The sequence below is a fragment of the Pinus tabuliformis genome, chromosome 8, assembly GCF_031772625.1.
Source record: "Pinus tabuliformis cultivar Carrire ecotype Pingquan chromosome 8, CPIR1, whole genome shotgun sequence".
NCBI classification, from domain to species: domain Eukaryota; kingdom Viridiplantae; phylum Streptophyta; class Pinopsida; order Pinales; family Pinaceae; genus Pinus; species Pinus tabuliformis.
The window spans coordinates 1,906,793,920-1,906,866,008 of record NC_142294.1 but is presented as its reverse complement, the minus strand read 5'-3'; positions in this window follow the sequence as shown (position 1 = coordinate 1,906,866,008).

Sequence of the window (72,089 nt, the reverse complement as noted above, 5' to 3'; positions counted from 1 at the left end):
AGCGTGTACACGCAACTGTGAATAAAGAAAACAACGTATAACTAGAGATCTTATAATTCAGTCAGTTTATCTTCAGTTAAGTGCATGAGGACATTATTCACCATATTAAGAGTAAGCAGATGCAGTAGAACAGATCACACAGAAACCATACACATGAACACCAAGATATAAGGTGGAAACCCAATGTGGGTGAAAACCACCTGCTGCAAGTCGTCTCTATCTTTCTTTAATATGAAACTTCAGTTTACAATCTTTTTGTACTAGTGCAGCCTTATACCAGTACGCAGGCTACAACCTGCAGAAGGCTACAACCTTCTCTAGTTCTCCAAACTTCCTTGGAAGGGAGCTCCAACCCCCCTTTGCTCTTGTACTAGCTAAGATACTAGTACGTAGGTGCTGACCTACAATCTTCTTTCTTTCAGGTACCACCTTTCATACATTTTCAGACTGGATATTCCTGAAGCACAACATTACAATCTGTAGACCACAATTCATTCAACTTTCACAACAGATCATTGAAGCATAAAACAACCAATACTAGCATCAGCAAACTTTGAATCACTGAACCACTAAACCCTGTCAATCACCAGATACCAGAACACAGAGCAGTCTACATAACTCTGCAATAACAGTCAGATCCAACTGCAAACCCAAAAATCAAGCTTCAAGAGATATACGCTACTTCAATGAGCGAAACCCGCGTATACACGCGCTTTTACCTAAGCCAACCTGCGTACAGATCTAAAAATAAATTCTCTCAACTTGCAGCTGTACCAGACATCAGTTAGACCCAGAACATAATATTGCGACAGTATGCAGATCTAGAAATACGCATAATCAACCATATCATAATAGTGTATTTCAAACCATTAGATCCCGATTTATCCTTAGATCTAGTCTTCCATCAACCGATGTGATTTCTCCTTAGCTCAGATCAAGCAACCCAGAACCTGCATATCAGATCTCTTTCTCTTTCAGATATTCAAGCCTTGTCAAAAGATGATTTTGCCTAATGATCTTCTTCTCCTTATATAGCCTTAGGCATTGCTCAATACCAAGAGCCAAAACCATAGCAACACAATACCATCAACTTCAAAACTAGGGATCGACACGCCCGTCGAGACACAATGGTCCGAAACCATAGGCACAACTTCCAAGGACTAACCGCCATGGACCAAAGGTACTTTTCCACATACACGCGCTTTTGCTGAAGCCAACCTGCGTGTACACGCGACTTGGGCTTAACGAACCTGCGTGTATGAACTTCCTTGGCATGCTGTACTAGGATCTGTCTTCTGATTAAGTTGCCATCACCTGTACCAACCTCTGAGCACCTGTACCAACCTCTGAGAGAGTTTCCATCAAGGACAACACTTGAATCATAATGCCAACAATCTCCCCCTTTGGACTTGATGGCAACCACCACACCAAGTCACTCTCCCCCTTTGACATCAAGGGCAAAGGGCTGTGCTCCCCCTGAGGACATGCTGATACCTCTTCTTGGCTGTGCTGACTCATGCTCCCCCTGACAGTAGGCCAGATCTGCAAAAGATGTTCTTCAACAAGAACCAAGACTTATACACCATAAGGGACCTTCCTATCACCAAAAGACGCAATACATACATCCATACTCCCTACCAAGAGGGGACATATCAGAAACAACCAATTATATTACATCATTCATCCCAGGCATAGTGGGGAAACCAACATAGGCCGTTACATGACCTTGACACCATAAAAGAAATATCACAAAAGAGAGACATGACATAGAGACAACAGATCTAGACCAAGACTTATGAAAGTCACCAGCAGCATCTGATAAACATCTTTTAGATCAGCAACCAGGATTTCTTTCTGAGAAACCAATAACCAAAACATCGAAATGCCAACAATGCTTTATGAGACTTTTAAGCTGCTCCCCCTGAACCTGTGCCTGCTGCACCCCTTGAAACTGTGTCTGAAGAATTCTGACATACCCATCTCAGACCTTTTAAACCAGAGTTTTCCCTTGCTGTTCAGAACTCCATATACGCGATTTCTCCTGCATAGACCAGCGTATGTACGCGGATATACTCTCTGCAACATGCGTACAACATACACGCGACTTACCCCACATAAATCAGCGTATATACGCGGATATCCCTTACGTAACTTGCGTATACCAACTTTTCTGTAGAACAGACAAGCTTTAACAGCAGGATGAAGCATCAACTACTCCCAGCTTTTGTCTGAGATATTCAAAAGTTTCCCTGGGTAGTGGTTTTGTGAGAATATCAGCAACTTGTTCCTTAGAAGGAACATACTCCAACTTGACCTTCTGCTCAAGCACTTGCTCCCGAAGAAAATGGTACTTGATTGGTATGTGCTTGGTCTTTGAGTGCATGACTGGATTCTTTGAAATGCTGATTGCACTTGTATTATCACATAAGATAGAGACTGGTGGAGTGCAAGTGATTTGAAAGTCCTGCAAGGTTTGCATCATCCAAAGAAGTTGTGTACAACAAGATGCCGCAGCCACATATTCTGCTTCAGCTGTAGATAAGGCAATCGAACTCTGTTTCTTGCTGAACCAAGATACTAGTCTGGAACCCATGAAGAAAGCACCACCACTTGTGCTTTTCCTATCATCCACACTTCCAGCCCAATCTGCATCTGTGTAAGCATGAAGAGTGAGATCTGTATTTCTAGGATACCATAAGCCATAGTTTTGTGTCCCTTGAAGATACTTGAAGATTCTTTTGACTACCTGAAGATGAGTTTCCTTTGGGTTGGCTTGAAATCTTCCAACAATTCCTACTGCATGTGTAATATCTGGTCGGGTACCTGTCAAATAAAGCAAGCTCCCAATCATGGATCTATAAGTGGGTTGATGAACTGCTGCTGATCCATCATTTGCACTGAGGCTGCATCCTGTAACCATGGGTGTACATACAGGCTTTGACTCTTCCATGCCATACTTCTTCAAGATCTGCTTGAGGTATTTGGTTTGAGACAAGAAGATACCTCCTTCATTTTGTTGGATTTGCAATCCAAGAAAGTATGTCAATTCTCCAAGTAGTGACATTTCGAATTCTTTCTGCATAACCAAGGCAAAGTTTTGACTCATAGTCTCTTCATTGCTGCCAAAGATAATATCATCTACATAAACAACAAGAATTAGTAATTTGTTATTTTCAACTTTTATATAGAGATTGCTATCTGTTGATCCTTTTGAAAAACCTTGTTGGTGAAGATATTTGTCCAACCGATAGTACCAAGCCCTTGGAGCTTGTTTGAGTCCATAGAGAGCCTTTTTCAATCTGCATACAAGGTTTGGATCATTCCCAAGAATGAAACCATCTGGCTGTTCAATATATACTTCTTCTTCTAAGTCCCCATTCAGAAAGGCTGATTTCACGTCCATTTGAAATACCTTGAAGTTTTGAAAGCTTGAGAGAGCAAGGAACATTCGGATGGCCTCAAGTCTTGCCACAGGAGCAAAGGTCTCTTCAAAATCTATTCCTTCTTGCTGCGCATACCCTTTACAAACAAGTCTGGCCTTGTTTCTAATTACTTCTCCATTTTCATTTAATTTGTTCTTGAAGACCCATTTTGTTCCTATTACATTCTTATCTTTTGGTCTAGGAACTAATTCCCAAGTGTTGTTCTTTTCGATCTGCTCAAGTTCTTCATCCATTGCTTTGACCCAACATTCATCTTTGCAAGCCTCTTTAACATTTTGTGGTTCAGTGGAGGAGAGTAATGCCAAATAGCTTGAAGCTTCTGCAAGTGTCCTTCTTGTTTGTACTCCTGCTTCTTTCTGCCCCACAATCTGAGATTCTGGATGATTCTTCTGAACATATCTGGATGGAGTCTTCTCTTCTATTCTTGTCTGCTCTGGTTCTCTGAGGTTCTTCTTGAGGTTCTTCTTCTTCATCATTCCGCCTTTGGGGGTAACCTTCATCTTCTTCAATGTCTTCATGATGAACTTGCCTAGGAATATATCCCTTCTCGTCAACCACTACATCAATGCTGTCAACAATTCTGCCAAGTCTTTTATTGTAGCACTTGTATGCTTTGCTATGTGGAGAATAACCAAGAAGAATGCCCTCATCTGCTCTTGGTTCAAGTTTGCCAAGTTGCTCATCAGTATTCTTAATATAACATTTGCTTCCAAAGATTTTGAAGTGCTTCACTGAAGGAGTCTTACCACTCCAGAGCTCATGAGGTGTTTGAGTGCTGTTTACTCGGACATTTGTTTTGTTAAGAATAATAACAGCAGCATGTGCAGCTTCACCCCAGAAGGTTGCGGGAGTACCTGATTCATCGAGCATAGCACGAGCCATTTGTTGGATAGTTCTGTTCATTCTTTCCACAACCCCATTTTGCTGAGGAGTTCTAGCTGTAGAGAATTCTCTTCTTATCCCATGATCGTCACAGAAATCGAAAAATTCATTTGAGGTGAACTCCCCACCTCTGTCAGATCTGAGGCACTTAATTTTGTGTCCTGATTCATTTTCAACCAAGGCTTTGAAGGATTTGAATTTTTCGAATGCTTCATCTTTGTGCTTCATGAGCCCTAACCAAACAAATCTAGAGAAATCATCAATGAATAATATCAGATATTCTTCTCCTCGAGGTGTCCTCTTCCTAAATGGACCACATACATCTGTATGGACTAGCTCGAGAGGCATGCTAGCTGATCCTTCCTTCTCTGGAAAGTTAGTTCTGGTTTTCTTTCCAAACTGACAAGATTTGCATATGGTATTGTCTGGAATTTTGATATCTGGAAGACCACGAACTGCCTGATATTTGCATGCTTTCCTTATTTGTGAAAAGCTTAGATGCCCCAACCTCCGATGCCATAGCCAATGTTCATCATCCTTGCTTAAGTAGCATTGTTGTCCTTCCTCAAAGATATATAGATTATTTGGAGTCCTTCTTCCTTTGATCATTGTTTTACCTGTATCAAGATCGCGAACACAACATCCATTCGATCTAAATATTACCTCGGTTCCTTGATCGCACATCTGACTGACACTTAGAAGATTATGCTTCAATCCATCAACATATAACACATTTCCTGCTTTGACCTTCTCTTTCAATGGAGCAACACCCTTTCCTTTTATGGCTGCAGAGATATCGTTCCCAAAAGAAACTTTCTTCCCTTTTTCTAATGCGGTATATGACTCAAGCTTTTCTTTGTCCCCTGTCATATGCTTCGAACATCCGCTGTCAATGTACCATAGACTTTCTTGACCTTCTGCATAAAAGGCTATCCCACATCTTTCTGGTTGTGATTCTTTTATTCTCCATGTTCTAACATTTGAGGTTTGTTCCTTCTGAGTTGTCTTCCGGAATCTGCTCCTGCATTCAGAGTCTTCATGACCAAAGTTATTACAAATAGAGCATTCAACTTCATTTTCAAGAACCGAAAAATTGTTATAAGTCCTTTTTATGGTTTCAGTCATTCTCCCTTGCTTTTGAGCTTCTCTAGTCATGATTGTTTTGTAGGCAACACATTGAGCTGCTTTGTGACCGAAGTTATGGCAAGAAAAGCATTGGCCATTAAAGAAACTTCTGCGATAATCAGATCTATCATCCAACCGATTGTAGCTTCTATTCATTCTTGGAGAAAATTGGGAAGATTTTACCTGCGGATGATTGTAGCTTCTGTTTGTCCTTAAGGCTGTTTGTCCCTGAATTTCTTGATGGTCTTTATTTGTTCTTGAGATAAACTGTCCCTGATTCACCTGATGACTTTTATTTGGCCTTTGCTCGCTTCTCCTTGCTGCATCAAGATAACTTTTAGAGGTAGAGGCTTGAGATGTTTCTCCATTATATCCAAGACCTGTCTTGATCAGAGGAGATCACTGCACATTGATAATCTTATCCAAGGTTTCAGATCCTTTAACAAATTTAAGATTAATTGCTTTGGTTTTCTCAATCTCCTTTCTAAGACAAACAATCTCACATTCCAATTTTTCAAGATGTTTTTCCTTTTCAGCTAGTTGACATTGTAGAGAATCAATAATAGCACTCTTCTCTTCTAAACAAACTTTGAGATCTTTCATTTCTTCATAAAAGCCTTCTACATCTATAGCATCCATGTAGTCATCATCTTCAAAAGCCATTAAAAGTTTATATCTATTACCTTGTTCATCTTCATCACTATTTGAAAGACCATCACTATCCTCATGAGTGTAATAGCTTTTCTTCTTTTCATTTTGTTTCTTGTTCCATCTAACAGGTTCCTTTCCCTTGTCATTCTTATCCTTGTGAGGACATTTGGCAGCATAATGACCTACTCTTCCACAAGCAAAACATTTAAAAGGTAACTTACCTCTGAACCTTCCAGAACCCCTTTGAAGATTTCTGACAAAATTTGATTCTTCTTCTTCATCTTCTGGCACATGACTTGCTTCATAATAATCTTCTTTGCCTGAAGCTTTGAAGGCAGCTTCTCTTCTGTCTGATGGACCTCCCTTTCTCATTTCATAAGCGGTTAGAATTCCATGAAGCTGAGACATAGTGAGAATTTGGAGATTTTCCTTTTCTTCTATTGCAGATACTTTAGATTCAAACTTGGGAGACAATGATCTTAGAACCTTTTCAACAACTATAGCCTCTTTTATTTCTTCACCCAAATTTTTCATACAATTAACAATCTCATCTACCCGAAGAAAATAATTAGCCACACTTTCATCATTATACATCTTGAGAGTCTCATACTGAATCCTGAGAGTTTGAAGTTTAGCACGCTTTACCTGTTCATCTCCTTCATAGCTTGTGACCATTTTGTCCCATATCTCTTTTGCGGATTTAAATTGCATTACCTTCATCAATTCCGTTTGGGATATACTTCCTAATAGAGTACTGACTGCTTTTGCATTTATTTCATACTTCTTTTTCTTAGCTGGATCTGTAGGAGTAGCTGAAGGAAAAGCATAGCCTGTTTCGACAATGTCCCAAACTTCTGTACCAAGAGATTGAAGATATGCAGTAACTCTTACCTTCCAATAATTGAAGTTTGTCCCATCGAAAACGGGTGGCCTGATTGATGCTTCTCTCTCGTAGTTGCTCATGATGAACGATCTACCTTCAAGCGATCAAGCTTCTCTGAAGGACCTGCTTTGATACCAATTGTTGGAAATAATACTGAGAGGGGGGGTGAATCAGTATTATCAGAACTATAAAACTTTTTCAATGCTCAGAAACATATACGCTACTTTCATTAAGAGAACCAGCGTGTACACGCAGCTGTGAATAAAGAAAACAACGTATAACTAGAGATCTTATAATTCAGTCAGTTTATCTTCAGTTAAGTGCATGAGGACATTATTCACCATATTAAGAGTAAGCAGATGCAGTAGAACAGATCACACAGAAACCATACACATGAACACCAAGATATAAGGTGGAAACCCAATGTGGGTGAAAACCACCTGCTGCAAGTCGTCTCTATCTTTCTTTAATATGAAACTTCAGTTTACAATCTTTTTGTACTGGTGCGGCCTTATACCAGTACGCAGGCTACAACCTGCAGAAGGCTACAACCTTCTCTCGTTCTCCAAACTTCCTTGGAAGGGAGCTCCAACCCCCCTTTGCTCTTGTACTAGCTAAGATACTAGTACGTAGGTGCTGACCTACAATCTTCTTTCTTTCAGGTACCACCTTTCATACATTTTCAGACTGGATATTCCTGAAGCACAACATTACAATATGTAGACCACAATTCATTCAACTTTCACAACAGATCATTGAAGCATAAAACAACCAATACTAGCATCAGCAAACTTTGAATCACTGAACCCTGTCAATCACCAGATACCAGAACACAGAGCAGTCTACATAACTCTGCAATAACAGTCAGATCCAACTGCAAACCCAAAAATCAAGCTTCAAGAGATATACGCTACTTCAATGAGCGAAACCCGCGTATACACACGCTTTTACCTAAGCCAACCTGCGTACAGATCTAAAAATAAATTCTCTCAACTTGCAGCTGTACCAGACATCAGTTAGACCCAGAACATAATATTGCGACAGTATGCAGATCTAGAAATACGCATAATCAACCATATCATATTAGTGTATTTCAAACCATTAGATCCCGATTTATCCTTAGATCTAGTCTTCCATCAACCGATGTGATTTCTCCTTAGCTCAGATCAAGCAACCCAGAACCTGCATATCAGATCTCTTTCTCTTTCAGATATTCAAGCCTTGTCAAAAGATGATTTTGCCTAATGATCTTCTTCTCCTTATATAGCCTTAGGCATTGCTCAATACCAAGAGCCAAAACCATAGCAACACAATACCATCAACTTCAAAACTAGGGATCGACACGCCCGTCGAGACACAATGGTCCGAAACCATAGGCACAACTTCCAAGGACCAACCGCCATGGACCAAAGGTACTTTTCCACATACACGCGCTTTTGCTGAAGCCAACCTGCGTGTACACGCGACTTGGGCTTAACGAACCTGCGTGTATGAACTTCCTTGGCATGCTGTACTAGGATCTGTCTTCTGATTAAGTTGCCATCACCTGTACCAACCTCTGAGCACCTGTACCAACCTCTGAGAGAGTTGCCATCAAGGACAACACTTGAATCATAATGCCAACAAATACCAAAATACCATGGTCCAAATACCACGGACCAAAACTTAGTTTCCAACATGTATGCGCCTTTCCTTCTGTGAAAGTGTGTGTGTATGTTATACGCGCCTTTGTATAAAGTGAACCTACATGTATACGCAACTTGCTATATAGTGAACCTACGTATACCTTTATTTCTTCATTCATGTTGTTTACCTGCTATACTGTGATCTTTCATCTGAGAGAGTTGCCTTTTGAACTGATTCCTTGAAGCTGCCCTGCATTTCATCACATCTATAAATACTACTATCATGCATTCTGTCACATCTGATATCTCTTCTGTAGATTCATATAGTTACCATGTACAAGTGAGTTGCTCTGCTACAAGTGGGTTTCCATCAAGTACAACACATTTATCATAATGCCAACACATTCGATAGGAGTTAATATCACCCCATAACCCACAGAAATATTTGGTGGCTAAGAGGAAGAATAGAAGTATTGTGGGAGTTTCATGGGCGATGTTGCATGATCAGAGCCTACCATTGCACTTGCGGGATGAATCATACAACACTGTTGTATACGTGTGGAACCAGAATCCTCATCAGATTCTTGGGATGAGTACACCAGAAGAATCCTTTTTAGGGAAGAAACTAGATGTGTCACACTTCAGGATCTTTCATTCATCAGTTTACTGTCATGTTTCCAAGGATGCAAGAAAAAAACTAGAGCCTACAGCTAAGTTAAGCATATTTATGGGGTACATTGATACACCTCACAACTATTGTGTGTAACTTCCATCTCACAGGATGACAATTGTTTGTAGAGATGTGAAGTTCGATGAATAGAAGAACATGAGATGTTCCCTTGAGAGGAAGCTTCAATTGCATGCATATGAGGAGATTTTGGCTCCAAAGGAAGAACCTCAGGATGTTGTGGAGCATCCACAAGAAAAGGAGCAAAGAGTTGAATAACCCACTCATGCAGAGACATCCAAAGATGGAAGGAAGCACGCCAGGGAAACGGATAGATTATTGCATGATGCTAGAGAGAATGTGGGAGCACCCACATCATAACACACATAGAGGAGGTCTCTAGATCGGTACAATGGATACATGGATCTAAAGAGTGATCTCGTCGATACAGAACCATCCTCATTCAAGGAAGCAATGTAGAATCCAATATGGGTTGATGCCATGGTAGAGGAATATGATTCCATAGTCAGAAACAGTGTTTGGGAAGTTTTCCCAAGACCATATAACAATTCAATGGTAGGTTCGAGGTGGATCTACAAGGTGAAGCAAGCAGGAGACGGAAGCATTGAGAACCACAAGGCCAGATTTGTTGCCAAGGGTTTCTCTCAGGTGGAGGGAATTGATTACATAGACACCTTTGCTCTAGTAGCAAGGTACTCTTCTATCAAATCAATTCTAGCACTTGTAAAGCAAATGGGATGAAAGATCCATCAGATGGATGTGTGTACATCATTCCTTAATGGAGTGATTTAGGAGGAGGCGTATATTGAACAACCTGAATGATTTTTCACCTTCGACAGAGAATCGCATGTGTGTAAACTCAAGCAAGCATTGTATGGATTGAAACTAGCACCCCCTGCTTGGTACACCAATATTGACAATTATTTCACCAGGTTGGGCTTCACCAAAATTGAATCAGATGAAAACCTTTACCATATTGTTGTTAAAGATAAATTTTTTATTATAGTATTATATGTCAATGATTTTATTTTAACTGGTGATGAGAATTTGATAAAATCTTGAGAATCTTACAAGAGAATTCTAGATGAAGGACATGGGACTCATGCATTATTTCCTTGGTTTAGAAGTATGGAACGGAAATGTGGAACTGTTTGTCTCTCAGGGCAAGTATGCCAACAAGATACTAAAGAAGTTATGCATGGAGAGTAGAAAACCCATGGACACTCCCCTAGCATGCAGTTGGAGGAAAGAGGATGCCACTTCAGGTGAGGAGGTGGAGACCACTATTTGCAGGCATCTTGCGGGTTCACTTATGTATTTGGTGAACACACGACCAGACATGTGTTATGCAGTTAACAACCTTAGTGAAGCAATGGTTAAGCTAGCCAAAATTTATTGGAAGGCATCCAAACATGTGTTGAGATACCTTAGAGACACTACTCGATATGGTCTTTGGTACAGACAGACAGAGGGATTGAAGCTTCAAGGCTTTATAGATGCAGATTTGGCAAGTAGTCCATCAAATCATAAAATCACTTCAGGAGGAGTCTTCATTATTGGGTCAACAATAGTTTCTTTGTACAACAGGAAGCAGAGATCAATTTCACTCAGTTCAATAGAAGTAGAGTACATGGTTGCTAGTCAAGCAGCTTGTGAAGCCATATGGATGAGGAAGATTCGTGTTGGGTTATTTGGTCATATGATGGATCCCTGATCCGGATTTAAGCAGGAACGCAATAGATTACAGAGATAACCATAAATACAGAGATGCGATAACCATAAAAACAGAGATGCAACAGAAATAATAATATGCGATAACCATAAAAACGGAGATGCCGCGGAAATAATACTTCATTTCATTAATGGAGAATACTAAAATATGCTTACAAATAGAAAAAACCCAGCTAGGGCGATGGTAGCTTATCTCTGAGAAGAGATGTGTCGGCTACATGCCTCTGAACTGTTTTGAACTGTGTTACAATGAGGCTCGAGGGCCTATTTATTGTTGAGAAACAATGGAAAACCCTTCACATTCCAAAACCTAACCCTAGAAGATGAAATGCCAAATTGTGGGCCCCGTTTTTGGGTAAGTCGGTACATCAACTTCCCGGGGTCGCGAATTGGTCATACTATCTCCGTTTGACGTGCATGATAGCCCGTTGGAAAGATCTCTCCGAGGACTACGACGGAAAAGACGATTTTTATCAAAAAAATCGCTAGCAGTGGATTTCCCAAAAAACGTCGTTTAGGGCCTCAAAACAGCTCCGGAAGTTTAGGACCCGAAAAACTGCTAAAAATAGTAAATTGTGCTATAATTAAGGAAACTGATAAAAACTGTAAGAAGCACTAGAGGGGATCCAAGTGGAATTAGCGGGTGGCCACCAATATCCACCTGGATCATTCCTCCCCCCTTACGAAGCAATGGTCCCCATTGCGTTGAGTTCCTCCATGAGATGAGGGAACTTCTGCTGCACTTGGTCCCTGGTGAGCCACTTGCCCTGGTGAAGGAGTTGTCCTGCTTTGACAACTTGATATAGTTGGATATTCTGCTGGCGGGTGTGCTTGATCTGTGTGTCCATGATCCGATCAGTTGCAACTTGTTCCATGCAAGTTGGATTTAACTCTGTGGGTGTGAGTTGTTCTGCAATGTCGGACGTGTCTAGTAATGGTGGAAAGTATGGCCGAAGGCGGTCGACATTGAACATCGGGTGCAGGCCAAGGAATGGGGGAATGCTGAGCTCAAATGCATTGTCTCCCATAGCTTTGGTAATGGTGTAAGGACCATGTCGAAGTGGTCTGAGTTTCTGATGGGTTCTGGTAAGACGCTCCCTCTGCAGATGTAACCAAACTTTGTCGCCCACCTGAAACTTGTGTGGTACCCCTCCAAGTAACGAGAAGTTGTTCCTGTGTTCTGTCATGACTGTATCCTTTTGTTGTTGCTGCTGTGTGGAGGAACCCTTCGCGGGGGTCATGGATGTAGCAACGATCTTCCCCTTACTTTGGGAACGAACCAGACAGAAAATAAATTTCCTAGTCTGTGAGATGAGCTTGCTGCCTTTCTTAGCAGTGATCAAAGAGGTGGCGGTAGGTGGGGCTACCTCCGGTATCCTGTATAATGAATTATCCAAAGAAATGATGACAGCGCGAGGCCTTGACTCATACACAGCATGTCGCCTCCACAAGTATGGCTGGCCTAATAGTACATCACAAACATCCAGAGGTGTAACATCACACAATACCTCGTCTGTGAAGGGCTTGATGCTGTAGGGAAGGCGGCACTGCTGGCGAACTTTGAGATCTCGTCCTTCGTGAAGCCAACCGATACTGTACGGCTGTGGGTGTGGTGTAGTTGGTAGGCCCAACCGCTTCACGACCTCTGCTGAAATGAGGTTCTTTTGGCTGCCACTGTCGACAATGAATTGCAGCGACGAACCCTTCACCCACATCTGTGAGTGGAAAAGACGTTCCCCCTCCTCTGGATCTTCGGGCTCATTTTTCTGGATCTTGGCAGTAGCAACAGTGGCGCTGGGATCTGCATCAATAATCTGCTTCCCTTTTTCATTCCCCTTGTCGGGTTCTGACTTAGAGTCGGAACATGCATCTGATTCGGAAGCCTTCAACTCGACCACCAGCGACTGCTTGGTCCGACACTCACTTGTGTTATGAGTGGGACTCTTGTGGAACGCACACCACTTTCCTGTGTCCTTCTTCGGCTTCGTGGTGTTGTTCTTTTCTTGTAGCTTCGACGGGTTGTCTTGGGTCACCCCGCCTTGGCTTTGTCCTTTGGGCTTTGGATTTGCAGATCCAAAGTCTCGCTTCTTCTGTTTGAACTTTTGCTCGATTTTGACAGCGTATCGGTATGATGTGCCGAGTGAGGAGATGTTCAAGAACTCCATCTCTTCCTGGATGTATCTGTGTAGGCAGCCGCGGTATTTGAGTACCAGATGCAGCTCAGAATCTTTGATACCCAACTGTGTGCGAAGGGTATGAAAAATGTTTGTGAACTCCGGCACATCTTGGTCTCGTCCCTGCCGCAGTGTGGTCCATTTGATGTATTTGTCCTCATAGCTTCCGACGGGGTAGTACTGCTCCTTGATGGCATCCCGGAAGTCATTCCAAGTGGGTGCGGCTGAAAATAGTGAGCCTGTACTTTCATCCTTCTGCTCGCAATAGGTTTCCCACCAGTCCTTGACGTGGGGGGCTGCTTTGGGAAGAGCGAAAACAATCTTCTCCCGATTTGAAAATTCGTGAACAGAAAAATACCCATCTAGCAGATTTAACCATTTATTTACGGCATCTGCGTCTATTTGACCCTCGAAGATGGGGATTTCAAAATTAACTTGTACCTTAAACGGTGTGGCGTTTCCAGAGTAGTTGTTGGAAGCCGATGCGTCGCCTCTAGGTAGCCGCTGAAGGATCTGCGCAAAGCTATCCATCATCGCGTTCCTTTGCCGCTCGAGCGCTTCTTCGAGCAAGATTTTGATAGGATCTCCTGCCCCCTCGTCTTTCTTCTCATCCGCCATGGGAGGACGTCGAGATTTGCGAGGCTGGTCTTGCAAAGGTTCAACCAGTTCAAGCCCTAACTCCTTATATCCCGACCTCGTTGGGGACATGCAAAGAAAAACAGAGAAAAAACAGACCGCTCTGATACCACTGATCCGGATTTAAGCAGGAACGCAATAGATTACAGAGATAACCATAAATACAGAGATGCGATAACCATAAAAACAGAGATGCAACAGAAATAATAATATGCGATAACCATAAAAACGGAGATGCCGCGGAAATAATACTTCATTTTCATTAATGGAGAATACTGAAATATGCTTACAAATAGAAATAACCCAGCTAGGGCGATGGTAGCTTATCTCTGAGAAGAGATGTGTCGGCTACATGCCTCTGAACTGTTTTGAACTGTGTTACAATGAGGCTCGAGGGCCTATTTATTGTTGAGAAACAATGGAAAACCCTTCACATTCCAAAACCTAACCCTAGAAGATGAAATGCCAAATTGTGGGCCCTGTTTTTGGGTAAGTCGGTACATCAACTTCCCGGGGTCGCGAATTGGTCATACTATCTCCGTTTGACGTGCATGATAGCCCGTTGGAAAGATCTCTCCGAGGACTACGACGGAAAAGACGATTTTTATCAAAAAAATCGCTAGCAGTGGATTTCCCAAAAAACGTCGTTTAGGGCCTCAAAACGGCTCCGAAAGTTTAGGACCCGAAAAACTGCTAAAAATAGTAAACTGTGCTATAATTAAGGAAACTGATAAAAACTGTAAGAAGCACTAGAGGGGATCCAAGTGGAATTAGCGGGTGGCCACCAATATCCACCTGGATCATTCCTCCCCCCTTACGAAGCAATGGTCCCCATTGCGTTGAGTTCCTCCATGAGATGAGCGAACTTCTGCTGCACTTGGTCCCTGGTGAGCCACTTGCCCTGGTGAAGGAGTTGTCCTGCTTTGACAACTTGATATAGTTGGATATTCTGCTGGCGGGTGTGCTTGATCTGTGTGTCCATGATCCGATCAGTTGCAACTTGTTCCATGCAAGTTGGATTTAACTCTGTGGGTGTGAGTTGTTCTGCAATGTCGGACGTGTCTAGTAATGGTGGAAAGTATGGCCGAAGGCGGTCGACATTGAACACCGGGTGCAGGCCAAGGAATGGGGGAATGTTGAGCTCAAATGCATTGTCTTCCATAGCTTTGGTAATGGTGTAAGGACCATGTCGAAGTGGTCTGAGTTTCTGATGGGTTCTGGTAAGGCGCTCCCTCTACAGATGTAACCAAACTTTGTCGCCCACCTAAAACTTGTGTGGTACCCCTCCAAGTAACGAGAAGTTGTTCCTGTGTTCTGTCATGACTGTATCCCTCTGTTGCTGCTGCTGTGTGGAGGAACCCTTTGCGGGGGTCATGGATGTAGCAACGATCTTCCCCTTACTTTGGGAACGAACCAGACAGAAAATAAATTTCCTAGTCTGTGAGATGAGCTTGCTGCCTTTCTTAGCAGTGATCAAAGAGGTGGCGGTAGGTGGGGCTACCTCCGGTATCCTGTATAATGAATTATCCAAAGAAATGATGACAGCGCGAGGCCTTGACTCATACACAGCATGTCGCCTCCACAAGTATGGCTGGCCTAATAGTACATCACAAACATCCAGAGGTGTAACATCACACAATACCTCGTCTGTGAAGGGCTTGATGCTGTAGGGAAGGCGGCACTGCTGGCGAACTTTGAGATCTCGTCCTTCGTGAAGCCAACCGATACTGTACGGCTGTGGGTGTGGTGTAGTTGGTAGGCCCAACCGCTTCACGACCTCTGCTGAAATGAGGTTCTTTTTGCTGCCACTGTCGACAATGAATTGCAGCGGCGAACCCTTCACCCACATCTGTGAGTGGAAAAGACGTTCCCCCTCCTCTGGATCTTCGGGCTCATTTTTCTGGATCTTGGCAGTAGCAACAGTGGCGCTGGGATCCGCATCAATAATCTGCTTCCCTTTTTCATTCCCCTTGTCGGGTTCTGACTCAGAGTCGGAACATGCATCTGATTCGGAAGCCTTCAACTCGACCACCAGCGACTGCTTGGTCCGACACTCACTTGTGTTATGAGTGGGACTCTTGTGGAACTCACACCACTTTCCTGTGTCCTTCTTCGGCTTCGTGGTGTTGTTCTTTTCTTGTAGCTTCGACGGGTTGTCTTGGGTCACCCCGCCTTGGCTTTGTCCTTTGGGCTTTGGATTTGCAGATCCAAAGTCTCGCTTCTTCTGTTTGAACTTTTGCTCGATTTTGACAGCGTATCGGTATGCTGTGCCGAGTGAGGAGATGTTCAAGAACTCCATCTCTTCCTGGATGTATCTGTGTAGGCAGCCGCGGTATTTGAGTACCAGATGCAGCTCAGAATCTTTGATACCCAACTGTGTGCGAAGGGTATGAAAAATGTTTGTGAACTCCGGCACATCTTGGTCTCGTCCCTGCCGCAGTGTGGTCCATTTGATGTATTTGTCCTCATAGCTTCCGACGGGGTAGTACTGCTCCTTGATGGCATCCCGGAAGTCATTCCAAGTGGGTGCGGTTGAAAATAGTGAGCCTGTACTTTCATCCTTCTGCTCGCAATAGGTTTCCCACCAGTCCTTGACGTGGGGGGCTACTTTGGGAAGAGCGAAAACAATCTTCTCCCAATTTGAAAATTCGTGAACAGAAAAATACCCATCTAGCAGATTTAACCATTTATCTACGGCATCTGCGTCTATTTGACCCTCGAAGATGGGGATTTCAAAATTAACTTTTACCTTAAACGGTGTGGCGTTTCCAGAGTAGCTGTTGGAAGCCGATGCGTCGCCTCTGGGTAGCCACTGAAGGATCTGCGCAAAGCTATCCATCATCGCGTTCCTTTGCCGCTCGAGCGCTTCTTCGAGCAAGATTTTGATAGGATCTCCTGCCCCCTCGTCTTTCTTCTCATCCGCCATGGGAGGACGTCGAGATTTGCGAGGCTGGTCTTGCAAAGGTTCGACCAGTTCAAGCCCTAACTCCTTATATCCCGACCTCGTTGGGGACATGCAAAGAAAAACAGAGAAAAAACAGACCGCTCTGATACCACTGATCCGGATTTAAGCAGGAACGCAATAGATTACAGAGATAACCATAAATACAGAGATGCGATAACCATAAAAACAGAGATGCAACAGAAATAATAATATGCGATAACCATAAAAACGGAGATGCCGCGGAAATAGTACTTCATTTCATTAATGGAGAATACTGAAATATGCTTACAAATAGAAATAACCCAGCTAGGGCGATGGTAGCTTATCTCTGAGAAGAGATGTGTCGGCTACATGCCTCTGAACTGTTTTGAATTGTGTTACAATGAGGCTCGAGGGCCTATTTATTGTTGAGAAACAATGGAAAACCCTTCACATTCCAAAACCTAACCCTAGAAGATGAAATGCCAAATTGTGGGCCCCGTTTTTGGGTAAGTCGGTACATCAACTTCCCGGGGTCGCGAATTGGTCATACTATCTCCGTTTGACGTGCATGATAGCCCGTTGGAAAGATCTCTCCGAGGACTGCGACGGAAAAGACGATTTTTATCAGAAAAATCGCTAGCAGTGGATTTCCCAAAAAACGTCGTTTAGGGCCTCAAAACGGCTCCGGAAGTTTAGGACCCGAAAAACTGCTAAAAATAGTAAACTGTGTTATAATTAAGGAAACTGATAAAAACTGTAAGAAGCACTAGAGGGGATCCAAGTGGAATTAGCGGGTGGCCACCAATATCCACCTGGATCATTCCTCCCCCCTTACGAAGCAATGGTCCCCATTGCGTTGAGTTCCTCCTTGAGATGAGGGAACTTCTGCTGCACTTGGTCCCTGGTGAGCCACTTGCCCTGGTGAAGGAGTTGTCCTGCTTTGACAACTTGATACAGTTGGATATTCTGCTGGCGGGTGTGCTTGATATGTGTGTCCATGATCCGATCAGTTGCAACTTGTTCCATGCAAGTTGGATTTAACTCTGTGGGTGTGAGTTGTTCTGCAATGTCGGACGTGTCTAGTAATGGTGGAAAGTATGGCCGAAGGCGGTCGACATTGAACACCGGGTGCAGGCCAAGGAATGGGGGAATGCTGAGCTCAAATGCATTGTCTCCCATAGCTTTGATAATGGTGTAAGGACCATGTCGAAGTGGTCTGAGTTTCTGATGGGTTCTGGTAAGGCGCTCCCTCTGCAGATGTAACCAAACTTTGTCGCCCACCTAAAACTTGTGTGGTACCCCTCCAAGTAACGAGAAGTTGTTCATGTGTTCTGTCATGACTGTATCCCTCTGTTGCTGCTGCTGTGTGGAGGAACCCTTCGCGGGGGTCATGGATGTAGCAACGATCTTCCCCTTACTTTGGGAACGAACCAGACAGAAAATAAATTTCCTAGTCTGTGAGATGAGCTTGCTGCCTTTCTTAGCAGTGATCAAAGAGGTGGCGGTAGGTGGGGCTACCTCCGGTATCCTGTATAATGAATTATCCAAAGAAATGATGACAACGCGAGGCCTTGACTCATACACAGCATGTCGCCTCCACAAGTATGGCTGGCCTAATAGTACATCACAAACATCCAGAGGTGTAACATCACACAATACCTCGTCTATGAAGGGCTTGATGCTGTAGGGAAGGCGGCACTACTGGCGAACTTTGAGATCTCGTCCTTCGTGAAGCCAACCGATACTGTACGGCTGTGGGTGTGGTGTAGTTGGTAGGCCCAACCGCTTCACGACCTCTGCTGAAATGAGGTTCTTTTGGCTGCCACTGTCGACAATGAATTGCAGCGACGAACCCTTCACCCACATCTGTGAGTGGAAAAGACGTTCCCCCTCCTCTGGATCTTCGGGCTCATTTTTCTGGATCTTGGCAGTAGCAACAGTGGCGCTGGGATCTGCATCAATAATCTGCTTCCCTTTTTCATTCCCCTTGTCGGGTTCTGACTTAGAGTCGGAACATGCATCTGATTCGGAAGCCTTCAACTCGACCACCAGCGACTGCTTGGTCCGACACTCACTTGTGTTATGAGTGGGACTCTTGTGGAACGCACACCACTTTCCTGTGTCCTTCTTCAGCTTCGTGGTGTTGTTCTTTTCTTGTAGCTTCGACGGGTTGTCTTGGGTCACCCCGCCTTGGCTTTGTCCTTTGGGCTTTGGATTTGCAGATCCAAAGTCTCGCTTCTTCTGTTTGAACTTTTGCTCGATTTTGACAGCGTATCGGTATGCTGTGCCGAGTGAGGAGATGTTCAAGAACTCCATCTCTTCCTGGATGTATCTGTGTAGGCAGCCGCGGTATTTGAGTACCAGATGCAGCTCAGAATCTTTGATACCCAACTGTGTGCGAAGGATATGAAAAATGTTTGTGAACTCCGGCACATCTTGGTCTCGTCCCTGCCGCAGTGTGGTCCATTTGATGTATTTGTCCTCATAGCTTCCGACGGGGTAGTACTGCTCCTTGATGGCATCCCGGAAGTCATTCCAAGTGGGTGCGGTTGAAAATAGTGAGCCTGTACTTTCATCCTTCTGCTCGCAATAGGTTTCCCGCCAGTCCTTGACGTGGGGGGCTGCTTTGGGAAGAGCGAAAACAATCTTCTCCCGATTTGAAAATTCGTGAACAGAAAAATACCCATCTAGCAGATTTAACCATTTATCTACGGCATCTGCGTCTATTTGACCCTCGAAGTTGGGGATTTCAAAATTAACTTGTACCTTAAACGGTGTGGCGTTTCCAGAGTAGCTGTTGGAAGCCGATGCGTCGCCTCTGGGTAGCCGCTGAAGGATCTGCGCAAAGCTATCCATCATCGCGTTCCTTTGCCGCTCAAGCGCTTCTTCGAGCAAGATTTTGATAGGATCTCCTACCCCATCGTCTTTCTTCTCATCCGCCATGGGAGGACGTCGAGATTTGCGAGGCTGGTCTTGCAAAGGTTCGACCAGTTCAAGCCCTAACTCCTTATATCCCGACCTCGTTGGGGACATGCAAAGAAAAACAGAGAAAAAACAGACTGCTCTGATACCACTGATCCGGATTTAAGCAGGAACGCAATAGATTACAGAGATAACCATAAATACAGAGATGCGATAACCATAAAAACAGAGATGCAACAGAAATAATAATATGCGATAACCATAAAAACGGAGATGCTGCGGAAATAGTACTTCATTTCATTAATGGAGAATACTGAAATATGCTTACAAATAGAAATAACCCAGCTAGGACGATGGTAGCTTATCTCTGAGAAGAGATGTGTCGGCTACATGCCTCTAAACTGTTTTGAACTGTGTTACAATGAGGCTCGAGGGCCTATTTATTGTTGAGAAACAATGGAAAACCCTTCACATTCCAAAACCTAACCCTAGAAGATGAAATGCCAAATTGTGGGCCCCGTTTTTGGGTAAGTCGGTACATCAACTTCCCGGGGTCGCGAATTGGTCATTCTATCTCCGTTTGACGTGCATGATAGCCCGTTGGAAAGATCTCTCCGAGGACTACGACGGAAAAGACGATTTTTATCAAAAAAATCGCTAGCAGTGGATTTCCCAAAAAACGTCGTTTAGGGCCTCAAAACGGCTCCGGAAGTTTAGGACCCGAAAAACTGCTAAAAATAGTAAATTGTGCTATAATTAAGGAAACTGATAAAAACTATAAGAAGCACTAGAGGGGATCCAAGTGGAATTAGCGGGTGGCCACCAATATCCACCTGGATCAATCCCACCATGATTTACTGTGACAATCAGAGTTGTATCAAACTCTTTGAAAATCCAGTTTTTCATTATCAATCCAAGCATATCGACATTTGGTATCACCATCTACGATATTGTATGTAGAGGTGGATCATGTTGTTGGAATACATTCCTACAGAGGAACATGATGCAGATATTTTGACAAAGGCATTGTCAAGAGGAAAATTCGAGTTCCATAGAGACAGTATTAGGGTATCTGATAATCCCTTTCTTGTTGAGAGGGAGTGTTGAAAATGGCAACAAGGAAATCCTGATTTAATTTCCCTTGAATTAAATGTTTAAAATAGCAACAAGAAATGCTAAATATAGAAGTGCTAAATTTAGCACTACTATAAATAGCATTTCGAGATACCTTCCTATTTTATTTAGTCCCTGAACTAAAATAGAGAAGTAAAATTTGAATTTGATCTTAGCAATTGTTTGTAGAATAATTAATTAATTCATCTTGAGTTAATTAGTTGTAGAAAATCAAACATGAAGTCTATGTGAAGACATGCAATAGTTTCTCCATTGATTGAGGAATTTATCCATCAGTTAAAGAGATAAGGATGAGTTGTAATATTGAGTTGTAATTAGTTGGCTCAGTTAACTGAGTCAAGTCCAGTTAGATTAGTTCAAATAGTTTGTTGAACTAATTGTGAGTTCAGTTAGTTAATGCATGCATGCATGTAACTGTTGCACTTCAGATAACTGAATATTCTCTCATAAATAACTCATGCATGTTAGTTCAGACAAAGACCCAGTTGAGCTCATGTGGAGGGACAGTGTACTATCAGTTGTAGGAATATTCCATTGTGAATATCTCTTGCATGCAGAAGGAATTCATTCCTTAGAGATTGCACAGTTACTTCTTCAGTTTAGTGAGTGTGTGATGAGGCAAATCACACAGGTGGCATCATTGGACCCCAAGAAAAACTGCGCAAGGAAATAAGAGGCTTGGAGGGCTGAGGAAAGGCATATCTTGTGTCTACTCAGTCTATGAGTTGTATTGTTTGATTGCAGAGAGAGCAGGATAGCTTGTGAGCTAACTCCTTTTTGTAATACTGAACATATTTCCACTTGTATGATAATACAAAGATTGGGTTTTTAGGCTAAGGCTCCCCGGGTTATTCTTCTGTTTTCATGTGTGATTGATTTCTCATTCTCAGTTATATGTGTTCTAATTGATCTTGCTCATATTCGATTAAGCTTCCGCAAGTTTGTTGTAGAAGTAGATCTTGTATTTTGCTTTAGTATATTGCATAATCTGTTGATCTACAGTGGGAATTTCTACATGGTAACGGAGCAAAGGTGTTCAAAGCGAAGAACAGTATACAAGAAGGGAGAAGTTCGAAGGTTGAGGTTCTTGAATATAGAAATCAAGTTCTTATCACATCTCAATTTCACCAATGGCGTTCAACAGTATAAGACTCGAGTATGCCTTTGATGGCAACTTGAATTATATAGCCTGAAAGGATTGCATGGACACAGTATTAGAGGATAACGGTCTAAAGGACTTCATTGATCAAGAAGTCTCCAAGCCGGCAGCATCTGATGCTACAGGATTGGCAGAATGGAAGAAATGTGTGGCTAGAGCAAGGAGAATCCTCCTGGCGAGGGTTCGATACCACATTGTCTCGAGCCTCCATGAGAAGGAGACACCGTTTTTGATGTGGAAAACATTGAAAGATCTATATCATAACAGAAGCGGTTAGAGGAAGCTGGCGCTAAAAGACAAGCTTCGAAAAATCAAGTGTGAAAAGGGCGACACAATATCTACATATCTGAACAAGCTCACCACCTGCAGGGATGAGCTTGGAAGTGTAGGGATCATGACAGTCGATGATGACATGGTGAGTCTTGCACTCCTCGGTCTTCCTAAGATCTGGCATAGCTACCAAGACTTGGTTAATCGAAGAGAAAAACTGCCAAATTGGGAACAACTTTGGTTGGATCTGATGCAAGAGGAGATAAGAAGAATCACCAGAGATGGATCCTCATCAAAGCAAGATGATGAGGAGAATCTAGGCTTAGCGAGTAAGGCGAGGAAAGGGAAAGGTAAGGTGTCCCATCCCAAATCCAGTTCTTCCCATGGTGGGAAGAAGTTTGACAAATCGAAAGTGTGATGCTTTCATTGTCATGAAGTGGGCCATTATGCTATGCATTGTCCACAGAAGAAATCCAAGAAGGGACTCGAAGGGATCTGATGGTGAGGCATTGGCCTTACAATTTGAGTTGGATTTCTCTCTTATCACATGCATGGTTTCATCCATGGCAGGATGTGTGTGGTACCTGGACAGTGGAGCTTCATTCCACATGTCAAGTGACAAGAATCTTTTCAGTACCTTGGAGGAGAAGGATCTCTAGATGCGGATCGAGATGGCCAATGATGGAAAGTACTGTGTTTCAGGTGAAGGTACGGTTGTGTTTCAGAGGGAGCATGGAGCTCCCCTCACCCTAACTGATGTAAAGTATGTACCAGGTCTAAAGATGAATCTTGTTTCCATTGCTATGCTAGAAGATAAAGGTTATGATGTAGTCTTTAGCAAAGGAAAGGTATTCCTAAGGCATATTGGCACTGGACAGACCAATCGAATTGGGATTCGAGTAAAGAACCTCTACAAGCTCGAGGTAGAAAGCTGTGCTACATTCAGTTCCAAAGATGAGATGGTGTAGAGCCAAGATGTTGGCGAGCTATGGCATAGAAGATTGGGCCACTTGCACCATGGAGCCCTGAAGATCATGCAGCAGATTTCTACCGGACTTCCCAAGGGAAACTGGAGTAGACGAATACATGAAAAGGTTGTACCTTGGGTAAGTATGTGAAATATTCCTTCCTGGATCGAGACAGTAGAGCTGGAGAAATCCTGGAGCGAGTTTACTCAGATGTTTGTGGACCCTTCTCTACAGCCTCCATCGCTAAACAAAGATACTATGTTATTTTTATTGATTATTTTTCTCGTAGATGCTGGATCTACTTTATGCAAAAGAAGGATCAGACCTTCTTGAGGTTTTTTGAGTTTAAAGCCTTGGAAGAGAAGGAATCTGGAAAGAAAATAAAAGCCTTGCATAGCGACAATGGTGGAGAGTATGTCTCCCAACAGTTTAAGGACTTCTGCGTTGCAGAAGGAATTAAACGGGAGTTTACGGCACCCCATCACCCACAGTAGAATGGGTTGGCTAAAAGGAAGAAAAGATCGATTGTGGGAGCAGCTCGAGTGATGTTGCATGACCAAAGCCTACCACTGCATTTGTGGGCTGAGGCATGCAATACAACAGTATACTTGCAGAACAGAAGCCTGCACCATATACTAGGAATGAAGACACCTATGGAGGTATTTTCCGAGAAGCGACCAGATGTGAGTCACTTCTGAATCTTTGGATCATCAGTTTACTGTCATGTGACCAAAGATGCCCAGAAGAAGCTAGATCCAATAGCTGAGTTGGGAATACTTGTGGGGTACATGGATACACCCCACAACTATCGGGTGTACCTGCCTACCAGTCAAAGGACAGTGGTATGCAGGGATCTAAAGTTCGACGAGAAGAAAGCCATGCGAGTATCACTTGAGAGGGAGCTCAAGTTGCATGCAGAGGAGGAACTTTCAGTTCCTAAGGAGGAGGATGCTCATATTGATGTGGAGCAGCCGCATGCAAAGGATCTGGGAGTGGAGACATCCACTCATGCTGAGACTTCCAGAGATGGGCGAAAATGCTCAAGGGAAGCTGACAGGTTGATGTTGGATGCGCGGGAGAATGTGGGACAGCCATCTTCTCAACACAGATAGAGGAGGTTGCCCGAGTGGTACACTGGGTACATGGCCCTGGTTGGGGAGTGTGTAGATACCAAACCTTCTTCATTCGAGGAGGCAATGCAGCAACCAATCTGGGTTGATGCAATGGTAGAGGAGTACGACTCTATCATTCAGAATAGTGTGTGGGATGTTGTCCCAAGACCTTAGGGCAAGTCAACAGTGAGTTCCAGATGGCTTTACAAGGTAAAGCAGGTAACTGATGGCAGTGTTGAGAAACATAAGGCAAGGTTTGTTGCCCGAGGTTTCTCACAGGTCGAGGGGATCGACTACGATGAGACCTTTTCTCCTGTAGCAAGGTACTCATCTATCAGATCGATGTTGGCACTATCAGCTCAGATGGGTTGGAAGATCCATTAGATGGATGTGAAGACACCATTCCTCAATGGGAAGATTGAGGAGGAGGTATACATTGAGCAGCCAGAGGGTTTTGAAACCTTTGATCGTGAGTCGCATGTGTGCTGACTCAAGAGGGCTTTGTATGGGCTGAAGCAAGCACCCTGTGCGTGGTACACCAGGATCGACAGCTATTTCACCGAGTTGGGCTTCACCAAGAGTGAACCAGATGCGAACCTTTACCACATCATGGTAGAAGGTAAGCCATTGATCATTGTTCTTTATGTTGATGATTTGATTTTAATAGGTGATGATCAATTGATACAGTCTTGCAAGGAGGACCTTGCAAGAGAGTTCGAGATGAAAGACATGGGTCTTATGCACTACTTTCTAGGCATGGAGGTGTGGCAGAAAGATGGGGAAGTATTTGTGTCTCAAGGCAAGTATGCCAATGAGACACTCAGGCGCTTTCACATGGAGAAGTGCAAGCCCATGCAGACTCCTCTAACTGGGAACTGGAGGAAGGAGGATGATACTTCAGGTGAGGTAGTAGTTGCTACTATTTATCAGCAGATGGTGGGTTCAATTATGTATCTGGTGAACACATGACCAGACTTATGCTTTGTCGTGAACCAGCTGAGTCAAGCTATGGTTTAGCCTACCAAGCTATTTTGGAAGGCAGCGAAGCATGTGCTAAGATACCTTAGAGGCACATCTCAGTTTGGATTGTGGTACAGATGGATAGAGAGAGTGAAGCTTCAAGGCTTCACAGATGCGGATTGGGTAGGGAGTCCATTAGACCAGAAGAGCACTTCTGGAGGAATATTCAACCTTGGTTCAGCTGCAGTTTCCTGGTACAGTAGGAAACAGAGGTCAGTTGCACTTAGCTCAGCAGAGGCTGAATACATGGCTACTAGTCAGGCTGCATGTGAGGCCATTTGGATGCAGAAGATTCTAGTGGGATTGTTTGGTCAGAGGATGGATCCAACTGTGATCTACTGCAATAATCAGAGTTGTATCAAATTCTCTGAGAATCCAGTTTTTCATGACAGGTCCAAGCACATTGATATCCGGTATCACCATCTTCAAGACTGTGTGGTCAAGAGGATCATGTTGTTTTTGTATGTTTCGATCGAGGAACAGGATGCAGATATTTTGACTAAGGAATTGTCAAAATGCAAGTTTGAGTTCCACATAGACAAGATTGGGGTTAATAATAATCCATTTCTTGTTGAGAGGGAGTGTTGAAAATAGCAACAAGAAATGCTAAATATAGAAGTTCTAAATTTAGCACTACTATAAATAGCATTTCGGGATACCTTCCTATTTTAGTTAGTCCCTAAACTAAAATAGAGAAGTAAAATTCGAATTTGATCTTAGCAGCTGTTTGTAAAATAATTAATTAATTCATCTTGAGTTAATTAGTTGTAGAAAATCAAACATGAAGTCTATGTGAAGACATGCAACAGTTTCTCCATTGATTAAGGAATTTATCCATCAGTTAAATAGATAAGGATGAGTTGTAATTAGTTGGCTCAGTTAACTGAGTCAAGTCCAGTTAGATTAGTTCAAATAGTTTGTTGAACTAATTGTGAGTTTAGTTAGTTAATGCATGCATGCATGTAACTGCTGCACTTCAGATAACTGAATATTCTTTCATAAATAACTCATGCATGTCAGTTCATACAGAGACCCAGTTGAGATCAAATGGAGGGACAATGTACTATCAGTTGTAGGAATATTCCATTGTGAATATCTCTTGCATGCAGAAGGAATTCATTCCTTAGAAATTGCACAGTCACTTCTTTAGTTTAGTGAGTGTGTGATGAGGCCAATAACACAGATGGCATCATTGGACCCCAAGAAAAACTGCGCAAGGAAATAGGAGGCTTGGAGGGCTGAGGAAAGGCATAACTTGTGCCTACTCAGTCTGTGAGTTGTATTGTTTGATTGCAGAGAGAGCAGGATAGCTTGTGAGTTGATTCTTTTTTGTAATACTGAACATATTTCCACTTGTATGATAATACAAAGGTTGGGGTTTTAGGCTAAGGCTTTCCCTGGGTTATTCTTTTGTGTTCATGTGTGATTGATTTCTCATTCTTAGTTATATGTGTTCTAATTGATCTTTCTCATATTCGACTAAGCTTCCACAAGTTTGTTGTAGAAGTAGATCTTGTATTTTGCTTTAGTATATTGCATAATCTATTGATCTACAGTGAGAATTTCTACATTAAATTAGGAGAAAATTGTAATTCCACATCACAATACAACAAGAATGAGTTAAATAAGTTAGTTTCACTTAGTTGGCTCAGTTAATTCAAGTTGAGGGTCTAACTTGAGTCATGTAGAGTGGTTCCAAATTTTTAGGACCCTAGGGTGAGTTTAATTATATTTTTAATTATTTAATTCAATTAAATTGAGTTAAGGTCAGTTAAACTAGTTCCAACTGTTGGAGGAACTAGTAGGAGCTCTAGCAGTGGGGTGCAGATTCATTGTTCAACCATTTAATTGATAAATCAGCCATAATTAACTCATGCATGCATGAAATTCGAGTTACCCAGTTTAGAGTGGAGTTCAAGGGCAGTTTACTATCAGTTGTATAATTTTCCGAGTTGTACAAGTGGTGCATGCAGTTAGAAAAGGGCCTACAAGGATTGTGCAATTCTAATTGGGAATTTCCCTAATTAATAGGGGGCTAATTCCCAAGGAAAAAGCACAAGGAAATAGGATCTTGGCAGGAAGCAGAATTGGCTAAGTATTGGATAGATTTAGCTTGTGAGGCAGTGAGATAGATTATACTTGTGCAGAGATTGTTCAAGATTTAACAAACGTTGTATTTCTTTTCTATTTTTTTACTATGCAATACAGATAGGAAGGGGTTTTGAGTAGTTTATTTCCCCTTAGATAAATCTTTAAGCATATGTGATTGAATCTTGTCTCATGTTTATGTTGTGATTTCTCAATCAATTAATTGTTTCTGCTAATGAGTAGAGTAGATTCAAGTCTTTTGTTTTGGCATATTACATATGCATTTTGAATCTACAAGGAATTTCTACATTTGATAATTTTAAATCCATCTCATGTTGTAATGTGGTATGTAAAGTGGTCTACAAGACCATTGCTAGTAGGCTCAAGCATATTCTAAGCGAAATTATTTCTAAGGATGAATTTGGATTTCTTTTTTAGAGGAAAACTCGTGATGTAATAGCTCTTTCCCTTGAGGCAATGCACTCCATAAAGACATCCAAAATTCACTCCATGCTACTAAAGCTCGACTTGTCCAAGGCATATGACAAAGTAATTTGTAATTTTTGTATATTATTGTTGATCCAAATGGATATGAACCTCAAATCTATTATCTAGATTATGGGCTTTATTCAATCATCCCCTTTTATTGTCCTCATCGATGAATCCCCTTCTGATTTCTTGGGTACATCGTGCGGTCACAAACAATGGTACCCTCTTTTCGCTTTATTTTCCTTTTGGTGGCAGAAGATAGTAAACTCATGTGCAATGTTAGAAGCAAAGTCAATCTAAAAGGACTACAAACTATTCCTCATAAATTATCTCCCATCTATTATTTGTTGATGATATGTTACTATTTGGTGTAGGGTCCCTTTCGAACTTCCAATGGCTCTTAAGAATATTGGATCTATTTTTTTATGCTACTGGGATGGAAATTATTTGCTCAAATATTTTTTCCGTTACTTTCTTTTCCGCGGGAGGATTTGATGCCTCTTCTAGAAGTGGTTCTTCTATTTTTTAGGAGAAACTTGGAAGATGGTTTTAAATATTTGGGATCTCAACTTAAACAAGATGGTTATGGCTTTAATTACTGGTTATGATTATGCAATAAAATCAAGGCCCGTATTTCACTATGGGCTAATAGGTGGTTATCCCATAGAGGAAGGCAAGTCGTTCTCAAATCTATACTGAAAAAGTATTATTGTTTATTGGACCTCCATTCTAAAGGTGCCAAAGGGGGTTTTGAATAAAATTCAAAAGAAGTGCTTTCAATTTTTGTGGTATGAAATTATTAATGATTTTGGTGGGATTCCACTTTTCAAAATAAAACCTTAGATCATCCTAAGTGCATGGAAGGATAACGAATTAAAAATCCTTTTCATTTCATTCAATCTCTTGCAAGAAAGATTTCACGGTGGCTTACTTAAAATTCGGTCCTTTAGGGGCATGTAATGAAGTCTTAGTACATGGGCACACTTTCTATTGAAGAATATTTTTGTTTTCCTTGCCAAAATGTTGCTAACTACTTGATCATATGGAAATCATTGATAGAGGCCTTCTTAGAGATAGGAAAATGGACAACATGGAGAATTGGGAAAGTTGAGAAATTTAGGATTGGTGAGGATCCTTGGAATGGATAGCATGATATATTTAGGCTCTATGATGTTTTGTTGGTTTATTTACATGATCAAGTTATATTTCTCTATGGGACTTCAAGTCTCTAGACCACAATACGATTGGAAAATGTGGATGAAAATCAGAGGATGATGTGGCTTTGGGTGTTGTGGATGTTAAGGAATGGCATAATTTCATTGGTCAATTGTGTTATAATCACATTAAGTTGGTTGAGGAGCATGGTGACTCTTTAGTATCATCTAAGAATGTCATTACAAGAGGTCACATCCAATCTAAGATGCAAGACTCTATGAAAGGATAATATTGTGGCTCCCCCAAAATGGTGGTGGGATCATATTTGGTAGATTCACAGGATTGTGAAGTCTAAAATTGTTTTATGGCTTTCTCTCTCAAAGAAATTGTAACCTAGGAGAATGGGCTAAAAAGAGTGTGGATTGGCCCAATTTGATGCAAGCTCTATAGACAAGTAAAATCAATTGCTCGCATGTCTATATCTTGTCCTTTCTTAGCTCAAGTATGGAGCTTTTTAGCCCAAAAGTTTAATCAGAGGTCATCACGGAAGTTAACTAGTTTGGATATTTATGTGAAGGGGTGGTTGATGGATGATGTTATGTCCAGTTCTGACTATTTTCCTTGTCACTTTGTATATTTCGTTTGTTGGTCTTGTGGAATCATTTTATTCAAGGACAAGCAGATTCCCACAAAGATGGTGGCAAACTTGATTAAAAATATCTCTAAGGAATTCAAATGCGATTCTGAGAGGAAGAAGGTCTAGGTACCTATAATTATATCCTTGGATTATGACACTCCTTGGAGGTTTTTTGATAGGGTTATCCAAGGCCACCCTCCTAGATGCAGAGTGGTGTTGTCTTATTTGTTAATCATAATCATTACTTCCATATTAGATATGCTCTAGGCTCAATACCAAGGTGGAATTCACTACTCTATATTCATCATACCAATTTTCCCTCCTTCAGGTGTTGAGTGACTTCTAAGTCTGTTGGGTATGTGTTATATTATTTGCATGACTATTTCCATGCACGATACATTGCATGAGTGGGTCACATGGGGGTGACAACCCCCCTATTTGAATGGTTACGGGGGGGAAACACAAGGTTCCGGGCATTGCCCCAACAAAAAAATGGGCAGTTTTTTGCGTCCACAGTTTTTTAGCACATGATGGTTTTGACAATGGTTTTTTAGATCCAGTCAAAGGAGCTACAATTATATTCTAATCTAGGGTTAATGGATTGGGGGTTTATGCATGCTTCGGCGTGTATATAATGTATTGTAATATTAAAAGATGTAATGAAAAATCAATTTTGTTTTCCCAATTTTGGGTTCTAGGGGAAACATCTTTGTCTATTTTTTTTATTACCATTGTATCTTTTCTATTTTTTTAATAATTTGCAAGTATTTTTTGTACATTGTTAAAACCTACAAAGCCAACATAGAGTAGGAAAATGGAAATGGCTCACCTCCACTATTTATTTTCCCAAACTTGCAATCTCATCCAAATTTTTGCTTGGTCGTCTTTCACCCACATATTTTATGAGATAAATGAATTTGCAATTTAGGATTTATTTAATGGGGCTAAGACTAAGAGTATGAAGTCCCTATTTTAGTTTCTTTTGGGGTTTCTTTGGTAATGAAAGGATCAGATGGATTGGTTTTTTTTTATATTTTCAGTGTTGTTGGTAGGCCTTTCAAAATTGTGTAATCTGTATTTTTGCTTTCATAGCATCTAGCTAGGATGTAGATTGATTTTGTGTCTATACAAGTCTCAAGCTTATTGGATCTAATTGTTACTAATTCAAATGGAAAAAGTGTATTCTTTCTTGGAATATAAATATTTTTTTAGTTCCCCCCATGGCGAGTGTACAGATGTGGATCCTCCCCTCCCTCTTCGCTAACATTATTGTTCATCAAAAAAAAATCACGAGCATGCAAGACATATAGTAGGTGATCGACTAGCAATTCACTTCACAAGGGTGGCTAGATATGTAATTAAGGTTTGGGAAAAAATCTCAGTATCTATCTAGTACCCTGTCGCACCTATCTAATTCATGGTGGATGGTGGAAGTTTCCAAGATTAACGTCGGAATGATGGAACTCCATAATAATTTGAATAGGGTTGCTCATTCCTCTTAAGAATCAACAATCATGAGAATTCCTAGCCATGGGCTTGATGGATTGTTGCAACATACCATATAATGACCGACATGATCAGACCGTCATTGTGATGGATGCCCTCGGAATTGGTGAAATTGTGCGACCCAAGATTCCCTGGCCTCTATATCAAGACCACATAAAGCTTCTTGAGAGTTGTATTTTTTATAGCTGGAGAAATTTGTCTAATCCACTCAATTGCATTCATGGTCGATCTGGTCACTAGCTCCTCAAAGTGGTGGGTAAGCCTATTTTCAATTCAATTCAGCAGTTTCGATATCGTCTTTTGTTCTATTAGATCATTCTTTGGTTTTTTGGATTTGTGGGTTTATGTTTTTCTAGGCCAAACCCCGATTTTGTTTAGCATTCTAGCCATCCCCAACCTTTTGTAGGTCCCCTCTTTCAACTCATTCTCTGCACTCTTACTTGCTCTCCTCTCAAGAGATTTCATTAGCCTTTGAGTCAATCTTCTATAGACAATTCAACTGCAACAACCTGCACTAGACTTTGCTTCAATCTATATCCTTCTTCCACCATTCTCTTACTCACTCATTTGTCTATATTTGTCAATCTTGACTATCCACATCTTATTTTTGTTATCCCTCTTGTCCTATATCACACCGCGCATTGTACTCTCAACGCTCGCATCAATATGACTAGTGGTTAAGTTGCTACCTCTTATAGAGGAAGAGGAAGAGGTCATCCTTCTGTCTCTTCTCCAAACCCTAGTTAAATGGCTTCGAGTAATCAATTGTGAGCCCAAGAACAAGTTAGATAATTAATGGCTCGGTATCAACAGTATTCTCAAGCTCGTTCGACAAGAAATCAAAATATTTGAAGTGGTAGCCTGCTAGGAACGCCGCTACACACTAGACCACCATGTCCAAGCCCAAACCATGGAATGGATTCCCAATTTAGGAACTTCCACTCACTCCAAGTATTCGGGATATTCAAGATATTACCATATATTAACACACCAACATTTTTCTTGGGTGCATCCTCACTGAAAGCAACCAAGCTCATCAGAAAAATGACCATAAGCTGGTAGATTTGGAGGAGAAGTTGGATGGCATGGATCACAAAATCAACATTCTCCTCAGCAAGTGCAACAACGACCCCTTTCCAAGAAATTAGGTTGCTCACCAATAGATCTCCAAGAATGATAACTCTAATTAACATATCCTATGCAATATTATCTTTATGTTTTTTGTTTTTGTTAACCCATGTATACTCAGCCTATGTATCAGTTTAATGAACCACTATGTTACTCTTTTTGTTTGACAGATGTTACAGTGATAAGAGTTCTCCACAACCTCAAGACCTTAAGGTTAAACCTCTAGTCTAATTTCCCACTAAGCAAACCAGAGACTAACAATTTCTAACTAGATAAATTTTTACACCATATAGAGAGAGAGAGATATAGATATATAATTTTGACATTTTGCATTATTTAATTATTTTCCTTATGAATCAAATTTAATATAGCATCTTATATGTAATTTACATTATTTGTTTTCTTTGATAATTGGTTCTTTATTAAATATTTCTATATTTTAATTTATTATTCTTTATTCATTCTTGAACCTAATTAAAGTTGGAAAAAAAGAGCTTTTTATTTTTTATTTTATTATACTTTTAATTTATTTTTTTCATTATTAATTAAATTTTAACTTTAAAATTTTATTAATTTATTAATAATTATTAATAATTAATTGTATTTATTTATTCTAATTAAATTTAATTTTATAATTATTTAATTTGTTCTTTAATTATTATTAATTAAATTTTAATTTTAAATATTTATTATTAATGATTAATTATCAATAATTAACTTTATACATTTATTCTTAAAAGTTATATGATAATTTTATTTTTTAATATTTTGAAAAACTCCTTTAAAAATAGTGTCGTAACATTAAATTTTTCAAAACTTTAACATAAATCACCTTAAAAAAATGTATACTCAAGTAATGAACTGTGAAAATATGCATATTCACATAAATAAAAAGCTAATTTTTCAAAATTTAACATAAATCACCTTAAAAAAATATATACTCGTGTAATGAACTGTGAAAATATGCATATTCACATAAATAAAAAGTTAGGATGAATCATAAAAATTAAAAATGATAGAAGCTTATAAAAGAGGTAATGATATAATTACCATTTATGTTGGTGAATTAATTTTAATAATGTGAAAAATATGTGTGGTCAAGTTTTACTAGCACAATTAGTTGAGGATAGACCTCGTTAGTAAAGCGATTAAGAATCAAACTTTACAGAGGTTGTTGCGCCAGTGCTAGGGGAAGGAGACAAGCTAAAATCTAGTCAGCCTAGAGCTGGTGTGGCCTAGGTTAAATGTGATCCTCTAATGACTGTGACAGATTAGATATCCTTGGATCACGATTTCACAAACCATAGGTCAAACCTGAAAAATCACATACAACATAACAAACAAAATATGTGACATATATATATGTGATACCTCATAAATTATTTTCTATAATTAAACATATTTTTCTTCGAATTAAAAATATTAATAATTCATATTAAACATGAATATATGATACCACTAATAAGGTAAGGATTATTACTTAATAAACCAAACGTTTAACTTGATTATAAATTAACCTCATGACAAGTGTATAGAATGCAATACTATATGACCTTGGTGTAATAAGTAAAAGTATAGATAGTAAGGATCTTGTGATTCTAACCTTACTCTAAAGTTACTAAATAGAATGTCACTTAGAAGGTCAAGTGAACTTGGGGCATGTTACTAGAAAAATGTTGGCAAGGATTTTGTGTTTTTTTACAACAAAAACATACAAGACAGTAAGAATTCATTTTTTAATGTTTGTTTTAAATTAAAAATTAGTTATTTATATAGCTAATTAAAAAGTTAAATTTAAATAAAAATAAAAACGATTAATGTAAGTAAGTAAGTAAATATATAAATTAATTAATTAATTAAAAATTTAAATAAAAATAAAAACGATCAATGTGAATATATATGATGATGATGGTGGTTAATGTCTGCTAAGACCAAACAATGGTCTACCGGACCTAAAGAAACAAATTATTTATTTTGATTTAAGATTTTATTCCTATGCTCAAAAAGCTTGGAGAGAAGCCTCCCGAGCTCACTATAATTTTGACATTGTAAAAGGTTAGGAAGGTCAATATTGTAAAAAAGATTGTGAAACTGAGATCTAATGTGGTTGTACATGGGGCAGTCTAAGAGGAAGTGGTTTTCATCCTCGATGTTCCTATTCTCACATATATGGCAGATCTTTTCCATCCATGGCGGTTTAGGAACTACCCAATGACCTGTTTCACTATGGAGCTCATGAGAATTCATTCTAATATTTGCTATATTAATTTTCTTCTTTGAGCTAGTTAAAATAGGGAGATTCTTTTGATCTTTGGGGTGGCGTTGATGACCTTCTTATAATAACTTAATTTTCTTTTAGCGCTAAATCTTTCTCATACCACATTTTTTCTTTGAACTTAGAAGTAACAATATCTTTAATGTTATTTATGTTTTGCAATGCATCATCTTCGGTGATCTCCCAATAGTTTAACCAGGCCCTTGTGTCTTTATGCCACCCTCGATTGAGCCTTAGGTGGTTTTGGCTGGAATTTAAAGCTAGCTTAGGAAGTCTATGATCGTCTATGTTATTGAGTTTGTGCTTGTAGAACAGAAACCTAAACATAGCTAGGCTCTCAATAGGGGAAAGACCTGCTTCTATAAAGAGAATAGGATAGAGTGTATTACTTTTAATTTTCAGGTTATAAGTTATAAAGCGCTTCTGGATTTACTCAATCTTTCTCCATGATTCTCTGATGTATATATATAATTAATTTAATTTAATTTAATTAAAGTTGAATAAAAATAAAAACTATATATAAAATAAAATTTGAATAAAGCAATTGGATATAAAAGTCTCATGGACTTGAGGGATTCATAACTATACTTGTACACAAATTACAAGCACGCAAGTATATAACTCATTAGTATATAACTCATTAATAATTTAAATGATTGATGTATAATTAATAAAATGAAATGTGAATATATATATATATATATATATATATATATATATATATTAAAAAAAATAAAGTGATATGCCTTTCTTTTTAAGAAAGGGGTGGTCTACCACAATAATTAATAATAATTGTTGGTGGTGGTTTATTTATTTATAATATTACGATATAAATATTTTTTAACGTGTAATTTAATTATTTTGTGTTTTCTTTTTTGTTTGGAATTTAGTAATATATATATATATATATATATATATATATATATATATATATATTTTGGTGTTGTAAGGATTGTGATGTAAATTGTATTTTTAATATATAATTGGATTTAATATTTTGAAAATTTTCTTAAATATTTGAATTTTGTATATTACATAATTTAAATAATTAATAATAATTGTTGGTGGTGGTTTATTCACTTATAATATTACGATATAAATATTTTTTAACGTATAATTGTTGGTGGTGGTTTATTCATTTATAATATTACGATATAAATATTTTTTAACATGTAATTTAATTATTTTGTGTTTTAGTTTTTTTTGTTTGGAATTTAGTAATATATATTTTTTTGTGGTATTGTAATGATTGTGATGTAAATTGTATTTTTAATATATAATTGGATTTAATATTTTGAATTTTTTCTTAAATATTTGAATTTTGTATATTATATAATTTAAATAATTAATAATAATTGTTGGTGGTGGTATATTCATTTATAATATTACGATATAAATATTTTTTAATGTATAATTTTTTGTGGTGGTTTATTCATTTATAATATTACGATATAAATATTTTTTAACATGTAATTTAATTATTGTGTTTTAGTTTTTTGTTTGGAATTTAGTAAGATATATTATTTTGTGGTATTGTAATGATTGTGATGTAAATTGTATTTTTAATATATAATTGGATTTAATATTTTGAAATTTTTCTTAAATATTTGAATTTTGTAGATAATATAATTTAAATATAGAATTTTAACAAATTTTTATTGGGTTTGATGTATAAATGATTGAAAAATATGTCAAAAAAGCCAAAATGTGGAATAGGTAGAGTAATACATTATTTAATAACATTGATTACAAATTAGTGAAAGGTATTTAGGTGTATTACAAGTTTCTTTTATAAGAATGTTTTGTCCTCAAAGTAAGAAAAATATTATCAGATAACATTGTATAAAATCTAAAATACCCAATTTTTGGCCTTAGGCAGTTAGAATTTTGATTTTTCTCATCTTAATCATTTATTGCTTAGTTATTATTTGGGCTCAAATAGACACTTATAGACTTTTGAGATGTGTACATTTGGACCTATTTATCTATCGCATAATATTTTTTTGGTTTTTATTATTTGGCAAAACAATGTACTCCATACAAGACAAACACCTTCAATTTCCACTCACACAGCCAAATCAAAGATCGTAACACTAGTATTTTTATGCAATTAAAACCCTCCAAGAGAGAAATAGTCCATGGTCTTCGCCAACAAGGTCACTCAGGCAATTTTGTTAATGCAAAATAACACATAAGAGAGTTTATGAAAATTGACTATTGGTAATGACCCTTCATGCTCTTTAATTATAGATCATGGATGAATTGGGTGTTAATCCATGGATCAATAGCCATTAGTATCGAGGATAATATGGATCCTTCAATCACTCTATGTCTAAAACATGTCATGATTGTTGAATTACAATGCAAGTAATGCATACTAAAGAAGCTAGACCAAGTTAAATTGAACTAACTTCTAAGTTTCTAAATATCCTAACATCCCCCCTTAAGAATAACATGGGATAGGATTGAAGGATTTACGAAGGTGACATGGTAGGAGAAGGCAGGAGGTTGGTGGGCTTAAGAAATGTAGCAAGAGTGTTACCTTCTAGCTCTCTACTTTGAATGTCAACCTAAGGCCATACAAACTTGTGAGTTGATGAGCACTATATGTGCAAGCCACACTCTTCTTTCTTCCCTTATACTACTATTTATGATTTGGACTATTTGTGGTGGTGGTTAAAATGACACCCTAGGTCTTACTTTTGCATGCTACCCAAAGTGGAAAACTACTCAATGAAAATAATTGTTGATGTTTAAAAACTAGAGTTTTACTCAAGTATTGATTCAAGTACAAAATCAAAGAAATACTTGAAAATGAAAGTAAAATTAACTATTACCATTCAACCAAATATTCAAAACAAAATTCATTGCAATAGAGGAAATGAAAACTATTGTTATCTAATCTAGTATAATAAACATAATGCTCAAATAAGTTACAATGAACAGGAAATTATAATTGGAAGCAAACCAAAACCATAACTACTTCCTAATCCCATCAAGAGCATCATTTCCTAATTTCATCATTACATTAAGAAGAAATGTGCATTACTAATTGAAAACTATGGAAAAGTTACTAATATGCATTGTTCTACAAGAATAGTTGCAAATCTACAAGAAGTTTTGTTATCCCATAGGAAATTATAGAATGTTGATAAATTGGACAAAATTTCCTTCTGACCATCAAAACTCTTTGATTGACCTACACTGCATATTAGGAAATAATTTGTACTATAATGAAAGGTGTTGCATCATTAAACTTCCTTTCTATATAAAACAAGCAATTATTATATTTAATTTTTTTTTTTGCAAAATGAGGTGCTCAAAATGACACAAGAAAAACAAAAAATGAACAACCTAAAGTAGAAAATGGTGCTTTAGAGCTCCTATGCGTGGGCACTCCCCAAGGTTCTTAAAATCCTAACTTAACCAATACTAATCCACTTAGTAAAAAAATTTCATCAAGCTAGTAATAAAGATTACATAACTAGGGTGAGGTCAGAGCAGGGGGTATTATTTAGCCCGATGAAGAAATTGTATTTGAATTTAGTTGGGGTCTAGCTATTATGTCCAACGATCAAGTTGAGTTCTTTGTATTGTGAAAAGGCCTAGAATTAATTATGACAAATAAAATTCTCAATTTATTAGTTTGTGGCGATTCTTTGTTGGTTATTCGCAAAGTTTTAAAGGTCAAAACTAGGACATGCTCAGAGAATCCTCCTATTCTTCAAAGGATTTCTCAACTCGAATATCATTTTGAGTGGTTGGAATATTTCCATGTATATAAACATCTTAACATGATGGCAAAAAAGTTGGCTAAAAAAGCAACATCTCTAGGCCAAAATAAAATTGAAATAAATCTAGGAAATTTAAAATTTGCCCCTATTACTTAATTATGATCAAAATTCCAAGGAACACAACCATTGACCAGGTGCTTTTCATCATTTATAATTGTGCAGCCTCGGGTTGAGGCTCTTTACCCTGTGATATTGTCATTTCCTAGCATGATTACTGAAGTTGATGGGAAACATGATTTGGGGGCATTATGCTCTTCAGCCACAAAAAATAAAATTTCTCTTTAGGTGGCACATCCCTTGTAGCAATTGGCAACTCAACATAAATTCCTTATGTCTGATCTGGTACTTGTATTTATTCTGCCCTAAACTAGGGTCGGAAAGTTTTAATTTGGACAAGGTGAGATATTATTCATGTAGAGGAATGAATTTAATGTCATCATTCAACAACTCCCATCATCAATCCTATCTTCAACCTCCTGAAGGCTTTGGTGTTGTATTGAATTATACACATCAGTTTGGCTAGTAGCATAGCGGTGGGATCTATTTAATGGCCTCACGAGCTCCAATAAGAATCTATAGGTTTATGTTCCTTCCTAAAGACTAATTTAAGGTTTCATCTTTTTATTTCCAATGGAAGTCCTTGGACATGGTGGAGCCACCAAAGACTATGGACTATAGGAACGACGGCGTGTTTCTTGATAAAATTTTGGAATCAACTAAAGCCCTACTAGATATTAGGTAAAGGTCAGACGACTTGGCAGAAAGGAAATGTCATTATTTCCAATTTCTTGTGGAAGTGAAGCTCTTACACCACCTCAGTGATATGGAAAATACTCTCAATGGGTTATAAGAGGAGATATTTTCTCTTAATGGTTGGGTTCTAATTTTGGAAAGCATCATTGCTGGCAATTTCCAAATTGGTTCAAGTGGAATTGGTCCTAGTGCAGCCTCTGAGAAGAAGAAACTTCATCATCCTTGTGGAGATGATCTTTTCGATGGTCAGTCTCTTCGAAAGTTCCTTGTTGGTCAACCCAAATCTTAAAATAGTTTATGTTTCCATGCAAATACTATTTAATTCCTCGGATATTTTGTCCTGTTATCAGTTGTAATGTTTTTAGTACAAGTAAGAATGTAAGCGTTATCGTTGGTTTTTTGTATGTATGGTCAGTTGAAATTTTATATGATCAGTTTTCATATTGCTACTGTAAGGGTTACAGTCCCAAATCCAATCTTTATTAATATAAAACCCTTACATGTTCTTTTGAAAATAAAATTAAAGATTAGATAACTTGATGAAATTAAACTAAGTTGATAGCATCCAAATTTGTAGAGAAAAGCTATATCAAAATATAACTCATGTGGTTGAGCCTTTAGTTCCTTCTTCTGCATCAAGGCAAGGAAGAGTCCCCTCGATAAGTGGACTAGTTAACTACAAAATCCTCAAATATTAGGTCATGAATTATAGGATCAATTTCACTTAAATAAAATGAGGCTCCAAGCTAGTTGAGTTAACCTCAAGTAGCTTTAAACAACCTTGAGCCAAGTGCCAACCCTAGGAGGGACAAAATCCCCTAATTTCCTCAATTTTGTTGATCAAAAGTTCCTTGTAAAATCCTACCAAATTAACACTCACCACACACAAAAGGTAACCATATGCATGAAAAAATCTTTCAAGCAATTCTACTCTATTCATGATAATTATGCAAGTATCCTAATTTTGCATCAAATCAGGGTCAAATTATGTGAAATTAGGTATGAATGGAAGTACAAATGGGACTAGAGGATATCCATTAGACAATATCATAAGAGGAATTAGAGCTTATACCCCCTTAATGACAACTTCTTGAACTCCTAACATAGATTGAAGTTTAGAGAATTTTTCTTTTGTAAGAGACTTTATGAAAAATTCTATAGCACTATCATATTTAAGGAAAAAGAACATTTTAAAAACTCAATCATGAATTAGGATTATTATGCTTAGGAGAAAGAAGAGAATGGAATATTCAATACAGGTGACAATAGTGATTTCCCCTCGGCATTTAGATCTCAACCCTACGCTGGAAAAATCGTCAGATATTTTGGATCTCAAAATATTAACTTTGTAAGTTGTATAAAGAAAATTTTCAATTTTTCAGACCGTCAAAATCTAACATCAAAGAAGAATATTGATTTATCATACTACATCTGCAAAAATTAGGGTGTCAAATTGTATGATGAGGTAGCTCTAAAATCTTGGGGTTTAACTACTAGAACAATATTTCTAGTCGTTAAGAAACTCAGGGGTATAGAAGATACCTTCCCTGGTATCATACATATTCTCAGGAAAGCTGGTATTTTGGTTTTTCAAAACCCTAACACTACAAACCACATGGGTATTGAATATCCTTTCGCCCTAGGTTATGATTCGGTGTGAGCAGAGATGGGATTTCCACTCCAAGATTCTCCTTACATCTATGATGAGGCTATTACCTCAGATTAGATGAATTTGATGGTCTTTGTGAGACACATCTCGAGGAGATATTTTTTCCTATAGGTCAAAGGAACATATTTTCCTTCTAGAATATGGGACCAGATAGGAATCATTGCTAGTTATTTTTGGCTCCTTTATAGAGGTAGGCAGCTTCAAGATCAGAAATTATTCCATGAGTATGGCATATCCAAGGAAGAATTAGTTTATCTAATCTCAAGATTACAAGGGGTACCCAAAGGTGGGGGTGCATCCACCTCTTCCCAACCCAAATCCTTTAAAGATGCCTTAAATCCAAGGCCTTCACCTTAGAACCCTAAAGATATCTCAGGGCCAACATTCTTTGTAGATCAAGTAGAAGACACTCCTTCCCTTGAAGTGGATGATCTTGTAGCCAACTTGGCTTCTATAAATTATATATGACAGACACTTATTTGTTGATTTAATGGATTTTGGCCTTCGGTGTTAGAAATGTAGCAAGAAAATCCTTAATTTGATGTGTGCCTTAGCCAAATGGAGAAATTTGATTTTCCACATCAGTAGGATGACTTGGATTGTAGTTAGATTGAGCGACATGGCCTTGTCACTTAGTTAGATTAGTAAATTTGAGTTTATAGGCTTGGAGTAGAGTTGTGCATTAGTGGTTGCTAAAATTTAGCAATCTAGTTCAGTTATTTTCAGTTGAACTAAGTTACTGAGCTCTAGTCATTAGTTGAGTCAGTTGAAGGTCATTTGAGTTGTTATGACTATTTTTAACTCATAGATCTCTCAGTTAACTAGTCAATCAACCAAAAATAGCCCAGACATGCATGGAATTCGAATTGCCTAGTTGGAGTGGAGGAAAAGGCACATTATAACTATCAATTGTATACTAGTTGAGTGTACAGACTTGGTATTTAAGTAGGTGATTGATTCCCTTGGATTTGCGCAAGGAAATAGGGAATCCCCCTATTCTTTAGGAGCTCAATTTCTTTAGGATTATGCAAGGAAATAGGAGGAAGATGGGTGGCTTGAATAGGCTAACTGCTGGCCAGAGATAGTCATCCAGCAAGAGAATAATTTACAGTGTTGGTTGTGCTTAACTTGTAATAGTTTCTCATTCTCATCTAATTAATGAAAAGAAATGAAAGGGTTTTTCCCGGTTGGGTTCCCCCATAAATCATTGTGTTCCTTATGTTTTGATGGTTTCATGTCATTGCATGTGTTTCTATCTTGTGATTTTCTATTCCGTGAATTGTAAAATAAATTTGTATCTCTTGTTTTCAGTCTGAATCCATCAGTAGTAGTGAATTCCTTATCAATTCTACATGGTATTAGAGCTTGAAAACAAAATAGAAACTAGTCAAAAGATCTTCTCTTTCAGAAATTTCAATTTGCAGATTTAGTGAAGCAGTTTTTCTTTCGTTCAGGAAAATGTCTTTCAACGGATTGAGATTGGAGTATGCCCTAGAGGGAACCTCGAATTTCATAGCTTGGAAGGATAGGATGGAAGTTGTACTCGATGATAATGGAGTGTTGGAATACACCCAAACTGACATTGCAAAACTAGCAGCATCGGATGCACAACAGTTAACCCAGTGGAAGAAGGACACTGTAAAAGCCAGGAGGATCACGGTCAAGGGTGTGAGAGACCACATAGTCTTGAATTTACAGGGAAAGGAAACTCCATTTTCTATGTGGAATACCCTCACTAAATTATTTGAAAATAGCAGTGATGCCAGGAAATTGGCATTGAGGGACAAGCTTAGAAACATCTGAATGCAGAAAAATGAAACCATTCCACATTACCTCTCCAAATTCACTCTGGTTCGAGATGAACTTGGAAGAATAGGAGAAAATGTGCCATCATCCAAACCTATGAGCTTAGCACTCCTTGGCCTTTCGAAATCCTACCATAACTACCAGGACTCTATAAATGGAAGGAAAAAATTACCAAATTGGGAGAGACTTTGGTCTGATTTGGTGCGAGAAGAAATTCGAAGGAACACTAGAGATGGAGTAACATCAAATGCTGAGGAGGAATAAATTTTTTCCTTCGCAGGCAAGGGAAATAATTCCAAGGGCAAGAAGGCCTAAGGCAAGCCTGAGTCCAGCTAGAACAATGGCAAGAAGAAGGACCTCAACAAGACAAAATGTTTTCACTGCCATGAATATGGACACTATGAAACCAAGTGTCCACACAAAAAATCCAACAAGAATATTTAGGAGGAGTAGGAGGTGAAACCCTCACCTCACAATTCGAATTGAACTTCACCCTAATTGCTTGCATGGAAATAATTGTAATGGGAGTGTGTGGTACCTAGATTATGATGCCTTGTTCCATATGATAGGATGCAAAGAATTCTTCAATAGCCTAGATTAGAAGGATCTCCAGATGCACATAGATCTTGGATATGATGGACGGCATAGTACCAAAGGGACTGGCACTATCACTTTTAAGAGGGAGTCAGGCTCCCATATTCATATGAAAGATGTTATGTATGTATCTAGGCTAAAGAACAATTTTATTTATGTAGTTTTATTGGAGGATAGAGGTTATGATATTGTGTTCAGTAAGCACAAATATTTTATTGAGCATGTAGCTACAGGGCAAGTGAAACAGATTGGAGTTAGAGTGAAAAAACTCTACAAACTTGAGGTGGAAACTTGCGTTGCACCGAGTAGCAAGGCAGAAAATGTGCAGAGTCGAGATGTTGGAAAATTGTGGCACAGGTGCATGGGACACTTACACCATGGGGCCTTAAAAATCATGCAGCAAATTACCACCAATCTCCTAAAATGCACCCTTGACCAACATGATGTCTACAAGGGATGCACACTGGGGAAATATGTCAAATCCACCTTCCAAGGCTGAGATAGTAGAGCTAGAGAAATCTTGGAGAGAGTCCACTCTGACATATGTGGACCATTTTCTACAGCCTCTAAAGCAAAACATAGGTACTATGTGATTTTTGTTGATGACTTTTCTTTAGAATGTTGGATCTTCTTCAAGAGGAAAAAGGATGAATTTTTTTCCAAATTTGTTGAATTCAAAGCATTGGTTGAAAATGAGACTAATCATAAATTAAAATCCATGAGAAGTGATACTGGAGGAGAATTTGCATCTAACACCTTCAAGCAATTTTTTGCCAAAGAGGGTGTTAGAAGAGAACTGATAGCACCTCATAACCCACAACAAAATGGGTTGGTTGAAAAGAAAAATAGAAGCATGGTGGGAGAAGCAAGAGCCATGTTGCATGATCAAGGGTTGTCATTACATCTATGGGCAGAAGCATGCAACACCACAAGTTATTTGCAGAATAGGAGCCTTCATAGAATACTTGGCATGATCAAACCCAAATAAACTTTCTCTAGGAGAAAGCCAGATGTATCCCATTTTTCAAATATTTGGAGATACTATGTATTGTCATGTCTCCAGGGATATCAGGAAGAAATTATATCCTATAGTTGAGTTAGGGATATTTTTAGGATACACAGAGACTCCTCACAATTACCAGGTATATTTACCCTCACTCAGGATGAAAATGGTGAGGAGAGATGTCATATTTGATGAGGATAAGGCTATGAGATTCTATCTAGAGTGAGAGTTGAGTATACCACCTGAGGAGGAACTTCTAGCACCAAAGGAGTAGCCTCAGATAGAGCTTCAGTATGTTGTGGAGGAGCCGCGTATGGAGGAGCAGAGAGGAGGTCAAGTGGAGACACACACTCAACCAGAATCTTCCAGAGAGGGGAGGAAGATAATTAGAGATGTTGAAAGGTTGGTGTAAGGTGCTAGGGAACATGTGGGAGCTCCTACATCCTTGCGTAGGTAGAGGAGGTCACCAAAAAAATACACTGGGTATATGCCTCTCATGATATAATTCATTGAGTTAGGGCCTTCTTCATTTGAGGCAGCAGTTTCTCAACTAGTGTAGGTTGGTGCCATGGTGGAGGATTAAGGTGGTGCCAAGACCAGAGAGCAAGTTAGTGGTTGGTTCCAGATGGATTTACAAAGTGAATCATGCAGCTAATGGGATTACTGAGAAGTACAAGGCCATATTTGTAGCCAAAGGCTTCTCACAGGTAGAGGTATTTGATTATGAGGAAACATTTTCCCCTATGGCAATATGTTCCTCAATTAGAACCATTCTAGCATTAATTGCACATATGGGGTGAAATATCCACTAGATGGATGTGAAGATTGTCTTCCTCAATGGAGTTCTTGAGGAAGAGATTTACATAGAGAAAATTGATGGGTTTGAGACATATGAAAGGGAGACACGTATGTGTATACTCAAGAGATCCCTTTGTGGTCTCAAACAGACACCCTGAGCATGGTACACTCATATTGACACATATCTCAGTCAATTGGGCTTCACCAAAAGTGAAGTAGATGCCAATCTCTATCACATTTTGGTAGATGGCAAGTTTATTATCTTGGTATTGTATGTTGATGACTTAATACTTACAAGGGATGAGGAGTTGATCCACTCTTGCAAGGAGAACCTTGTAAGAGAATTTGAGATGAAGGACATGGGATTGATACATTACTTCATTGGTTTGGAAGTATGGTAGGGAGATGGAGAGTTGTTTGTGAGTAAGGGGAAATATTCCTCTGAAATACTTTAGGGATTTCATATGCAGGATTGCAAGTCTATGGGCACTCCTCTAGCTGCAAACTAGAGGAAGGAGGATGCTTCTTCAGAAGAGGTAGTAGATGCTACCATCTACACACAACTTGTGGAGTCCTTGATGTATCTAGCGAACACAAGGCCTGACATATGCTTTGCATTTAATCACCTAAGTCAAATTATGGAAGCTTCACTGAAAGTAGCAAAGGATGTGATTAGAAACCTCAGGGGCACAATAGATTATGGGTTATGGTAAAGGAGGACAGATGGTGTGAAGCTTCAAGGCTTCACTGATGCAGATTGGGAAAGGATTCCATCAAATAAGAAGAGTACTTCAGGATCTATCTTCAGTTTTGGGTCTACAACTATTTCCTGTTATAGCAGGAAATGAAGGTCGATGGCACCCAGCTCAACAAAGGTTGAATATATGGCTACAAGTCAAGCAGCGTGCAAGGCCATATGGATGAGGAAATTTATTATTGGTATTTTCAGTCAATAGATGGATCTGACAGTGATTTATTGTGATAATCATAGTTGTATCAAACTCTCTAAGAATCCAATATTTCATGACAGGTCCAAGCACATTGATATCAGGTACCATCACTTGAGAGATTATGTGTAGAGGAGAATCATGATTTTGCAGTGCATTCCCACTAAGGAGAAGGATGTAGATATTTTGACAAAGGCATTCTCAAGAGGAAAATGCAAGTTCCACAGGTGCAGGATAGGGGGTAGTGCAGAACCCTTTTCTTGCTAAGAGGGAGGGTTAGAAATGTAGCAAGAAAAGCCTCAATTTGACTTGTGCCGTAGTCAAATGGAGAAATTCGATTTTCCACATCAGCAAGATGACTTGGATTGCATTTAGCTTGAGTGACATGGCCTTTTCACTTAGTTATATCAGTGAATTCAATTTTATATGCTTGGAGTAGAGTTATGCATGTAGTGATTGCTAAAATTTAGAAATCTAGTTTAGTTATTTTCAGTTGAACTCAGTTAACTGAGCTCTAGTCATTATTTGAGTCAATTGAAGGTCAATTGGTTTTTTATGACTATTGTTAACTCATGGATCTCTTTGTTAACTAGTCAATCATCCAAAAATATCCTAGACATGCATAGAATTTGAATTTCCTAATCGAAGTGGAGGAAAAGGCACATTGTAATTATTAATTGTATACTAGGTGAGTGTACAAGTTTGGTAATTAAGCAAGTGATCAGATCCCTTGGATTTGCAAAAGGAAATAGGGAATTCCCCTATTATTTAGGAGCTCAATTTCTTAAAGGTTGTGAAAGGAAATAGGAGGAAGTGGGGGGGGCTTAAATAGGCTATGTTTTGGCCAGAGATATTCATTCAGCAGGAGAAAATTTTTACAATGCAGGGTGTGCTTAAGAGCTTGAAGCTGACATTATAATAGTTTCTCATTCTCATCTTATTAATGAAAAGCAACGAAGGGGTTTTTCCCAGTTTTTCCCCCTATAAATCATTGTGTTCCTTGTGTTTTGGTGATTGCATTTAATTGCATGTGTTTCTATCTTGTGATTTTCTATTCCACAACTTGTAGAAAAAATTGTATCTCTTGTTTTCAGTTTGAATTCATTAGTAGTAGCAAATTTCTACATTCAGCATATGCGCTTACAAAATTGTTTTTTTGCTTGAAAGGATTCTTTATGGTATTTTTCATAAATGTAGTGGACCATCATAAAGTATTTGATCAGCGTCCCTCATTTTGGGGACAAGTTGAGCTTTCATTTCAGCCATGGTTTCCATATTTCAGTCCACTCTCTATGGCAATTATTTCCACTCCATTCTGATTAAGGCTACCATACCTACCCATTCATTTTCTTCATCTTGACATCTTAACTGATATCAGGGATTTACAAGGTTGACTCATTAAAATAAACATTGAAAGGCTTGAGAAGGCCATTGTCACATTTGCATGCATATGTGTGGAACTAGATCTCAGTAAAAGGTTGATGGATAAAATCCTCCTCAAGTGGAGGGACATAGTTTATCACAGTTGGTGGACTGTAAGAAAAATGCCTAGTGATGTAGGAGATGTCAACAGCCTAGTCACCTTCAGAGTATCTACCATTTTCCTCAAGGGACTTCTCCCCACCCAAATATTAATAAAAAGAATCATGGTTGGAAAGAACCGAAAGAAACAAAAGGACGCAAGAATCCTTTGGCTTCCATGAAGGACAACATGGAACAATAGAAGAATCCTACCACCAAATCAACTCCTACCAACTTGGCTTAGTCACATGTAGATCTATCCCCTTAGCTGAGAGAGCCATCACCTCAACTAAAAACAAAAGACACTCAGACATAATCATGGATTTCTTGAAGATCAGGCACAAATGTTCCCAAGAATATCATCACTCAGCTTATGATAAGAAAGAAACAAATATTAAGGAACCCCTAGTCATGGAAGTGTCACAAATAAATGCAATCATTATTACCCCATTCATATGTTTCTGATAACACCTCGGACTAGATTGATATCCATAAGACAAGGGGAAAAAAGGTAAAACATATAATAAATCTTGACCTATGAGACCAGAACTATATTAAATGTATTGTCTTGTAGTGGGTGATTCATGAAATATGGCATGATGTAATATGTTGTTTTGAGGTAATACAAATTGGGTTACAAAAAAAAAAAAAAAACTCAATCATGAATGAGATTTTGATGAAGTGTATTTGTAGCTTAATGTGTTTGTTGTGTTAATGTTGAACTAGATCTTTATCAATCTCAATGAACTATGATTGTTGCATTAGATGGTGGTTAGATGTTTTCATTGACATCCAAACTCTGAAAGGATCTATTGGAACCACATAATTCTTGACTTGCATTAACCATTGCTCGATACTTTGCTTCTAATAAAGAGAGATAAATTGTCTACTACCTTGTATTATCCCAAGTGGCAAGTCCTCAACCAAATTTAAAACATAACATGTAGTAGACTTCTGACAATTAGGTTCACCAACCCAATCTAGGTCAATGAGACCAACCACCAAAGGAATCCCCTTAAACCATAATGTATCTTGAACTAAATGTCTGATATACCAAAGTATCCCTTTTTTTAATTTCTAATGATTTCATATGGTCATTATGTATACTAGGAAATAGAACCAATAACAAAGGAAAAATCAAAACTAGTATGAGTAAAATATAAGAGATTGCCAACTAACTAATTGTACAAAGTGGCATCAACTTTGGATGTAGTGCAAGTGGAAGCAAGTTTGACTCCAAACTAAAAAGGAGAATGCCCTATTTTACAATCTTCCCTTTGAAAGTGGTGAAGAAGGTCAACCACATACTTATATTAGAAAATATAAATTCCTTCCTTGGTTTGAAATACTTTGAGGCTAAGGAAATAATGAAAATATCCTAACTTTGTCATTTCAATCTTATTCTTAAGGCTTGATTTCACATGGGTTAAAGTTTAGGATCACTACCAGTGAGGATATGGTTATCAACATAAATAATAAATATTATGAGATGGATTCCTATTTCTTGATGTAGATATTGGGATCTATTGTAGCGGGTGCAACACCCTCCAAAATTTTTTCCTACACTAAAATTTTGGAGCCTACTGTGGATCCTATGATCGGTCGTTCCTTAGTCAATTATTGATCAACTGATGAATTCAAGCCCCCTTCTTAGATCTCAAGACTCGCTCATGCTTTTATCTTTATATGGCAAGTGTTGTCCTTGGGAATGGGAATTATCACTTGTCCTACAAAGGGGAGTTTTGGTTTGCTTCAAGGGAAAATATTTGTGAAAATGAGTTTTTCTTATCATATAGATATGTTTCGCACTCATTTCCAAATTTTCACACACTATTACACAAGTGGCATCATTATCCTCATAAAGTCTATCGACGGGGCCAAACTTGTCATAAGTTGCCACAAAGGTTGTTGCATTAAGCGAAGTATGTTTCATATGTTCTGGACGATCTATGTTGTATCACTAAGTATCCAAGTGTGTGGTCACAGACAAGTTCTATCATTGTTCACGTCGATTCCACTGATCCCATAGTTAGCCAAATTATGGAGGATTCTTAGCAACCTAGCCTCATCTAGCGTGCACACTTCACGTCTTCAACCTTCAATATTTTCCTTTGTCTGTTGTAACTATGCAATGTGTAGAAATCCCTGCCTCCCATGGCCTCCAAAACTGCTCAAATGATTCCTCCAATGTCCTTCCCTTAGCCGAAGCTCACTGCCTCCAAAAACTGTGTAGTTTTGTCCCTCAATCCTCTCAGATACCCAGTCCCCCTTATCTCCTGAAACTGTGTAGTTTTTCCTCCCATGGCCTCATCCCACAACAGTCACTGGCTACTTGAACTGCGTAATTTTGTCCCTCAGTGGTCACTATGCAACTTTTTCCCTCAATGAGGACTATGCAGAAATTCCCTCAGTCTGGCTTGAGTTGTGCACTATGCAATCTCAGTGATCAAGCTTGACCCTTGGTTGCTTGATTTGAAAATTGTGTAGTCACTTGGCCTTCTCCCCTGACCTATCACTCATTCCAGGCCTAGTTCATTCATCCAAGTGCTCTATCTTAGCCTATGGTTTTTTAGACTGATGACATCTCGTCATGAATGAGTTGTAGATGCAGGTACTCTCTTACACTATGGCAAGATGATGAACGAGGAGATGAATAAGGGGGACATGATAGATGGCACTTAAGGATCTTAGAAGAAAATATAATCATCACATAAGAATACCAAGGAACCTAGGCCTCAAGACTCAACCATGGTTGTTGGGACTATGTAATGCGTAGTCACTGAGCCTCTCTCTCTGACCTGCAACTCAATTCCGACACAGTCTTTGAAGCTAAAGGAACCATCTTAGGCTAGGAGGTTTTTGGGCTAATGTCGTCTCATCATGAGTAAAATGAATATACAGGTATTTTTTCATGGCAGGATGATGAGGGAGGAGATGAAGGAGGAAGACATGCAAAATTCACTCTTACAACTGAGCAAGAAATTTGATCTTCCAAGGCAAGACAAAGAGAACCGAACTCACAACCACAACCCAAGATTTGAGATCATTGAAGACTCATGTCACCAAGCCATGAGGAGGTGGAAGACAAGAGTATTCTCAAGAAGACATCACTCATAGCAGCACCAGTGTCCTAAAAATGCCAAAGCATCCAAGCAATTTACATCAGCAGTGCTATGTCATGTCTTATCATGAGTTGTCATATGCCACATCATCATTGTGGACCATGTATATTATATTCAAATGTATTGTAAAGTGGAAGTCCAAAGGACACACATGAATATGGAGAGTCATGTAAGTTGAAAAGTCATAGGAATTTGAATAGTCGTGTAGTCAAAGAGTTACAGAGGGGAAGCATCACCCCTTGGTTATATATACCCCCTCTTGTATGAGAAAGGGACTTTTTCCCCTTGGCTCCTCCTACAAGGCATTAGAGAGATCTGCTAGTTCTTTGAGGAGCAAGGAGTGGCTCCAATGTCCCACTGTTGGGGTGATGTACATTGTAAACATATGTCTTGGAACTTTTTCTTAATAGCAAAAGCCTTTTAAGGCTAACATGTTCTTCAATGCATGGATTATGAATGTTTGTAACACTATTCTATGGATGTTTGTATTTCATGTTTAATATCACATGTGCTAAGATAGTTGAACTATTTCGGTTATTTTAGTGCTTAACTTATTGAGAATGTGTTGTAATGGTTTTTATCGTTGTCCCATCCTTGTGGACTATTCCGCGGGATAGAAGATAGATATTTCCTTGATGTTGGTTGTAACAATCGTCACATCCACTCTGGACTACTCCGTTGGATGTTAGATGGAGCTTTCTGGTTCATGTGTGTCTCTTCCTGGGTGGTATTATTGCCTCTCACTTAGAGGCTCACTTTTTCTCCCCCTTTTGCAGTAGAAGAACCTTGACACAGTTGCAATTGCACACTTGCTAGGCACACCTCCCTTTCTTTTCCAAGACACCATTGCATCACTCTCCTGTGCTGATAGCTAGAGCCAATGACATCCCCTTGGTTGATGGATTTCTAGCACCGTCAACAAATTGGCACTAGAAGGAGGGATAGATGACAAGTTGTGCCCATTGAGTCTAATTTGAATCTCTTATTTAAAATGGTTCTTCCCCAAATCATAATCTCGTGATATTTTTCTAAAGAGCTTAATTGTACCATCCATACAAAAGGTATTCATAACTTGTCTGAATTTAAGTTCGATGGTGAGGGTGAATCAACTTTTCATGAACATATATTTCAAGTTGTCTGTCTTTGTATTTCTAATGGAATATGTTGCAAAGATTTCATGGATAAATTACTCACCCTCACATTTGAAGGTCATGTTAATTGATGGTGGCATACATTACCTATTTCTTATATCCATTCACTTGACCATCTTACCAAGAAACTTCATATAGCCTTCGATAAGTATAACTATAGAGATGTTTGTGGAAGAATCAATATTTTAAGAATGAAGGCTGATGAATCATTTGAGGATTTTTCTAACCGATTCCTTCACCTCTATTATGAAATTCCTGAAAAACATCTAAACTAGGATTTCTTGGAATAGGAGTTTGAGCGCTTGGTTCTTTTCTCTTCATATGGTGAACTTGAACCTCCTAATTTTTCTGCTGCCCCAACAAGTGAATCATTAGGAACCTCAAATTTCAGAGGAGGAGCTTACTGCCCCTTTTTTTCTTTGTCCTCCTTCCTTTCCAGTCCTGATGTGGGTGCCTCCTTGTGGTGGTTGTAAAACTGGGAAATCTACAAATCAAATCTCCAATCCATATTCTCATTCTTCTTTCATTTATCATGATTTGGATCGAATGGATAAAAGTCCAAAATGGCTTAAGAAGCCTACAATTACGACTAACTCCTCCATTCTGAAAGATGATTTCACCGTTCACAACTCTAATCTCAAAGCTAATCTAGATTTTTGTTATCCTCTATCATCTGCGCATTCTAACTCTTTGTACCATGACCTGCTTGATTGATCTACTCCACCAACTAGTTGTTCACATTCTCTTAATTCTCAAGCTGCTGGCTCAAATTGTGATCAGGAACAAATTAGTCACATTACACAGGTAGAGGAGCAGAAAGGTGAAGATGCTTTAAATCTTTCCTTTCTTTTTCAAAATGTTTTGTGTCAATATATTGCATTTCCATTCTTGAATTATTATCAATCATCTAATCTCGGTAGAGAATCCAATGCAATTAATTCTTTCAATCAACTCCCAGCCTTGGGTAGTGATCACTCCAATGATGATAACTATATTTATGCATACCTTGATGAATTCCCAAGCACATCATATGATCTTTCAGTTTCTCATGAAGATTTTAATTTAGATCCAAAATCTGCTTCGTCAAAAAAGATTTTCATATCGAAACTTCATCTTCACCTAACTATCCCTTGTGTCCTATCGTTTGCAATACATCTACTTGTGACGGAGATACTACATGCTCTTTAGTTTCTTCATCCGATGATTTATCCCCTCGATTGACACAAGGCGGTGAGGCTGCTCATGATGAAACTTAAAACAATCAAATCATTGAGTACCCTTCCCATTTGTAGTCATCTCTTTCCTTGCATGAAGACAACTCTTCAAATCAGCTTGCTCTCGAAGTTTCCCCGATTCATTTATCTTTGAAATTGCTATTATAAGAGCCTTTCCATTTGAGTAATCTGATTGTTGAAGTTAAGAAATATGGTAAAATATGTGACAGAGATGGCTACTATATGATGACTAGTGGTCGTACTCAAACCATAAATAGTAGTTATCCTAAAACCATGCATGATCTGGTCCAAGCTTCAAAATGAAATTCTACAATATTGGGGAAGTTTCAGGACCTACCAAGGAGTCGAGGCACTTCAACTACTGTTGATGGTTATGTCAGTATCTCACGCCTCTGGTAAATCCCCCGAACTAAATCGAGCCTGGTTTCTCTCGCACAATCTGTCTCTCTGCATGGTTTCACTTGATGTAAATTTCCTTGCGAAAAATGTTTGGTATTTCGGGTGTGACCTTTCAAATTTTCAAGATTTTACTTCTAATTGAATTCAAGAATCTGTTACAATTCATTCATCTTCATGCAAATCTCTCGCATCAAACACGGGTTGGGAATGTGCATCTCTCATAGAGTCATGTAATTGTGAAGTTGATCATTCCAAGGACTATCTTTTCCTAAAGGAATCATACTTATTGAATTTATCCCTTAATGGTTAGCTTATGGGTCTTCTTAATAATTTGATGTTGCAAATTTGTCCTCTCATCGCACCAGAAATCCTCGAGTGACAATGAATGAACAAGTTGTCTCACGAATCAAGTTCTTCTTCATTCACCATGTCCCAACTAGCCTCATGTGGTTTTGTTTTTGGCATCCTTTTTTAACTCTTTTGATGGCTACGATGCTTATACAATTTGTCACCAGTTGTAGGAAAATGGTTTGTCATATTTGTCTCGCAAGGAACTTCGTTTGATTATTCAGAGCATTCGCGAGAGTATTCAAACTGATTTTTCTTCATTTATTTCAAATTGGCAATCTGATGCTTTAATCAGCTCATATGATCATTATTCTGTCCTTGGTGACTGTCATTTAGCTTATCATATTCCCATCAGCACCTCCAATGACAGTTGTTTCACACCCCTTGATCTTCATTGTTCAACATCTCTCTATTCATATTTTTGTCAAGCAGGCGAGGCCCTTCAACCTTTGCTGATGATTATGGCAGGTCCTCACTATCTTGGCATGACTACTGAGATGATTATATCTATTATCCCTTACAAGATTCCCATCATGATCCCACTCCTCTAATTGAAATTTCACCTTTTCCAAGATTTTTGGGTTTTCAAGAGGTCCATTATGAATTTTATGGTCCAATCGTTAAATAGATGGAACAATCTTACCTGGAAAGCTCTGTAGCAAACAAAAAGTTTCAATCTTTCCTCGTGCTTGCTAAGGGGCTCGGTGTATATGAGGACACATCTGTAAGAAGCTTCCGAGGTTTGTTGAAAAATGGGATTCATCAAAAAGTTAAGCACGTGTTATGAAACCAGCTCACAAAAAGATAGAAAAGATAGATCAACGACTTCAAAATCAGCCTCTTCGAGGAGGCAACCTCCTTTACATTATACAAATGAACAATTCTTCGATGATACAAACGACAATACTTCCTTTCTATATATAGGAGTCTAAGTGGTCCAAATTAATTAGAGCCTACATAACAATAATATTGTAGGGGGCACAACAATAACAATAGTGGGTTTCTATGGGGCACAATAATAACAATGTGGGGACTACACAAGCACAACAATACTATAAGGGGGTTGCACTAATAACAATAAGGGGCTACACTAGTAGTATAGGGACCTAACATTCCCCTCTCCTTCAAAAAGTGTTTTCCTCAACGCTTAAGTAGTTCTAGATGCTTCTGTATAAAATTCTCGTCCTCCCATGTGGAATCCTCAGTGGGTATGTTCTTCCACTTGATGAGATACTCTGAAATTGTTCGATTTCATAGCTGTCGGGTTCTTGTTTCTATAGCTACTTTAGGTTCAAATATGATTTTTCCTTCCTCATCAAGTTCTAAAAATATTGTTTGAACTGGGACCTTGTCACCTATAACCTTCTTTAATCATGGGGCACTTGGGAAGATGCAGGAAGCTCCAATTTGTATGCCATAGTACCAATCTTTTTCAGCACTTTATAAGGACCATAGTACTTTGGTGAAATTTATTATCCTTCTTAGCTTGCTTAAGAGACATTTTTTTGTATGGTTAGTCATAAAAATACCCAGTCACCTATGTCAAAACTTCTTTCGTTGAGATGTTGATCTACCTGTTGTTTCATTCGATTCTGCGTGAAAGTGAGGCTATCATTTTTCTTCTTGATATGTCCTTCTATCTTGAGAGTTTGAGGAGTGGTAATTCCTACCAATGCATTACAAGATATGGTCGGATTCATTTCTTCTTTCTCTAGGGTTGGTTCCAGGTGTATATCCTCTTCTTTAGATGTTTCTTGATCATTTTCTTCCTCTTCTTCACAATCAATGTAAAATAATTTCTTCTCAACACACTTATGACCTTTAGTGTATTTTCTATCACAACTATAAGAAAGGTCATTTTCTCCTTTTTCTTCCAATTGTTATGGTGTCAACCTTGTAGGTTGTGGAAGGCTAGAAACAATAACACTTCCATCTTTATAATTATGAGTGGTAGGATTTCTTGTTGCCATAATTTTGCTTTCAAATTTTCTTTCCAACCTGAATTCCTTCTCCAATGAATCAGGTTCCCAAAAGCAAACATCATGTTGAATGTTATCCTTTAAAGTCCCTATGAAGGCATTAATCCTTTGCTTCTCTGGAATATCATTTAGCCTTATATTCAATTTTTGGAAGTCCTCAATGTGCTCTACCATTGAACCCTTTTGTTTTAGATTTATAGATTGGCTAATGAGGGTGTTTCTCTTTGTATCCTCATAATGTGCTATCATTTCCTCTATTAAAATTGACCAAGTGACAAGTGGTTTACGAGAACAAAGCTCTTTATACCATAAAAATTGATTCGGTTCTAAATATAAACATGCAATACATAACTTTTGTAACAGTTGCACATCATGTAGATCAAAATATTTCTCCATTTGTAGTATCCATGTTATGGGATCCTTGCCATCAAAATTCCTCATATCAATTTTTGGAATATGGTGGGTCTTCAATCCAATGTTAGATTCTATGAAATCATGATTAACATTTATTTTGTTCTCATCATGAGTTTCCTTTACTACCCTTTCGCCATTAGTAAGCATTTTTTGTAGCAAATTTTTCAAATATGTCTTCAAATATTCCATGTTTCCTTTAATTTTTTCTTCTATACCATTCATCTTAGCTTCCACTCCCTTTGAATTCCTTCAAACTAATTTTTCAACCAAACTTATGCAAAACTTTAAAAAAACTACACACCTTTTTTCACTTTGTAGGAGCTCGATAATGAATCTGTTGTATCTTTTTAATTTTGGATCTCCAAGGTCTGACATTATGTCTTGAGGTATCCCTCTGATTCCTCTTTCCAACTCCACGAGTCTGATAAATAATGGATTCTCCAAGGAAGAGTTATGATAAATCTCCCGTGATGACCTGATTATAGACTAGTTCAGTAGAGAGAACTTGTACAAAGTGCCACGTGTCACTATTACGACCTTAGGATCTAAACCTGATACATGGAAAAATAAAGGTCGTCCTATTTTTCGTAACTTTTGTGAAAATTCAATCTGATCCTCGGAGAGAAATTTATGACCAGGTCACCTGTTTGGGATGTAATTCGAGAGCCTGCAGAAACCCTAAATGTCTTGGACCATACCTCCAAAATTATAGTGAAAAAAGATCTAAAATTAAGTTCCAACCTTCACCAATATTTCGGCTCAAATGGGTTTTAATTCCAAAGTTGCAACCTTCATAGAAAAACAGTATAGCAAAACTTCCACGATGACATGTTTGAGATGGAATTTTGGAGCTTGCAAAAACCCTAACTTTCTCAGATCATATCTCTGAAAATATAGCGAGACAAGATCTGAAATTCAGACCCAAGGTTCAGAAAGATCTCAGATCAAATGGATTGTTGTTTTAGCTTTTGAAACTTCATAGAGAAAAATTTATAGTGAAAATTCCACGATGACCTGTTTGGAGCAACGAAACCCTAGAATCCAAACCTCTGATACCAAATGTTATGAAACCAGCTCCCAAAAAGATAGAAAAGATAGATCAATGACTTCAAAATCAGCCTCTTCGAGGGGAAAACTCCTTTACATTACACAAATGAACAATTCTTCAATGATACAAATGACAATACCTCCTTTCTATATATAGGAGTCTAAGTGGTCCAAATATAATTAGAGCCTACATAACAATAATATTGTAGGGGCATTGTTAACACCCAGGTTGTTCCCTATGACTCCCAAGGGAATACGGCCGGGGTAACCACTAACCAATCTTTGGGTTACAGTTCCTAACCTAACTGCAACCAGAGAGGGCTCTCTCTTTGTGATTTGTCTCTGTTATGATGGTGTTTTAGGCTAGCTGTGATGATCAGGTTTTGTTTATGTTTTTGGTTGAAGGATTTCTTTCAAGTCTTATGATGTAGTGTTTAGATAGTGGTATAACATTGGGCAATGGAGTTTGGATGCTGTGAAATGATCTTATACGTTTGGTGGTGCTCTAACTGCAAGGCCTATTGTGTACTTAGACAGACAAAATTAAACTTGAATGGTGATGTATGTCAACCAACAGAGATTAATTGAGAACTTTCTATTAAGTTGGTGAGGTGAAAGTGGACGCACTGCACAGGAGCAAAGCTTGAATTCCTGTGACAAAGGCCACTATGAAAGGTGTATTCTGAAAGTGCAGCAGTTAAGAATCACACTTTATATAGATTACAGCTGAAGAAAACATCTATAAACAACACAGACTGAACTCAGGGTACTCAGTGAGTAAATCCTGGAAGTTATTCTTTTTCTTTGTTGCTTAATATTGGAAATCAGATAACGTATATGGATTTTTAACAAAACAAGTAAATAACAGAGAGAGTTACAGAGACTTATTGTATGGTGAAATACACAGGGATCCAGCAGTCATCAACAGGCAACAGAACGTATTCAACACTTCAGACATCCGAGAAATTCCATCGCTTTCTTTATTAACTTCAGAAAGGATTACAGCATAAGAACTTCTTCAGGAGAAATCAACAACAACCCTTGCCATCTCATGCGAAGGGGACTTTATAGGAATGTGTATACAAAATATCTCAGGCATTGAGTCATCTGAGAGAGAAAAATATCTTCATTACTACGTTCAGAAAGTAGACAAGAAGTTATTACAACTTTGAATGCAGCGTAAATGCTCTTTATGTCTGTCAGAGGATTGTTTTGACTTTTGAGAGTCACTGAGTCGGTTGCATCACTCTGTTTTAATTCTGGAAATACGCATTTACTTTTGGCTGCGCAGTGCATTCTCAGGTTTGCCAGCTGTGGTCTTCTATCTCTGCTTTGTTGGCCGCTACATCCGCTGAGTTGGCTCAGCTTTGATCTATGCTGCATGCTGACTTTGTTGAACTGTGCTTTTTATAAAAATTTGTAAAAAACAGAAATTGGTGAATGCCTCACTGTTTATAAAATTCTCTGTATTGCATCTGTCCACCATTCCTGTGTAGGGAGCTGATGCCTGAGGATGGCCTCCATTGTCTCTTCTGCTTCTGTATATTTGAAAAAATTTGGGGCCACATCAAACAAGTGATTAATTTCATTCATTATAAAAAATAGATTTTCTATCTTACTATAGAAAACCTGCCCTGTAATAGGCCCTGTGTCTTCTGAAGTGCTGGCCTTCTCATTGATCTGTGCTGAGGCAAAAACATTTACTCTTTTAGCATACTGTTCATGGGTGAATAATTTCCCTCCGCTGTTCAGTAAGCTAGGGAGTCCTCTACTCTGCAATACCTGGAATTTCTCCATGAACCTGTTCACCTCTGTCTGCATATCCTGGGTTCTTCTGTCCAATGTCTGTACCAGATTTCTAAGAGTAAGAACCCTCTTGATCATTTGAATAGTCTCAGCTCTATTTGTGATTCCAATGGTGGCTAACTGAGAACTTGTTTTGTGGTTAAGCACATTGATCATTCTTGTAGCAATTTCAGGCATATTTCCCAATAAGGCTCTTGATGCTCGGACTTCCTTCTGTGCCTTTGGGATGAGCTCTAGTTGCTCATGGATTGTCTCAATATATGGCCATTGGTTGGTGATGGATTGGCCAATATTGGACCATATCATTGCTCTGATCTCAGATATGATTTTATCTAGCTTGAGCTCATTCTCAAGTTCCTTGATCCTATCTTTAAGGGCTTTGATTTCCTTGGCCTTTTCTCCCACCTCTCTTTTTGTCTTATCATGCCTTTCATTGACCTTGGCCAGCTTATCTCTGGTTTCATGCAGCTCTGTCATCTGAGCTTCCAAGATTTGTATTTCATTCTTTAATTTCTGCATGTCTAGAGTGTGTGCCTGTTCGGTACTTGTAGGTGCTGCTGAAGTGGATGTAGCTGTTTGTTCAGGTTGTTGAGGTGGAGGCACAGTGGTAGGAGCAGCATCCTCAAGATTGATGACTTGAGGAGGAGGCTGAGAAGTCTGACCCTCTTGTCTTTGCTTTAATGCTGCTTGTAAGGCCGCTTGAGTAGCCTCAGACTCTCCTAATTTCTCTTGTGTCTGCAGGAGCTGCTTATATATAGCTATTAGCAGATCTGTGGCATCCTTTTCCATCCTTTGTTGGGCTACCTCATCTGTTTGGGGGTGAATGGTAGCTGGGAGCTTGACTTTCTTCCTTAATGCAGCCATGTCAGCATCCCTTAGTTTCAAGATCTCCTGTATCCCTTTGATGTCATTGGGGTTATGCCCAATTTCCACGATGATGTCCTCTAGGGATCTTATCCTGTTGTCTTTGGCTTGAGATGAAGCCCTCTCCAATTCTAGTTGAGAGGCTGTAGCATTGAGGCTGCTTGTTAATTTGTAATTCTCCAACGTTTTGTCTGCCAAGGTGGCATACACCATTTCACCAGTTTGCTTGTGCAGCTCAATTTTATCCATTGGGTGGATGTCCTTGGCCAGGACCTCTAGATTAGTCCTGAGATAATCTGCAGTAGATTGTGGCTGGAGCGCTGTGGGTATGAAGTGACTCATAGTCAACTTGCCTTCGTCCACATCAAAAGCAGACATTAATCTTTGTTGGTTGGAGGGAGCCAATTTCAACAAATGGTTATATAACTTGACCTTCATGGGCTCACTCCTTCTTTTAATGTCTATAAACTGCTGTTTGATGCCTACCTCTGCTTCCCTCTCCTGGCTGGAGGAAGTGACCTCCCCTCCTATGGTTCTGTCTTGTTCTTGGTGGAAGGAACTGACCGAGGCTTCCCTGCTGGGTGGGCCCATACCCATTGCTTGTCTGATTGCGGCATCATCCTCTGAGAAGTCATTTAATCTCTGTCTCTTCTCCCCTTAGTTGATGGATGAAGTCATGGGTGTTTCTCTGTCTCTTTTCCTACTTATGTCCTCCTTCTGTGGAGTTTGAAGGACCGAGGCATCAGTAATGTTTTCAGGCCTCGAGTGTTCTACATTTTGGGCCTGCTCCTCGGTGGTAGGTGGGGTATCTACCACTTTTTCTTGCTGTAAGGGCTGCTGTGTTTCAGGTTGCCCTCCTCCTTGCTGCTGTTGCTGTTTTTGTTGTTGCTGCTGCTGCTGCTCCTGCTCTGCCTCCATCTCCTGTTCTTTTCCCTTCTCTGATATCTTTCCAGCAACTCTTGTAGCTTGCTGTTGGGCGGTTGAAGAGGATGCTGCTGCTCCAATTTGTATGCTCGGCAGTGAACTGACCTGTGAATAAAACTCAAGGTCAGCCATTTTCTTTATGTTTCTTAGAGCTCTTTGATTAAGCTCTTCTTGAGTAACAGCTTCTTCTAAAGTCCCTCTCCTCCATTTGCTTTGATTGGCATGTTTTTCTATGTGAGGAAGGCTGCAATGATCATAAGCAGACAATTTGTATTTAAGCCTCCTCATGGTAATGAAGTTGTTAGGGTCATAAGGTTTCCATAGGAAGCTGTATTTGAGACCAAAGCCCCCAAGTATTCTATCTGCTTCCTTCCACCCTTCCTCCCTTTCGTTATAGAGGAAATGGCCAAGTTGACTTTTGACCTTTAGCTGTGCCTTCTTACCTTTGCCTGAGAAGTGGAACATATCCACAAAGCCAAACTGCTTGAAGTATTCTAAGGCAAATAGCCTCATAGGCACAAATCTGGGTAGTCTAAATGGGGGCACCTCACACCCATATATTCTGATGACGGTGTGGTGTTGGTAGAAGTACCAATCCCCAATACTGTATGCTTTTGATAAATGCAGGAGTCTTTGCATCTCATATGTCAATCTGGGAGGAGGTAAGCCCAAAAGTAGAGTCATGGCTGGATGAATGAAGTGATCAATGAACTCACAGTAGGTGTATGGAGAATAGCAAGTGAGGTGGAAAACAGAGGTCCAGTACACCACATATCTCAGATTTCCCTGTGCATCTTCTCTCTTCATTGGGAAGGAGAACTTCTCATGCTGGAAGTATAGAAGCAAATGATATATGTAGGAAGTGTATTTAAATACCCTATCTCTTGATAGGTTCATCAACTGATCATGCATCTTGTCTGAGATGTATGTAGCATAGTCATAGCAGACTGGTTTTCTACCTGGAGCAAACATGAGCATTATGTGCATGACCGTTTCATCCACATGTTCCACTGAATCATATCCCAGGATGGGACTGATCATGTCAACGAGGTCCAGGCCCAATTGGTTGAGGTAGACAGAGTTGATGGGAGGAGTTTGTACAGTGTCAGCTTTGATGAATAACTAGTTAAGCTTTGTAATCTGGGCCTCTGTCATTCTGGCTCCCTCCATTATCAAATCAGCTAATGATAGAGGGACCAACTTCTTATCTGTTTTGAACTGCAGCATTTCCCTGATGGCTTCAGGGGTAATGAGAAACAGAATTGCACCTGAAGAATCAAGCACCACCCTCTGGGATGCATCATAATACTCAGCACATAGGTGGATGAGTTCTGGGAATTGGTTGACCTGAGGTAGCTTGAAGATTGGGAGAGAGGAATCCCAAATTCCCAAGATGTCTGTCCCATTTTGATGTTTGATTTTAATTTCATTTAGTATTTGGAGATGAAACCTACTCCTGCTTAGCATTTCTTCTGATATGTTATAGTCTAAGTCAGCTAATGCTTTCCAGCCCAATGCTTTGTGAGGGGCATTCAGAGGAGCTACATTGAGGGCTATAGGAGCCACAGGTGGATCCATGGTTCTTCTTAGGATTCTGTTTTTCAGGGACTGGTGTTACTATGCAGAGTAACACAAACAGCGCTTTTTCTGAGGAAAATGAGAATTTCTGAGGACAAAGAGTGAATGGGAAAGGTTGTAGCGACTGAAATGCTGCTTTCGAACCAGTGGGTGAGTAGCAAAGTTGAACAACGTATGTGTTATGGTAAATTTGGTTTTTTGCAGGCAACTGGCTTCACGATTGCGCGAACCAGTGAGAAAATTGCGTTCAGTTTGCCCAATGTGGCCTTGTAAACATGTAATGGCAGCACTGGTATGGTATTAGTGTTGGTTCAGTGGAGTTTAATGGTGATTTTAGCACTTCAAGGTCTGTTCATAGGCTTATAAGCGGAATTCAGCGAAAATGGACTTGCAGAGTGAAAATGAGTAATACCTGTGGAATCTGGTCGGTTAAAACTCGCTAATGCTTGAAGGATGGACACTCTGGCGGTCTGGAAGCCTTTTCAACGGGCTGGTGCAGGCTTGAACGTGAAATTACATGCAGAGCAACAATGCGGCTTTCTCCGAAAAAATAGCAAAAACGCGACTTTTTGGCTCAAATATAGATTTTGGTGATTTTGGCGCGCTTTTGTGCTGACGTCAGCATGACGTCATAGGTGGGGTCAGGGTCGGATGACGTCAGCACGACGTCATCCAGCCAGGTGGCGGGTTCTGGTTGGTCCACGGGGATGGTGAGGTGGCAGGACAGGTCGGCCAATGGATGAGCGGAGGGATGACGCGACGGCATGACTGGCGGTGAAGGGGCGATGACGTGGGGATGATGTAATGTAGGCGGAAATGAAAAACCGGAAACCGCGGCGGTTTCATATCGCACCGCCTATGGTACGGTGGCGGTAAATGTCAGTAGTACCTCCGATGAGCCGTGGAGGGGATGCGTGGCTGCCGCATGACGTAGCCAAAATACGGCCATCGGACGATATCCTTCGTACAGCAGATGTGCTCCGATGCCGCGATGGTCGTCGGATCTGGAGGGGTATGATCTAACGGCTGTCGGGACTTTGATGTGATTGGGGGATAGGACAGATAAGGATCGGACGTCGGAAAGGGTCCAATGTGACCAGAGCCGTCGGATCCAGAGTCGTTTGATCAGACGGTCATCAGGAAGGTTAAGTGATAGATGGGTACGGGGAGCGGCGAAGTTTATTTTAATAATATTTCTGGGGATCTATGCACGGGCGGGGAACTTCGGTAAAGTGGGTTTTTTGCAAATTTTAGTGAAATGAACCCGCCCTTTAGACTTAGGACAAAAAGGAAAAGGTTGGTTTTTCATGATTTTTAGCCATTTTGAAGCGGGTAAGGGTAGAAACTAAGCTTTTAGGGGGGTTTTTCATGTGCAAATGGGGGTCAAAAAATGAGGAAATGAATTTGCAGAGGAAAAGGGAGATTTAGCTTAGGTTTATCAAGATGACCAGGTGTCATCTGATCCCTGACATGGGACTATATGGCTATAATGCCAAGGGGGAGGGATATTTATACAAAATTTGGGGTTTATACACCATGGTGTTAGTAATATTAGGGAAAAGGTGATATAAGGGATCTATATAATAGAGTTAGTGTTAGCATGGATGATGGAAGTGAATGGGGGGAAAAACACTAAGTTCATTTGAAACTTACTTAGTTTAGGGAGTAGATCAAAATGAAAAGATTTTTAGACAAGAAATGTGGCTTTGGATGAACAAGAATCATTATGAAACCATGATCTTCCTCCCTGAATCTCAGCTCATAGAGGGATGTTAGCAAATGAAAAAGAAAGGGGGAAGGAGGGAGGTTAGTTATGGTCCTTGCTGTAACTTGATGAATATGCACACCTTGTCACTTGATAGACTTTGCCTTGGTAATCATAGTCAACATATCTGCAATGGTAAAGATAGCCTTTTTCTGCAACCACCACTACTTACCCAGCTATTTGCCTAGCATTTTTTATTTCTTCTTGGAGGGTGCACTTGGACTTGCAGACCCTTACTTGCCTTTTCTTTTCTTTGGCTTTTTCTTTTATTTTTCTATCTACTTCTAACCTTATTGCTTCCAAGGTCCCAGATTAAGCAGTTGCGAGCCTTATTTTCTCTACCTAGGCTATTTGTCTGCCAAGATTAAACAGTTTGGACAGACTTCTTTCTCTAGTCTACAACTGGAAATTGAAAGCAAGGCATGATCCAGATTAGACTGTTGGATCATCCATCCAAAATGGAAACAAGGCCATCAAAATTGAAACAAGGAGAAACTCTTTACATGCCTTGTGTTTCTAGGAAATATGGGATCTTTGCATAATCAAAGCAGAGCATATTTGGACTTTCCCTAGCCCATCATGAAATATGAAACCTATTGGTATAGGTATCCAACAGTGGCTCCACATGGGGATGGTTTTTCACTTGAAAGACCAAGAACAGCAGGTCAGATTGCCTTGCTCCATTGCTGCCCATATCATCCTTAAAGTTTGCTGCTTTGAAGTACCAAATTTCGTGCTTCCCTTCTTGGTAGACTTCTGATTCTATTTACCTTTTGCTGGTTGGTGAATAACTTGGAAAACTGCATTTTTACAATCTAAACAGAAAATAATATGTACATCTGCATATATACAAGGGAACCTCAGGTTGCACTCATGGGAAATAGTCAAAATAATGCTTCAGCATCCTGCCATTGACAGGACCTTCATCCAAGTCAGTTTCAGTTAGACTTTTAAGGAAGTAAGTGTTATTACCTTGTACTGCTTGGACAGCAAATGGTCCTCTCCATAAGGAATCAAATTTTCCATGTTTTCCTTTCTCTTCTCTTCTTGCATCCCACTTGAGGACTTTATCACCAATATTGAAATTTTCTGCTTTGGTTCTCCTGTCAAAGGCCTTCTTTAATTTTTCTTGTAACCCTTGAACTCTGCTGAAAACCTGATCTCTAGTTTGCTGCAGACATATGATTTGATTTATCCTTCTTTGCATATCATTTGGTTCGGCTTGGTTTTCTTGAAGAAGCTTCATAACAGGCACTCCTATTGATGAGGGAAATTTGGCTTCTAGTCCATAAACCAACTCATATGGGCTGGTCCCAATTGATCTTTTGGTTGTTAGTCTATCTGCCCATAAGGCATTGACTAGTTTCTTGTGCCAATTCTTTTTGTTTTCTTCCAGCACCTTTTTGATGATGTTCACCAGGCTCTTGTTAGATGATTCAGCTAGGCCATTTCCTTGGGGATAGTATGCAGTAGAGTGACCCAAAGTAATATGATATTTGTGGCAGAAGTTTACCATTTTCTTGGATCTGAAAGCAGCAGCATTGTCTGTTATTATTTTGTCAGGACAGCCAAACCTAGCCAGTATGTTGTTTTCTAAAAACTGAATGATTACTGAGTCATTTGCTTGTCTGCATGGGGCAGCTTCAATCCATTTGGTGAAGTAGTCTGTGGCTGTCAAAATCCATCTATGTTGGCCTGAAGATGAGGGATGAATTTCCCCAATGAAATCCAAGCCCCATTGTTGAAAAGGTCTCTCTGTTGCAATGGGTCTTAGGGGGAGTGGCAGCAACTATCTTTTGCCCTCAAACACTTGGCATTTGTGGCATGAGGTTGTGAATTTCTTGACATCAGAGAACATGGTGGGCCAGTAATAACCAGCCCTCAGTATTTTGTCCACAGTGGACTTCCAGTACAAATGTCCACCACAGTCTCCTGCATGAAAATCTTGCATGATATTGTTAGTTTCATTTTCCATTAAACAGTGCAGCAATATACCTTCATGGTTTTTCCAAAGTAAATTTCCATCCATCACACAAAATCTAGATGTTTTCATTTTTAGGAACCTACACTTAGTTCTGGACAGTCCTGGGGGAGCACACAGGTTTTGTAACACATAACAAATGTCAGAGTACCAAGGGGATTGTTCAAAGGCTACATTGATCTTTGGAGTCGCCAGCTCTGTTTCACTGTCCAGCTGATTGATATCTAGGGCTTGGAAATTTGCTTCTGTCATCAACTTGGCCAAACCTTGCCCTTTTATTAGCTTTGTAGGTTTTATTTCGATGTCAAATTCTAGTATGTTTGCAATCCATTTTCCTCTTCTGCCCTCTAGGTTTTCTTGAGTGAGTATGTCTTTTACAATAGGACTTGGCACATATGCTATGACATGGGAATAAAGGATATAAATCCTAAAATCCTTAATTGCTTTGACCAAAGCATAAGCTTGCTTTTCCATGATTTGGTATTTCAGAGGTGCGTCTCTAAGGGCTTTACTGAAGAAAGCAATTGGTTTCTCATTTTCTTGGTCATCTTTTTGCAACAAAACAGCAGCAATAGTGTGCTGGGAGGCGAAAGAGAAAATGATAAAGTCTCTGTCAAACTGAGGATTGGTTAACACTGGGGTTTGAGTCAAGGCCAATTTTATACCTTCAAAGGCTTGATTTGCTTCAACAGTCCACTTTACTTTTGAATCCTTTTTTAACATGTTATTTAATAATCTGATTAGTTCTGCTAAGTTTGGGATAAACCTTCTTAAGAAATTGATTTTTCCTAAGAATCCCTGCAACTCCTTGACATTCCTTGGGTGGGGCATTTGTAGGATAGCTTGTATCCTGTCTGGATCAATTCTTATGCCATCTTTTGAAATAATATGTCCTAAGAGTTTACCTTCTTCCAAGCCAAATAATGATTTCTTGGGATTTAAGGAAATGCCATATTTCCTGCATGTTAGGAAAATCTGTCTCAAATGTTTCAGATGTTCTTGGTCAGATTTTGAAAAGGGTGTAAGATCATCTAAGTAAATGACTAGGAAGTCATGAATCTCTTTTGCAAAAGCAATATCCATTGCTCTTTGAAATGTTGGCCCTGCATTTTTCAATCCAAAGGGCATTTTTACATATTTGAAAGTTCCCCATGGGGTTGTAAATGCAGTTTTATCTTGGTCATCAGGGTGTACCAAGATTTGATTAAAGCCTGAGAATCCATCAAGCAATGACATCCTTGAAGCCCCCACCACTCTTTGGAGAATGTGATCCGTTTTGGGTAAAGGATAGTTATCTTTGAGTGATACTTGATTTAGATTCCTTAAGTCTACACAAAGTCTAATCTCACCAGTTTTCTTTCTTGTAGGGACTAAATTTGAAATCCACTCAGAGAACCTGATTGGTGCTATGATACCAGCTTTGAACATTTTTTGCAATTCCTTTTCAATGGAAGGAAGGAGTATAGGATTGATCCTTCTCAACTTCTGTTTGAATGGTTTTTGATTAGGCTTGAGGGGAATGGTATGCTGGATGACAGAAGTATCATAGGACTTTAGATCCTCATAACCCCATGCAAAAACATCTTGAAACTCTTTAAAGAGGTCAATGTATTTGGGTTTTTGATCAGGGGGCAAAGAAGCAGACAGCTTTATTATTTTAGGCTTGTCAATGGTACCAATATTGCATTCTTCAACGGCTGCATCTAATGGCTGCATTTTTGGCTTCCTAGGGACGTCATTTGAATCAAAGATGTCCTCTAGCGGGGTAAGGCCTGTTGGAAGGAAATTGTCTTTGAGTTCTATGATTTCAGCTTCAGCGCTGGTCACCTCTTCACAGTCAATTAAGTGAATCTGCTGAATGTTTTTGTTGTTGAAAATGGTTGGATTCAGTAATTGTTTTGCTGTTCTAGGTGATATTGGCTGAGCAGTCTGTTGAAACTGTATTTGTGATGGACTTGCTCCATCAAGTTTTTGTGATTGACTTGCTGACTCAAGTATTTGTGATTGACTTGCTGACTCAAGTATTTGTGATTGACTTGCTGACTCAGTGTCAATATTTAATCCTGTAAACTCTTGTTGTAAGGTTAAAAAATTGTTTATTTGCATATCATCCTCAAATACTTGCCATTCTTTGACATTGTTTGGAATGGAGGGTCTGTATTTGACCTCGGCTGTGAAGCAGTTGTTGGGTTCCAGTGGAAATTTGAAGGTGCTGGCAAATGTTGCCAAACTATGTGCATGGAGATTGTGGCTCCTTGAAATTTTTGTGATAAGGAACTCAGAGAAGGTGTCCAATAGTTCAATTACAGCAGATCTGTAAGACCTCAACCTTTTGTCATTGGTGACAAAATTTCCTTTTACTTGTTGAATCACTAGATCAGAATCTCCCATGATCGAGACCCTAAGAGCTTGTAATGACTTTGCTAGTTTGAGACCTAGTAACAGAGCTTCATACTCTGCCATGTTATTAGTGCATCTAAAGTTTAATCTATAAGCTCTGCCTTCCACGTGGTTTTTCCCTTTGTTATGTATCCAAACTCCAGCTCCTGCCCCTAACTTGTTGACTGAGCCATCAAATTCTAGGACCCACAGGATATCTCGCTGGAAAGGAGATTTAAAGATCTGTTCATGGGATGGCAATGTAAGCAGGAGTTGGGGTTTCTTCTCCAGCTTGTCTTCTAGGACAGTTTCATCACTTGTTTGAAAATCTTTGACAACTAGAGGAGGGGCAGTGTCTAGTGCTTGACCGATTGATGTTTTGTGGGTGGTACTTCCTTGATTAATGTTTTGTTCTTGCATGAGTTTTTTAGTCCCAATATCATTGTTTGAGAGGCTTGCGCTGTCATTGAAGAGAATGAACGAGTCTATGTCTGAATGGACAGCATATATTGGAAAATTTTGAGGCTTTTCTTCACTGCTGACCATGTACTTCATGAGTGTTTCTCTGTAGAGTCTTTTTGGTTGCCCAAAGACAGAGATGGTGGCATGTGACATGTCTAATTGCAGGGAGCCTTGGAGTTTAGCTCCCCATGATCTTGATAGCAGCATCCCATATTTAGGTGGGATATCAGCGACTACAACATCCATTAGAATGGTTTTGTTAGGGTACTGAACCAGAGACACACATAAATATTTTATTAGACCTAAACATTTGACTTGGCTAGAGTCAAAGGAAAACAGGTCCTTGTATGGTCTTGTTATATCCAAGTTCAATCTTTCCATGACTGCTTTTGGCATGAGGTTATGAGAGGCACCTGAGTCGAACATTGCATTATGCAGTATTTTGTCATGAATATGCAAGCTGACATAAAAAGGTAATATCCCTGTGACTACTGTTTTTCCATCTGACTCTGGGCCAAACAGTAATTCTGGAGTGTCATCTAGCACATTTACATCATCTTTGCTATTAGTGAGTTGAAGGGATTTCTTGATCTGTTGCTTATAGATGTCATGCTTGGCTAGCTCTGAGAGGGGAATTGCTATCTTTAGCTTGCCAATCTCTGTGCCTAGGTCAAAAGGTTTGTCAGCTTGGGTTTTGGAGTCACGGATAGCAGCCCTTTCTTTGTTCATTAAATCTTCTTGTTGGTTTTCATCTTGACTTCGAGACCTGCCCCTTTTACTCATGTCTTGAGGGGTAATATTTAAATCAGGGTGAGAGGACGAAGTTGCCATAGGCTGATGTAGTGGTGACAATAGTTCGGTAACCTCTTCAACCACTACTTCTTCTGCAGGCAAGTTTGTTTTGTCATTAGGTTCTGTGACTATGGTTCCTTTAGACCTCTGTTTATCCTTTATCTTGTCAGGCTGATTTACATTCACGGTCCTACTCCTTAGCTTGTACTGTTTATGGACTTCATAGACAGCAGTATCATATCCTTGTTTAAAATCAAAGGATTCTCCTGATTTAGTTTGGAATGTTTTGATTTCATCATCCTCATGATCCTCTTGTGTTAAGAAAACTTGGCTTTTACCATCTAGACCCATTAGGTTAATCTCAGGATCTTCATTGAGCTCATTAGATGTGGAAGTTTCTGCATAATTTTCTTGAAAAGGGGGTCTAATGTCTTGGTCAGCACTTGTCTTACCTATGTTTGGGTTCTGAGTTCTCCTAAAATTCGGATTTCTAGGAGGGTTGTTTTGTGGTGCTTCCCATGATGACTTTCTTTCAACCGATTCCACTCTTTCACCCAATCTCTTCATGCTATTTAGTATTGCATCCAGCTTTTGATCAAAGCCCGAGGGTTCTTCTTTGAAGGCAGTCCTTTTTTCCAACTTTGCCCTGTTTCTTTTGGCAATTAGGTTAGCTTCCACTGTGACAGCAACCCTTTGAGCTTCTGCGAGGGTTGGAGGGTCTCTTTCCTTCAACTGATAGGCCATATCAGGGTCAAAACCGTCAGGGAATTTATATAGGGCTAAATCAGGAGGGGGCCTTAAGTTCTGTGGGATAGCATTATATACATTGTTAAACCTAGCACAATATTCCAAAACTGTCTCTTGGGGACCTCTCTTAATAGTGTCATATTCACCAAGTATGTGGAGAGGATCTTTCTTCTTCTCCCATCTATTGGTAAAAGCTTGGTAAAGCTCATCAGGAGTTGTAATGGAGTTTGCATTCAGGGATCTAAACCAAGTTCTAACATCCCCAGTTAAGCTTTGAACAAAAATTCTCATTCTGACACTGTCATCATCTATTTCATAGGTCTCAAAGTGGTCTTGCATCTTCTTAGCATGCTGAACAGCTGTCAGAGGGCCGTTGGAGTCAAAAAATGAGATTTTGGTTTGGTAGTCTTGGGGTAAAGCTGCAGCATTAGCTGGTATCTGCAGAGGTGCATACCTGTTAGCCATATTTATGGGATTTAGAGGGTTGATAGGAACAAACGGGACAACAGGGATCACTGGTATAACAGGTTTAATGGGATGAGTGGCTAGTGGGAAACTGGTTAAAGGAGTATATGCAGTGGATGAAGGTGAAAGAGGAGGACTTTGAGATGTTGATGGTGAACTAGGAGAACCTGGGACAGACCTAAAGAGGACTTTAAGTGGAGTAGAAAGGTTGGGAAAATCTTCAACTGAGGTCAAAATAGCAGGCTGGTCCTGCTTTTGTTGCTTCCTGATGTTTTTTCGGATGGTATTTGGATTATCAACAACGATGGGTGGATTAGGGTCAGGATTTGCCCTAGTGTACCTTGGGTTTTTCTTGGGAGCCAGTTTCTAACTGTTTTTCAGTACTCTTATAGGAAGTTTTTATATATGCACGGACTGGATGAAGATTTTGGAATGGCTATATATGTTTCAAAGCTAAGATGAAGATTCCCTAATTAGCTCTTCCCTAAAGCTGTCACTGTGGTACAGAAACAGTTATAAGGCCTCTTGGCTGGTTTCAGGCTTGATGGTAGCTTTGGAAGACAGATAGTAATTGAAAAATCCTAAGAAGTCCCCAGTGGAGTCGCCAATTATGTTAACACCCAGGTTGTTCCCTATGACTCCCAAGGGAATACGGCCGGGGTAACCACTAACCAATCTTTGGGTTACAGTTCCTAGCCTAACTGCAACCAGAGAGGGCTCTCTCTTTGTGATTTGTCTCTGTTATGATGGTGTTTTAGGCTAGCTGTGATGATCAGGTTTTGTTTATGTTTTTGGTTGAAGGATTTCTTTCAGGTCTTATGATGTAGTGTTTAGATAGTGGTATAACATTGGGCAATGGAGTCTGGATGCTGTGAAATGATCTTATACGTTGGGTGGTGCTCTAACTGCAAGGCCTATTGTGTATTTAGACAGACAAAATTAAACTTGAATGGTGATGTATGTCAACCAACAGAAATTAATTGAGAACTTTCTATTAAGTTGGTGAGGTGAAAGTGGACGCACTGCACAGGAGCAAAGCTTGAATTCCTGTGACAAAGGCCACTGTGAAAGGTGTATTCTGAAAGTGCAGCAGTTAAGAATCACACTTTATATAGATTA